At 40.4% G+C, this 72089-nt stretch overlaps 1 long non-coding RNA gene across 1 annotated transcript; it reads left to right on the top strand.

The window, feature by feature from the left end:
• The first annotated feature begins 18528 nt into the window (after positions 1-18528).
• On the top strand, positions 18529-30046 carry LOC134472303 (uncharacterized). Its single transcript, XR_010042144.1, has 2 exons — positions 18529-18687; positions 29339-30046. It is a non-coding gene; the product is annotated as an uncharacterized LOC134472303 (long non-coding RNA).
• Positions 30047-72089: the final 42043 nt, after the last annotated feature.

Below are 72089 nucleotides of genomic sequence, written 5' to 3' on the forward strand. Positions count from 1 at the left end.
TATAAACAGCAATTTCATAAAAATGAATTGTGGCTTAATCCTTACAGAAAAGTGCCCTGTGTTCGCTGAGCTGCTATTTTCTCCTGCAGTTCCATTTCCCGGTCTCTACTTTAGAAATTAGCTTTGGAATGACCAGCCTGCCTTTGCTCTCTATTTCTTCTTGTCAGTTCTCTGTCTATGAAACCAGTCTCTCCCCAGAGAATGAAATGCTGCACAAGAGTACAATGAAAAATAAAGCCAATTAACATCGTTACACTCAGTTGTGTTTCTGTCCTTGATAGTATGAATATCCCTGTGCCTTTCTGGGTGTCCGGGAAGTAGTCCTTCATTAAAGGAAGGTCTGGAATGGGTAAATTCACGTTTTCACAGTTGATAAATTAAAAGCAATTTCCCCGAAGCATCTTAAGATATTTTTTGATGTCTAATTAATCTCTTTATGTGATCACTTTATATGTTCTTCTGCACATTCCCGTTGATGGTGTAGCTCACTCTCACTGTTATGCTGAGCCATTATCCCTGGCCTAGGCCTTGGTCTTCATTTCCATCAGCACGTATGTAGTGACCACACAACTAAACTGTCCCTTCCACCATCTGCCATCTTTTATTCAGCACACACACATGCACACGCACACAAACACACACGTGTGCACATGCATACACACGTGCACACACACCCTCCACTCCTATGCCTCCTACTCAGAGTGTGTCACCATAATCCATGAAGCTGTAAAGACTAAAAATTGGAAAACCTTCCTCTTCTCTTCAAATCCAGTGAAGCTCTTTTTCTCAATGGCTGCAGTCTCATCAAATTCCTCTAAAACGGACTTTTAAATCCTACATTTCACATCCCCCTAAGCTGAAAGCTTCCCTTTGACAGAAGGACTATAGAAAGCCCTTTGGGGTCCAGAAAGATTCACATTTTAAATCCCATGGCACAGTGATTGGAACTCTAATGAGCTAGTTCCAATCTACGGCTTCCAGAGAAACCCCTGGTGAGAATAAAGACATTAAGGTATATTTGTAGATGTCGAGAGCCAACTCCAAGGGCACCCTAACTCCAGTTAGTACACATTAAGGTATATTTGTAGTTGTGGGGAGCCAAGGGCATCCTAACTCCCGTTAGTACAGGGTTAAGTGGAACAAAGGCCTGGACCCAGGGCAAAGCCCAGGTTTTATTCATTCACCAAGAAGGGTGTGGCTCCAGAGGAGTCATGGTGAGAGTGGTGGGAAGTAAGTGAGTGTCCTGAGCCGGGCCAGGTGGCAGGCCTGAAATACCTCGCAATACATAGAGAGGTGTGTGGAAAGAATATTCTACATCAGTAATATTATTTGAGACAGGATCTAATGTTTTGGCGTTGGTGCTTTACTTCTGATGTCGTGAAATGTCACAGCCTTGTAGCCGCATCTCAGTGGACAACATGGCCACACACAGCCTAGCTCCAACGTGGTATTTGGGAGCTGCGGGTGGGGCTTCACTGACCTGCTGCATTGCTTTAACGACTACCATCTGTAGTCTTTAAGCAGGGAAATAGGCCAGGTTTAGCCAAATGGAGACAACGTTTTCTTAGTTCTAGGGAGAGTCATCCAGGTAGTCCTCCTGTGCACCACAAACGGGTTCCGTTTCTCTAACACGTGCCTTCTTTTCCATCAGCGTTTGCTTCCCACCTCCTCAGTGCTCCTTCGTGAACTTAGTCTGCAAAAGGATTACTCCAATGTCATTTTCTCTACAGGACTTTCCTCCTCCAGTTTTCCCATTCTTGCATGTTTCTTGTAGCGTTGCCTCTACTAAATGATACTACATATGCTACGTTCACTGTACTGTGACCTCGCCTGCATTGTAAAGGTGGAGTCAGTTATTTTCTTACTTTTTCATGTAGTTGGCATTCAGTAAATACGTATTGATGAGCAAGTGAATAGATGACGGAAAGGGACACTAAAGTCCTTGGAAGAGAAAGTCCAGTGGGTGTCACTAGGGCAGAGAACAGGACACTGTCTTCCTGAGGTGATGGCTGTGCAGGCTGAAGAGTGGACCCAGAAGGTCACTTGGTCCTGCAGTCATCAAATAAACAGTGCATCAGCCCTACCCGAACGAAAAGTGGTTCCGTGAATCCCATAAAATGGGGAAAAAGTAGTTTACACAAAGATGTGGACAAAAGTACCGTGCAGTGTCAGGTAACAAACACACGCATTGCACCCAGTAAGCGTTGGGTCTAGGTGACGAGTGGGTGCTCGGAGAGAAGCCTGCCTTCAGTACAGGGATCCGGACAGAAAGTCAGGAGACCGCTCACCAGTGTCAGGGTTCCCCTAACACACCGTCATGCCAGTATCCACGAGTTCAAATGAGCTGCTTAAATTGTGTGACTTACTATTCTAAACTCTGCTTGTTTTATTTAAACATAACATGCAATCCTTTCAACACCGTGACTTGGGAACTCTGCCCCTCTGGGTGACTCCAGGACTGCGTGAACTCTCGCGATTCACCTCGTCTGTGTAATTTTGCTTTATGACCTGTATTGTGTGATTCTTCCAGCTGAATGCTAGGCGTCCTACTTTCTCAGTCTACCCTTGAATCCCTTCCTAGTTCTCCAATGGTGATGGCTCCCTTTCCATAGTAATTGTTTTAAGGTTTTTTTATTAGTTAGACCCAGAATATAAACATGGGATCAAATAGCATTATTTTAAAAATGAGATTGAAAACCTTAGGTAAAATAGAAAGCTGGTACCCAGTTGGTGTTTGTTTTTTCTTTTATTGCCCTTGTACAATTTTGTGTGTCGTTGTTTCTGTTTAAGCCACAGATGCACGTGTTCTTAAAATATTTTTTAGACCAAGAAATAGCTGGTTTAAAGGCCTTACCATTTTGAGGGGAAGAATTGAAGGGAAAAATACCAATGTTTAATAATGATTAAAAGTTAACTTTTGTTTTTGAATTCACTGGTTCTCTTTACAAAGAAAGGTGCAAAACTGTAGGAATCTAGTGGTAGACAGGGACTCTTACCTCGTAAGAAAAACACCACAGAGACATTCACTCCCGGAGTAAACACCCACTTTATTAAGCATAAGAAAAGAGGACTGCACTGAGCCAAAGAGCCAAGTGGTTTCAGTCCTACTTAAAACTAGTTCTGGAAAGCTTTGCTACAGAAATGACGGAAATTCAGAGACATGTAATATTGCAAAGACAGAGGGAAGAACAGGAGGAAAAGCATTCTCATTAAAGAGCCCCTAGGAAAAGACACGGGGGGAAAATTCTAGATTCATCCAAGTAACAGGAGAGAGTTTGCATGTGGTTGACAGATGTTGACCCAAGAAGGAAGAGGCATAAAATTACCAGGTGTGCTGTGGCCAGAAATGTCTCTAGTCATGGAGAGGAGTTTAACTAAACGCAATGGGAACTTCATGAAGGACTTGAATTTGAGAAGAGCACATTCAAATTTATGTTTTCAAAGATCTGCCTAGATGCTTCTTAGACTGGTACTTTGTAAGAGCAGAAAAAGAGAAACTAATCAAAGTCTGTTACGGTACCTGGGAAGCACGTGCTGGTTGCCTGCACAGGAAGGCTGCAGAAGAAGACGTGAAGTAAACTGCTCAGCTGTATAACATGCATGTACCCATCAGGTGCAAAGACATACAGAACACTTTATGCTTCTACAGCACTAAGGAGAGTTCCAACATATAGAAAGCATATAAATATTTATTGTCACATTACGACTACTGTGGTGTGGAATTATTTGGCTTGATTTTTCAGGATGTTTGGATGGTAGGCACAGAGATTGGACTTGTCTGATATTATAATGTCTTGGTATTGAATGATGTTTCATGGAGATACACAAATTACATAGTGCACTGCTTTAATTGCTGCTGGAAGGAGGCAATGACAGCAGGTGATTTCCTGAATCTAGTGGTTCACTGCCCCAGGGACCCATACTGCCTTAGTTAGTTCCTCAAAGAGGCTTCCTCGGTGTTTCTCTGCAATGAAGCCTAGAACAATACAACGATTGCAAATTTGGTATTTCTCTGCTGGTGTCAGCAGCATCCCTTTCCTTAAAACGGTCCTCCAACCTCCTGGAAGGCCAAGGCTGAAAGCAAACCAAGGACGCAGAGCTGATCTAGGTTGGCCGAATTCTCTTCAGTACCAAGGCAGAGGCTGAGCCTGAGGAAGAGAGGCTGTGACTCCTCCGAAAAGCCAGGCTCTCGGTGGAAGGCGCCCTGCAGTGGGTGTCAGTGAACTCGCTCTGTAGCTCTCATTGACTCCTGATGCCGAGCAAACCCAGCCTTTGGAGGCTCAGTTTCCTCAGAGCAAAAGGAGAATCCAGTAGCTGTCCTGCCTAGCTAGAAAGCTGGATCGTGAATAAAGCGATGTACTCTGAAGCATGCCAGGAGCTGTGCAATGTGCTTGCTGTCTTCCTTGGGCCGTGTTTACAAATCATTAACAAACATCCGATGGGGCCCTAGACTCCTCTGTTCGCTTTGTGGCAGTGACTGACTGCAGAGGTTATGGTGCTCAGAAATCCCCGAGGTAAATCTACTGGGAGTCCTCTCTGGCCAGGCTGAAAGTCATAGGCACACAGTGCACAACTACAAGGCTCTTTAACTCTCAACACAGCCTAGGGATACGGCATTGTCATTTGTATTTTATGCTAAGGAAATAGGACCAGTTTTAAAAAACACAGTAATTTTAAAAACCAGGAAACAGCAGAGCCCGATCTAAAACATTAACCTGCCTTTTTCAAAAATCCATAAAGTATTAACTGATAACACGGAATCTATAAAGTCACAGATACAAATTGACATGGTTGCAGGGGCTTGGGGTGGGCAGAAATCCTTAAACTGATCAAACTTGATTAGGAAGCAAAGGCTCTTTTGTGTTCTCCAGGGTATGTCAAAGTGCAGCGGATGCATATTGCAATTTTGAACAATTGGGTGTAAAATTTGCCAGTAAAAAACCACACTGCAGATGGCAATTAATTACCTCATGGGCCCTGCTGCTCCAGTACGCACCGGCAGATTGAGAGGCTGCAGAGCTGGGCGGGAAGGCGACCTCTGCAGGAATCCGCCCTCTGCCGGTCACCGGGCTCCCTGGCATGCTAACCAGGGCCTTCATTCCAAGATGCAAATGAGGTATTTTGAGGACTTCTTTATTTATGACCTTATTACTCTGAAACGGTTGGGAGTTTTAATTTTGTGGCTAGCCCACCTGCTGTTTCTTTATTAAAATCTTAGTTCTGGTTAATCAAAAACATTCTTTGCAGTCAGGTCACATAGATTCTATAAAACAGGATGCCCCGATTTGCTCTGGGTTTGGCGTGAGATTTATCTTTGGAAGATGCACACTGATTTATATGTGTGCTCACAAGGGTGGCAGTGAATTAAAATATGATCACAAGGGGAAGAGGTTCATGGCTTTCTGAGCGTGGTCATAAATAAGGGATTTCATAACCAAGTCTCTCTGTTTAGTATCCATGTTTCCCCTCACCTGTGGGCCCCTGGGGTCACTCTGTGGGTAGCACTCCTGGAGACCAGTGTTGCGTTAGCACAGGCTCATAACACTGGCAGCACAGGTCCACGGCTTTATAAACGCACAGCACTGAGGCGTGGACTCCGCGGAAGCCACAGAAATGATGATTGCATTCCATCATCACCCAGATTCGGTCTACAAGCACTGCCTGGAATCTGCCTCTCGGTTCTCTAGCAGGTATTTGAGAGGCGGTAAGGCCAGACCCTCGGTCTACTGTTGGAAAGAGGGCACTAGTACATTGTGAAGGCAGGTGAGAAAGAGAAACCGAACATGGAAAGCAGCTGTTAATGGTGTCCTGACAGTTACAGAGGTGTGCGTGAGCACGCAGGTAGATTCTATTTTACTCTCAGATATTACGCATTAAATGTCATCTGGAAAAAGATACACTCTTACACATTTGACACAGTGACAATGGACACATTTCCTTGGTGGCAACTTCTAGTAGTTGTCTCCTAATCTAATATTATCTCACACATACAGATAATGGAATATAATTTAATCTCTGGATCTGAAATTGGATGAGACAGCCACGGTCATCAGAGGGACACTATTTACATGGCTGGCAGGGATTCCCCCCCCCAAGCTGAGGGGCCAGGGGACTGTCTTCCCAGAGAAGAGGCTTCGGCAGTGACCACAGCAGCAATGCAGAGCCCAGCACCGTTCCGGAACCAGGTTTCTGTCTTCCGTGCATCTCTGGGACCGTTTCTGGCCTTTCTGATCATGTGATCATATGGCAATCATGTGAAGTTCCAGAAAAGGCAAAGTTGCAGAGATGAGAAAAAGGTCGTTGAACACTAGAAGTTTGTTTGGGACGGGCACTCGGCACTTCCCGCTCAATTCTCTATCAATCTGAAACTCCTGTAAAATAAAGAATTATTTAAAAATGTGTTACATTGCAAACGAGGCTCTCAAAAATGAAGTTGGTTCCATATTACTACAGATCACAGCAGGGAACGGAAACTTTGTGTTCATAATAGGAGAGAAAGCCTGTCTGCTCACACGCTGAAGCACTCATCTGAGCCATTCTATCTCAGGGAGGGTCACCCAGGGCAGCACGAAAGCCAGGGGGCAAATGCACAAGCCTGTCCCTGATGCTAGAGTGGCTCTGCTCCCTGCAGCAGCCATTGGCCACACCGTTCACACCTGTCCATCGGAATGCACAGTGACAGAGAAGTCTTCTGGACATGCATGGGAGAAAGAACTTCAAAAAGACATGAGAACGTAAGTAAAAGACACTGTCTACAAATTTCAAAGGTGAGGGACATTTTTATTTTTCCCATATGTTGTTTTTATTTTGCTTCTAAGTGTGGTGTTTCTCAGACCTGAAAACACTTGAATCCGATGTTTTTCTGGTAGTTGTTAAAGATGCATTTTCCTGGGCAGCACAGGAAGCTTACCATAGCCTCATTCTCTGAGACAGATTATAAGATGTGTAGTTTTAACAAGCTGTTCATTCCAATTTTTATTTTTCTTTAGTCCATCTTTGCAGTGCACAATGACAACATTCCTCAGAATTGTTCCACGTGCATAACACACCTTCATTCTTTTTCTTTTAAAGAGGGTAAGATTAAACAACAAAACAGGACATAAGAAAGCAAAATAAAAGGCAAATTTCAAAGCACGACAATCAGAGTTCTTCACTATCTATCGTATTGTCTCTTGTTTTCTTCCAAATAGTTGTCTATATCTTCACATACAGAGAATTCACACGAAACAACATAGTATAGAACTGATCTGAACAAGACGAGGAATGCATTTTAGGTCTTAAGGATCAGACAATAGGGAAGTCAACAATGGCTGTCATAGTGTCTCTCATTCTCCTCAAAATAGCTTTCCATATCTTCATGTATGTTGAAATTAAAGAAAACAAAAGGGCTAAAATCACTCTGAACAAAGAATAACAGTATTGCTGGATTTCACATCATGACACTACAGGATCAGCACTGGATATTTTAGTGTCTCTTTTTCTTCAAAGTATCTGTTCATTTTACCATGTGTCATAAGATCAGTTCTCATAAACTGTTTATAGATTCTATACATGCACGAGTCTCAACATGTATTGCTATCTTTTTTGTATGAGGGAAAAACAAAAAAAAGCAAGACAAAACAAAACAAATTCCTATAAAAACATGAAATGAAAAAGTCATATAAAACCACAGTACAAGGTGATCTACAATGGTTACTGTGTTGTCTCTTGTTATCTTCAATAGAATTGTCTATATCATCAGGCACAGTATAATTGAGTATAGCAATATATAACAACATTAATAAAAGTAAAACATTGTATATAGTATAAAACTTCAAAAGCAGGTGATAATCAAACCAGAGAGGGTATCCTAGTGAATCTTGTCATCTTCAGTGTAGTTGCCTACACTCTCAGACTTATACTATCAATCATAACAGTTTTAAATAAAATCTGTAAATGCAAAACAGCAGTCTAACTAGGTTCAACTAGGATCAACCAGATTCAACTAGGATCAGTCATGATAAAACAGTGTAAGTTACACAGGGTTTCAGATTAACAGGAAATTAAGGATGATTACCGTACTATTTCCTGTTATTTTAGGGACAGCTGTCTGTGCCCTCAGATTTAGCACAAGGAGACAAACTGGAAAAGACATAATCCATCTAAACAGAGCAGTGTGAGTAATGTGGGTTTTAAGCCCTCTGCCTTCTTTTTTTAGATTATTCTTCCCTTTGATTCCCCCAGGGTGCACTGCACAGTTTGGGTCCCACCAACTCCCTCAGTTTTTAGATTGGGGGGCAACCTGCTATTTACCTAAGTGGTTCCAAACCTTCTCACTCCTGGACTTGATCTCAAGTTGTATTCCTTTACCTACAAAAGCCTCAAGGTTTTCCTTTGTGATAGCTAAGCAGTTCTCTTGCACATAAGCATCCTGTCTTTTGAATCTATCTGCAGGTGCTGGTCGAGTTCCCCCTATTTCTTTCTGGGTTCCTGTCACATAGAGCATTGTTTTTCTCATATTTGATTTTTGGTCCATAAACTCTTTTACAGATTAATTACATTTCCTATACAGAGCATCTGGGTGGACCCTACCTTCTGATCTACTCTGCTTGTGTATCTTTTCTCTTTTCCTTTTTTTTTTTTTTTTTGTTTTAGTGTATCAAAGCCATGTAGTTAGAGACTACAGCCAACCTTCTCTGCCTCATTTCTACTATGCTATTTTTCTGCCATTGGTTGTTTACTTTTTTCCTTCATTCCACTGTCTGCTTCATTCATTGAGGCCTCTCTGCCCCTGGTCCTGATGTCCTGATATTTTTTTTTCTCTTTCTCTAGAATGTCCTTCAGTATTCTCTGTAGGGTTGGATTGGTGGCTATGAATTCCCCCAGTTCCTCTTTGTCATGGAAGCATCTTGTTTCTCCATTAATTTCTAGAGACAGTTTAGCAGGGCATATCAATCTGGGCTGGAGCTTATTTTCTTTCAGGGCTTGGAATACTTGGCTCCAAGCTCTTCTTGATTTGATGATCTATGTTGAGAAGTCTGCTGTGATTTTGATGGGTTTTCCTTTACAGGTGATCTGTTTCTTTTCTCTGATGGCTTTTAGCATTCTGTTCTTATATTGAATTTCTGGGATCTTGATTATTATATGTCTGGATATCTCTGTTTTGGTTGAAGGTGGCTGGAGTTCTGTATGCCTCATACATCTGAATATCTTTTCCTATGCTTGGGAAGTTTTCCTTAATTATTTCTGTGAATAGCCTTTGTATTTCCTTTGTTTTTACCCCTGCTTCTTCATTCAGATTTTTTATTCTTAAGTTATAAATCCTCTTGTCATCTTCTAGCTTTTGTATTGTTACTGCCTGTCTCCTTGTTATTTTGAAAAGATCTTTCCTTTCATGATCACACATTGCAAACATGTCTTCAAGTTTTGGTAATCTATGCTTAATTTCTTCCAAGCAGTTTTGCCAGCTTTCAATGGAGTTTTTAATTTCCTGGTAATCTCTTTGAATCTGCTTCATGTATTCTGGGTTTTCTTTATATTCTTCATCAAAAGTTTCTCTCATTTTTTGTGTGTTCTTCCATTTTTCCATCTGTGTCTTCTTGAGTGGTACATAGCATTTCTTTTATTAATCTACTTATATCTTGCTTTACTTGATTAAATATTTCAGTTTTGAGCTCATCTTATGAAGTCCCAAAGATCTTTATGTCTACTGATGCCATGTCTGATATTGCATGTTTGCTGCTCTCAGTCTCTTTTGTATTTACCTTTCCTGTATCAATGTTCTCAGAGCTAGGGGCAGGGGATTTTTTTCTTATTTCTTTCTCTTGTCATGTTTTTGGTTTCTTTCATACAGGTGTATAGTGGATGTCCTAGTCCCTTTCTCCAAGCACACTGGCTACGGATCTCTGCCCTCTCCACTTTGCTTTTGGTCATTGAGGTGCAAGCAGGGGCAGCGTATACTGTTCCCTCCCCTCCAGGTCAGTCAACCGACAGGGACCTTCGATGCTTTAGTCTATGCCACACCTACAGACTTGGTTTGGGATGTTTAATTGGGTCTCAGCCAGGGGTGTGACCCAGGCCAAGCAGATCCCACCAATCTGCTCTGGGAAGCCAGCAACCAACTGAAGTCACTGCTATTCCTTGTTCCTGCCCATCCTGCCCAACTCCAACGTGTTGTCTAGTCCATCTCCCCTTTGCCGTGGGAGGGTCTTATTCTGAGCACTCACCGCAGGTTAATGCAGGTCTCCACATTGACTATTTTCCACTGGGCTTGACAACCTCCTACTTCAGCACAACTGCAGATCCAGTGGGTCACAGTGGCACAAGTTTAAGTGGCTCCTGCAAGTCACGTTGGTGTGAGTTTGGGCGGCTCCCACAAGAGCACAGTGAGTACTAATCTTAGCTGCTGCAATGGTAGCCCCAGGACTGCATTTTTGACCAGCCCTTTTCCCTTAATTTCTTCCTGGGTTGAGAGGATCCATCTCCCTCTGTCTGGACCTCTCCAAAATGTTTTATTCCAGCATCTGAGTTGTCTGTCTCAGGGAGCCTCTGTATGCTGCTGCTTACTGATACACTTTGTGCCTCTGCCTTCATTCTTTTTCCCTCTTCCTCTTGGTCCCCCTCCATTTAAAAGTATCTATCTCACTATTTCTTATTATCTGTCTTTTGTTTTGCCTTTCATTTATATTTGAGGTTTCTCATAAAATGTCATACCATATCTAAGCTCATATGTCTGATTTATTTCACTTAGCTTTATGGTATTAAGGTGCATCTGTTTTCCTACAAATGACTCAAGTTTATCTCTTTTTAGCAGAGTAGGGCTCCATTGTATACAAACACCACATTTTTTATCCATTTATTTGTAGATGGGTATACAAGTGACATAAAGACTTAACTATTATAAGTTGTGCTGCTGTAAATATGGGATGCATTTTTCTGTGTATATGATATCTGTAACTCTTTCAGGAAGATATCTAGAATACCTTGGTCGAGTGGAATTTCTAGTTTTAGTCTTTTGAGGAGTCTCCGTGCTGGTTTCCATTGTGGTTGTACCAGTTTACATTTCCAACAACAATGTAGAAAGTTCCTTTTTCTCCACAGCCTCACTGATAATTGTTAGTATTTGATTTCTTGATGATAGCCATTCTTTCTGGAGTGAGATGGAGTCCCAGTGTTGTTTAACTTATGTTTCTCCAATGACCAGAGATGTGGAGCCTTTTTTCAGATATTTTTTGACCAACTGTATGCCTCTTCAGAAAGTTCCATGTGGTGCTGTGTATTATTTTATTATTGGGTGGGACATTCTGTCACATGGTCTTAGGGGATTGTTACACACAGGGTTATACTTTTCTCCTTTAGCTGGAGAAAAAAAATCCTTAAAATTCTGCACATTTACCTACTCTCAAAAGTGGTTCTGGTAATGGGGAGGGTGATCAAGCCACTATTCCTGTGCATAATGAGAGAACTAAGAGAAAGTCCTTGGTCCCTAGGACCTGATATAATTTCACAATGCACAGTGCACCTAATATAATGTGAAATTTCCTAATGCAGGGAATGTTAGCACAGCAACACATGGAATGATAGGTTCCACTAAGCCATCCAATTGCATTTCTTTTTTAAAATTCTTAAATTTTATTTTAGAGAGAAAAACCAAGCCTCTCCCCCCCCCCAAAAAACAGAATAAAATCAATCAAAACAAGACAGTGTACAGGATTTCAAAACAAGATAATAGGAAATTAGCAATGGCCACCATAATGCCTCTTGTCTTCAAAATACCTGCAGATACCGTTAGACATAGTAAACTCAAACTAAACAGAAACACAATAGAGCCAATAGACATGAAACAATGAATGCAGTACAACACTTCAAAACAAGATAAGAGTAAATCCAAAATGGGTACCATAATATGTCTTGTTACCTTTGAAATAGCTGCCCATGCCATCAGGTACAACAAAATTGAATAAGATAAAACAGAATAAAGCCCAATCAAAGAAAATAATGAGAATGATATAGGATTTCAAAACAAGATAACAGAGAATTAACAATGGCCACCACCTTCAGAAGGAGATCAGCCATAGAAGCTATAATGTGTATCATTATCTTCTTAATTGATGATTAGACTACCAGCTGAAGGACTGCAAAGCCAGTGAAACACTGAACACCATAAGCATTAAGTTGTATTTTACCTCATTAGCTATCATCACAGCCTGTGTTTCTCCAGATCAGCTGATTGCTTAAAGGGCAAGGGCAGGGAAACATTGGCTCTTCTTCTCTCTCTGCCCATGTGCTGCAAGGGGCTGGAATCTGCTCTCCCCCACTCAGCCTGCAAATGGCACCAACTCACAGGAGGTTGTAGCTTCTTGTTGACTTCTTGTTCTCCTCCCCGACAGCATTTCTTTATGTATTTTTCACACTGACAACTAGGATCATCAGAATAAAAAGAAAAAAAAGAAACAGGAATCAGGTTTTGAAGTGACAGCTCTACTTTCCCAAATCAAGTGACAGTGGTCCAACCATTTGATGTTGCTAAGTGTCAGCTTCTCCAAATGAAAAGTGAGTGCAGGATCTGTTTCCCTGGGTACTACTGTTTCAGAGTTCAGCTTAGGTAACGGGTGAAATGCATGACAGAGAAGTGTAAGGTGACGCCCGAACACGCACTCCCAGGATGCATCTCTGTGAAAAAGCAGCTGAAGTCTAGGAAATAGCAGACAGTAGCAGAATTTGAAACGGGACAGAGACTGAATTTTCAGCATTTTTTCTAGACTTCCATCAAAGCATTGTAAGCTCTGTTGATGACTTCTTACTTAATTGCCATATTAGGGAGAATCAAATTATATTTCTAATTACATCAGACTTAATAACAAAATCAAATCATGTGCCTCCATTCCTAATTACCATTTGTTCGCAGTGTCACGATGCCTTTAGAACAGTGGAGTAAACAGAGCCTGGAGAAGTAAGCCCAGAGAGTTGCTTTTGCTTCTGCTTTTCATGGGTCTGGAGCTTTCGAAGAAGCATTAAATAGAAAGCATCCATTCAGCACTTCTCAGTGATAAAAATGTGGATTTCATCTAAATGGCCCACAAAGCTGTTTCACATTAAACGCTCTCTGGAGTAGAGTCTTTGTTAGAGGGAGCATTATGGAACCATTTACATGGTAATTATTTCCAGTCAGCTATAGATGATAACCTCTTGTCTAGTTTAGGGAACTGGTGTAAACACCCCCTGGTGCCAGCCCACTTCTTCAATATGCACGTTAAGGCTGGAAGGCTTAACGTGTTTACATTAAAACTTTGAGGATCACACACAGGTATTTCTGGGGATGAAACGTAAGTGGAATTTTCCAGAGTAAAGGAAGCTAGAATTTGTTTGTAGGGCTTTGATGATTGTGACTAAGACACCACACACATGCTGGTGCTCCTGATCTCAGACAATGAGTATTTCCCACAGTTCGGTTACTAATTGGGCTGGAGAAAATTCTCAGAATCCTTTTCTAGCCTGTACGTTACTCAGCTGCTAACAGTACATCAGAGTCAGCACCCAGGAGGAAACTTTTTTGTTTTGTTTTTTATCATTTTGTGTTGTGGGAATCTTATAAGCTATCCACTAAGGGAAACCTCTTCCAAATAATAGCTTTGAATATCTCTGTAACCCTTATTTCTAACCTGGAATAATTATACTTACAATACTGGATAAGATCTGAAAACCGAGGAGCCAAGGAGCACCTGTAGTGCAAGCTGTGTGCCCACACAATCGGATTCGCAGACCTTGAGCCAAGTGCAGCTCTGGGAGCTCAGGCGTCTCTTGATTTTAGCTCTCCTGGCAGAATTGTCTGCTGCCAGCGTGGGCACTGGTGGATGGCCTGATTTGTCCTTTAAAAGTTCTCAATGTACTCAATAAAATCAGTCCCTGTTGTCAGTAACCATGACAATTGCCCAAAGCAATCTTGGATTTTAAGATACTATCCATTGTAGTTAAGGATAGAAAGACAACATCATTTTTTAAAATGAATGTTTCCTTGGCAAAAGACTCAGTTCCTAGAGCCTAAAGAAAAGAAAAATGACATAATAGATAAAACTCAAGGTTTATAGAAGAACCATTTACACAACACAGGGAGAAAATGAGACAAATCTAGAATGTGGGGAATTCACAAGAGAACTGGCACAAAAGCTTCAAAATGTCAATATTGCAAGATAACTGAAAAGGTGTGGAAATTGTCTATTTCAAAAGAGATTAAGGAGACACAGCTCTAATGTAATGTATGACCCTTGATTGAATCTTTATTCCACAGCAGACCTATAAAAGATACTTTTGAGGGTAACTGGGAAGATTTGGATGTGGACTGGGTGTAGCTGAGTCATAACTTTTTAAGAAAAGAGCCAGCAGCATTATTTGTAGCTGAGCATCCTAGCATTTAGAGGTGAAATGTCACCATGCCTGCAAGGTACCCTCAAATTATCCAGCAGGAGTACAGAGAGCTCACTGAAAACAAAGCAGTGGAATACACAGATGCACCGCATTTGTGTTGATAGGGCTGTACATGGGGTACACATGGGCGCTCATCGAACCACTGTTGCATTACTGGTTTGGAACTTCCCATGATGACTAGCCGTGGACACTGAAGCTGCACTGCTCCAGGTGGATGCTGGTTTCTTGTCTGTGTGGCCCAGGGCTACCAATGCCACCCTCTCATACCTCTGATTTATCACATGCATGTATAAATGATGCTACTGCCTGCTTCAGAGCGCCACTACAAACACCAAAGAGCTAATAAATGGGAGCTTCTTAGAGCAGTGCTTGACACACAGCGAATGCCAAGGAAATGTTGGCTTTCACTACAGTACTGAGGAAGCTGCAGGAGGCAATGGGCCACGGGGCAAAAGTAGGCATGAGCCCTGGGCGTGCCTCGGTTTCCCTTTCCTCTCCATCCCCATATCCACATGTGTACTCCCCCAGAGGTTCCTCCCGAAGCCTCGGCTAAACACAGATCCTACTCTATCCACGCAGCCCCCCTGGTGGGGAGCTGGCCACCTCTCCAAGCCCCAGCCTACAAGCTGCATCATATCTTTCTGTTCTGATGTGATTCCCTGTATCTGCTTTGATTTTGATCAATGGATTTTGCCATTTTATTGAAAATCAAAATATGTCTGTGAAACACAGTTACAGTTTATAAGTGTTTTCACATGTTTGTAAAGGGCGTATTTTCAAGGTATCTTTTTCATGTCCTAGTGCCTGAAATGGAATCTAGTAGGAAGGAAATAGCATTAAACTTTTCTAGTATTTCACTACTTGGGCCAGAAAGATCAAAATAGGGATTCAAATTGTGTATGGAACCAAATTCATATCAGGTCCCCCATGGAATCAGCCAAGGAGATTTTGCTCTCAATCGAATATGAGCATTTAAGGAAAATGTCACAGGCCCTGGGGAAATATCCAGTAACTTAGAAGAAGCCTTGCAATAAAGCCTGGAGGATTACCTGATTATTAAACATAGGTAAAACCATGGGAATGAATCAAATTATCATGGAAGAATCATTCAGAGCAGCGGGACAGGAAAATACAGGGAGGAGATCAGAATATTTTAACTTAAGTGGAAAAATAGTGGCTGCAGAGGGTGAGGAATTGTGACAGACCGTCAGCCCTTGGTACTGACGGGAATTGTTTCCAGGACCCCCTGCAGATGCCAAATTGAGGAACTCAAGCTCCTAAGGTAAAATTGCATAGCATTTACATATAAGCTCTGTGCATCTATCTTCCTGTGTATTTCAAATCATTTCCAGATCACTAACATTACATAATACGATGTGAGTGCTTTGCAAATCCTTGTTATACTTTAGGGAATAATAAGAAAAAAGAGCAGGCACATGTTCAGCACAGATGTGTTTCTTCAAAGATTCTCAATGCACAGTTGGTTTAGTCCTTGGCTGTGGAGGTATTGTGGTTTAAATCTAAAATGTCCTCCAGCATTCTGAGGCACGTGGAGAATGACTGGATTCTGGGGGAGTTGTACCCAGCAGTGAGTGTATCCACTCATGAATGTGCTGCTGCCTGGTGGGGTTTGGGCAGGAGGAGCGGCTCACTGGGAACAGGACCGGGAAGAGTTATCTCCTTCCTGATCTCCTCTCTCTCTGCTTCCCAATCTCTCTGTCATGAGTGTGTTTCCTCCACCAGAACTTTTAGGTGCCCTATCTCCTTGGAGCCTCCTGGCCATGCACTGAGTTCTCTGAAGCCATGAGCCAAAATAAACTCTTTCTCCTTTAAACTGTGGGTGTTGGGCATTGTGTCTCAGTTAAGAGAACGTGATTAAGACAAAAGCCCACAAACACAGAGGCCCCCTGTACGAGTGTGCACAAACCCCCTCCATATGGATGTCTATACACAGAGTCACTATATAAAAACAGGGACCTATATAAAGTAGAAAAACCGATTTTCTTAAAGTTAAAGGAATGACATGTTTTGTGAAGAATGAAGACCTTAAAGTTTGCAGCAAAAGAGCAGAATTAAGATAAAATTTGAAAAGCAGACATTGGATTGAATTAACAAGAAATGATTGATGACCTTGATAGAGGAATTTCAGGGCACTGATGGACCCCATGGAGGATGGAGTGAATTGGTAAATAGGAGTACATTACAGAAATTGGGAAGTTTGTTTCTTCACACTGAAATGGGCGATGGGAGGGCAGTGGATGTGGTGTAACTCTGACTGCTCTGGCTGCTTTTCCTCTGGAGGAGACAGGCCGCTCCACTTCCTAGGTGTTGCATGTGCTCGGGTTCTGGGGACAAAACAGCTCGGGGAGGCAGAGAGCAGGATGCAAACTGTGACGTCATATCTGTCAAGATGACGCTTTTGCCACATAGGGTCATGGAAGGCACTGATTGCACTCTGGGGTTCATAGCTTTCAGAACCAAAATTCCTCTCAGATGGAGGCAAGTGTGTGGTACCTGCTTTTGCAGGTTTTTATTTTTATCTTTCTCTGGTGCTTTATGAATATTGCAGGAGAATGAACACCTCTTGTCAGCTAGTTAAATGTCATTTCATACTAGAAGTCATCTCTCTGGGTTTTTTTTTTTTTTTCTTTTTTCCAATAGAATGGAATATATATTCCATATATTATATGTACTGCTAAGTAAACAGATTCGAGTATTGATGCAGATTGAGCTTTGTAATTTAATATTGGAATATGTGGTTATCAAAGTGGACTGATTAATTAAATTCAGTATCTGTCTTCTAGATATGATGTGGCTTTTAAAAATGGTACTAGGGTAAGGAAAGGTATGGAGCCAGTTTCGTAATGGGGAAGAAAGAACCGTGCAGTCTGGAAGAAAAGACACCACTCAGCCATGGGCTCACAGCAGGGCCGTTCACCGCTCCAGGTCCCAGGGAGACAGGCGAGCCAAGGCCGATTTTCAGGGGAGCTCAGGCAGCCCAGGCTCAAGTCCTTAAGAAATCCATTCCTGGAGAACAATGCCTTGTTTAAAATGTTTAGTTTCCTACTTCTGAACACATCTCTGCATTTTCCATATCTTCTTTTAATTCTCTCTTAGAGTGGCTTGCATCTGCCTCTTTGTAGGTCTTGATAATTCTTACTGTAACTACAAGCAGGAAATTTCAATTTTGAGACAAATTCTAAGGAGATCTTTTCCACGCTCTTCCTCTCTGTCTCTGTATTGCTGTGTCTCTGTCTCTGTCTGTCTCTCACTTATTCTGTGTATAATCTCTCCATAGATAGACATAGATATATGTTTTTAATAGATGCTTATCAAATGTGAATATGTCCTTTCTTAAATTTATTTAATAGCTCACTGTTCCCCGGAGACAAAAGCTTTCACTGTGGTAGCTTTTACTCTCTCTCCTATCAACATTAGAATCTAAGACACAAAATAGACTAAGTAATAAAAATGAGATATATCTTTATTTGAAAGGAGACTCATATGGCTTAAATAATTGGATGGCAACGGTGGTGACGTATTTAAAAAGAAAATACAAAAAGACAAAGCTGAGTGCTGCTAGACAATTTTAAAGTCATAGCTTTCCCTCATAAGCCAAATTTGCTTTTTCTCTCTTTTTCTGCCTCCCTCGCTCCATCCCTCTTTCCCTCTCCTGCGATATTAGAAATTGAACCCAGGTCTTCCCAATGAGCTACATCTGCACCCCACTCCCCTGTATTAGCTATTAGACAGGGTCTTGCTAAGCCACCAAGTGGCCCAGGCTGGCTTTAAACTTGGCGTCTTTGAGCCTCAGCCCCCACCATGCTGGGCCTGTAGGTACCCGTCACCATGCCCAGCTTCCTCTAGTGTCTTTGTAAAGTCGAGACACGCTGATTTTTATAATGAGCATCAAATATTTTGAGGAAAATTTAATGTGATGGCCCCTTACATAAACTGTACCATTCCAACTCTACAAACTAATTTGATTCTAGAAATTCGGTGGAAATATTTTTAAACTCAAACTAAGAACGCTTGTTTTAAAATTTGAGCTTCTCATCACTATGGCAACCACACCTAGCACCCAACCTGCTCGCCTGTCCCCTGTTAAGCTACTTGGAAGCAATTTCCTGCTAGCACATAGATATGTAGAGACGGTCCTCACAGCTTCTGAAGCTCACATCCCTGGGCCACTTTGTGGAAGCCCCTGGAAACGGCCCACAGAGTCCTGTGCCGTGAGCTCCTGCCTGCAATGCCCATGGATGAAAGGCGATCCGATCCTAGGAGGTGAGTTAAGCAGTCTGATTTTGGTGATTGGAAACATCTGTGATGCATTGAAAACTAATGATATTTAATGATAAACATATTTTTAAGAAAAGAGATAAAACAGTGTTGAGGTAGAATTACTTAGCATACCTGATACAAAGTAAATGATGTGTTGTTATACGGGGTGCTCAGGAAACAATCACAAAGAAATCTGTGAATAGTATGCATAGAACCATCACAGGCCAACACATACAGATCACGTCAGCACCTATGTAGCTTCTGGTGAAATCTACAGATGTGGAGCCCAAGAATGCAGAGTGCCAGCCGAATACATCTTGTATAACTCAAATGGAATTCTTAACGCCAAGCCAAACCTTAGCATCTGCTAAGTGACGTAGAAGACAGGGACTTCAGGGTCCAGCCAAACTTGCTGGCTTTTCAAGGACGGCTCTGTCACTTGGTAAACTTCGCTTAGGCATTCTCAGTCTCGGTTCCCACGCCTGCGATGACGGTAAGTGTTCGGTTTTCATCATTAGGTGAAATTACATGAAGTCGTGCATGGAAAGAGCTAAACACAGTCCTGGGTGTGGAGAAGGAGGTGCACCAAGTGGTGGCGTCCTCAGAAGGAGCCGCTTTGCACAGTAGCTGCTAGAAGCTCTGCAGAAGAACAGTTAAAAGTGCAAACTTTAAAGCCAGTTTTCCTTGGCACAAATACCACCTTAAATGGGAAAATTACTTAATCTCACTAATCCTTTATATATGTATTTGTAAAGTAGGGAAGATAATAATAATTTTTGTCTCATAAGACTGAGAGCTATTTAACTGGTGCTTGAGAAGGTACCCTTCATAGAAGACAGTAAATTTGGAATACACGTTAGCTGCTATCGTGCCAATGGTATGCACGAAGGCATTGCCATGTTCTCTCACAGATCTTTCTATCCACAGACCCTAGAAAGCACGGTGCTCTGTACAGACCAAATAAACATGCACACGAGAAATAGTTTACAATCTTGCATCTGCTGTTTAAAAACTGCAATATGCTTCTGTGGCTTCTCAGTGTGGGCCTCTTTTCTTAGATGAAAAATAAAAAGTTTGGACCCAGGAGGTCTCTAACAGCTCTAATTATCAATGACTTAGAACAGCTCTAATTATCAATAGAGAGTCATCACTAAATTACTATAAAGCACTAAATGAAGAACAAGCAAAACAATGTTACATGTTTTTCATTTTGTTGCAGGCAGTATTGAAGGTGTTTTCACAAACTGTCTAAATGTCACCCACACATTTAAAGCAGTATTGGAGAGTATCAGTCTTGATTTTCAGAATTAAAGTGACATTAATATTTCCTGCCAAACAAATATAGAATACATATATGTACGTATTTGAGTACGTATTTGTACTCTATATTTGTAATATTTCCCACCAAACCAATATATTTGTCCCTTTGGAATGCAGAGAGCCTGTCACGGTATCTTCTAGGCTGGACACACATTGTCCTGCTCTGAGAAACACTGTCATGATGGAGCGTGTGCATCCTCTCTTGCTGCTGCCATGCATGACCGCAGAATTCACGGTCTGCCCAGCACAGCTTGATCATCTTGCTGCTGTGAATCTCGGGAGTCCTGAGGTTTGCAGTGGTCCAGCACGGGCGTCCCCGAGCTGCGGTGAGCTGGCAGGCCTGCATTTCTTTCTGGAGAGGGGATCTGTGGCCTTGACTCTCACAGCATCTAGACTACAGGCTTCCTGCGTATCTTGTTCTTTTTTTTTATTTACAAGAAAAAAGACGAGAAAAGTGATGATGCAAAATGTCAAAACAAGATAATAGGAGAGTAACAGTAGCTGATACATTGCATATTGTTATTGTCAAAGTAGTTGCTTATATTAAAAGCTGTATGCATGAAATATACAAAAAATATAAGCACAACATTTTCTTTGCAATGAAATAATAGTATAACTATTTTATTCAGTATATATGTGTATATATAAATATACATATTTTTCCCTTCCGCTTCCTTTTTTCTCCTTTTACCCATCCCAGTTTCTCTTTCCTTTTGAGCACATTCTTCCTATTTCATACATTTTATACATTTTGGATCTTATTTACTCTTTCGATTTCTTACACTAGGGAGACAATATGATGCTTACACAAATGAATCCAGTTTATTTCACTTACGATTATGGTCTCAAGTTGCATCCATGTATCTATAAGTCTCAAGTTTATCCTTCTTTATGCTTGAATAGTACTCTATTTTATAAAAATAATACGTCTTTCTTCATCCATCCCACAGTTGATGGGCATTCGGGCTGTTTGCAAGATTTAGCTGTTACAAATCGTGCTGCTATAAACATAGATGCACATATATTGCTGTGGTATGACAATATTAATTCTTCTGGGAAAATACTTGGAAGAGAATAGCTAAGTCAAATGGAACCCTTAATGCTAGTTTTCTGAGGAATCTCCACACTGATTTCCACAGTGTATACTCACACCAACAGTGAGAAGGGTCCTTTTTCTCTACAGCTCCTCCACCATTTGTTATTGGTTGATTGCTTGATGATAGCCATTCTTTCCGGGGTGACACGGGATCTCAGCATTGAACTTTTTTTTCATACAGTTATTTTCTTCGTCTGAGTATTGTGTATTCATCTCAGATGCCCACTTTTGGATTGTGTCGTTGAATTTGGTGGCGGAGTCTGAGTTTTTTGATAATTTATATGTTCTAAATATAAATCCTTTGAAGGACAAATGGCTGAAGTTTTTTGACACTCTGTGAGTTGTCTTTTTGCTATGTTGGTGATTTCTTTGATGTACAAAAGCTTTTTAATAAGATAAGATCCCAGTTGTTTATTCTTGAAGTGCTTCCCATGTGGTTTGGGTTTTGTTCATGAACTCTCTGCCTACACCTATGTCTTCAAGATTTCTACCTACTTTCTTTTCCAGTAAATTTAGTGTTTCTGTTTTAATATTGAGATCTTTGATCCTTCTTGACTTTGGTTTAGTGCACGGTGATAGACATGGGTCTAGTGTTAGACTTCACCCTGTAAAGAGCCAGTTTTTCCAGCACCATTTTAAAGAGACAATCCTTCTTTGAGTGAACATATTTGGCCCTTTTGTCAAAGACAAGGTGGCTGAGTGTGTCTGCAGGTGGTTCTTCAACTTCTAATCAGTTACACAAAAACTCAGGTGTGTTTGTGTGTGTGTGTGTTTTTTTACCAACACCATCCTAATTTTATCACAGCATCTGTGTAATATAATTTCAAGTCACAGATTGTGATGCCTCCTGCCTTGCCTCTGTTGACCAGGATTTGTTTTGCTACTCTAGGTCTCTTCTGGTTCCAAATGAATTTTAGGAATGTTCTGTCTAGTTCTATGAGGCATGCTAGTGCTATTTTGATCAGGATTGCATTAAGTCAGTACAATAAATATGAGTATGTCCATTTTCACTGTTAGTTTCTCCTATCCATGAGTAAGAAGTATCTTTCCATTTTCTGATAACATGTTTGATCTCCTTTTTCATAGTACTGTAATTTTCATTTTGCAGATCTTTTACTTCCTTTGTTAGATAGATTCCTAAGTATTTTATTTTGTTGAATTCCAAGGATATGGTTTCTCTAATTTCTTTCTCAGTGTGTTTGTTGTTCGTGTACAGGCATGCTATTAATTTTCAACATTGGTTTTATATCCAGCTATAATATTGAATTTGGTTATTAAACTTAGAATTCTTTTCGTGGAGTTTTTGAATCTTATATGTAGAATATCATGTTGCATGTGAATAATGATAATTTAACTTTTTCTTTTCATATACTTATTACTTTTATTTCTCTCTCTTGTCTAATTTCTCTGGTTAATGTTTCCTGAATTATACTGAGTAGCAGTGGTGATAGTGGACATCCTTGTTATGTTCCTGATTTTCAAGTGAAAGTTTTCAGTCTTTGTCCATTTAGTATGATGTTGGCTGTTGGTTTGTCATACATGTGTTCTATCAGATTGGCAAAGGTCACCTATCCCCATTATTTGTAGCATTTTTCATGAATGAGTGTTGGACATGTCAAAAGCTTTCTCTACATCTATTGAGATGATCATGTGATTTTCTCTTTGTTTATGTTAACATAGTGTATTACATTTACTGATTTGAGTATATTGCATCATCCTGCATTCCTGGGGTGAATCCCACTTGGTCATGGTATAAAATCTTCTGGATTATTTGCTGTATTCCAGTTGCTTTTGTCTTATTGAGGATTTTTGCATCTCTGCTCATTAAGGAGATTGGCTTTTAGTTCTCTTTATTTGGTTGGGTTTTTATGTGGTTTTGCAATCAGAGTAATACCTGCCTCCAGGGATAAGTTAGAGAGTATTGCTTCCCTTTCTATTTATTAAAGAATTTGAAGAGTATTAGCATGAAATCTTCTCTAAATTTCTTGAAAAATTTAGTAATGAATCCATCAGGGCCTGGGCTTTTGTTTGTTGGCAGGTTTTTAATTTCAGTTTCATTAACTAGTATTGGGTTATTCAGAATTTTTATATCATTTTGATTAACCTTGGGTAATTCATACATATCTAGCAATCTGTCCATTTCTTCTGTGTTTTCCATTTTATGAGAATAAAGGTTTTTGAAGTAGGCATTGATGATCTTTTCAATTTCCATAGGATCTTGAGTGATTTCACCCTTTATATCTCTCGGTGCACGAATCTGAGTCCTTTAATTGTTTGGTAAGACTGGCTAAGGATTTATCAATTTTATTTATTCTTTCAAACAGCCAGATGTTTGACTCATTAATTCTTTGTGATGTTTTCTTAGTCCGAACTGCATTAATTTCTGCTCTGATCTTTATAATTTCTTCCCTTGTATAGGCTTTGGTTTTGTCTTGTTCTTTTTCTAGAAGGTTGAGTTCTAACATTAGGTTGTTTATTTGTGCTCAGTTTGTTTTCCTTAAGTGAGAATTCTCTGCTATGAATTTCTCTCCTAGGACTGCTTTCATTGCACCCCATAAGTTTTGGTATGTTTTATATGCATTTCCACTTAACTGTAGACATTCTTTAATCTCATCATTAATTTCATGTGTAACCCACTGGTTGTTCAGGAGAGTGTTATTTAATAGTCATGTCTTTGTGGTATTTTTATGGATTCTTTCGCCATTAATTTCCAATTTCATTGAACTATGGTCAGATAAAATTTGGGGGATTCTTTCAATTCCTTTACATTTAATTAAGCATGTTCTGTGTACTAGTATATGGTCTATTTTAGAGAATATCCCATGTGCCACTGAGAAGAACGTGTATTATGATGATGCTGGGCAAACAGTCTGGAAATGTCTATGAAGTCCATTTGTTCATTTAGTTCTGATATTTCTTTATTGATTTATTGTCTAGGTGATCTATTGCTTTGTGACAATGGGGTATTAATATGTTCTCTTACAATCATATTATTGCTTATTTGATTTTCTTATCTACTAATAATTATCTTACACAGTTGGGTGCTTTTTATTTAGTGCATATATATTTTTGATTGTTATTTCTTCCTCTTGAAATTTTTTCTTAAATCAGTATGTAGTAACCTTCTTTGTCTCTTTGGATCATTCTTGGTTAACTTCACATTGTCTGCAAACAGAATCGCTACCCCTGCTTTTTTCTGGGTTCCTGTTGCTTGGAAGATGGTATTCCATTCTTCTGTTGTTAGTCTAATAATTCCTTTTTGAGTTAAATGTGTTTCTCATATACAGAATATTCTTGGATCTTGTTTCTTGATCCATTTTGCCAGTCTGTTTCTTTTGATTGATGCACTGATGCCGTTTATGTTGATGGTAATAACCGATGTGTATTGGCTCATCTTTGTCCTGTTACAGTCCTGCTGTCGGCTCCTTGCTTTTCCCTTCTGTTTAATTGCATAATGAGGCTGGTGGGTTCTTTCTGTTGTTGTTCTCAGAATTCTGTTCGTTTTTATCTCTATCTAGAACATCTCCCAGTGCTCTTTGTAGAGTTGGTTTAGAAGTCATAAACTTCTTCATTTGTTTTTTATCATGGAAGTATCTTATTTCTCCATTAATTTTGAAAGACAGATTTGCAGCATACATCAGTCCTAGGTTGGAAGTTGTTTTCTTTCAAGATTCTTGAAATACTTCACTCTAAGCTCTTCTTGACTTGAGGGTTTCTGTTAAGAAATCTGCCATGGTTCTGATGGGTTTTCTTATATACTATCTGTTTCTTTTCTCTTACAGCTCTTAATATTCTGCTTTTGTACTGAATTTCTGAAATCTTGATTATTATATGTCTTGATGCTGTTTTATTTTGGTCATGGCTGTTTGGGATTTTATAAGCATCATTTATTCATATATAAAATTCTTCATCCATGTTTCAGAAGTTTTCTGCCATTATTTCAGTGAAGGTTTTTATAGTTTTTATGCTATCTCCAATTATTTTATTCACCCCAATCAAATTCATCTTATTCTTCTTTGCTTCACCTTGTAGCTGTCAGCTTGGGTTTTCATGGCCTCTTGCTATTTTTAAGATATGTTTTTATCTCAAGCTGCAGCTGTGTCTTCGCCATCTGATATTTTATCCTCTTCATTCAGCCTGTGGTGTACACTTTCCATGAATGTTTACTCTCTTAGGTTTCTGTTTGCTTCTGTTTCATGGACTTTTTTCTTTCCTATCTTGGGCATTTTTTGTTTTGTTTTCATCATTTCTCCAGGCTCATCTATTTTAATACATATGCTAATATCTTAGGCACCATTTCTCTTTGTACCTGAGAGATAATTTTCTCTGTAGTCATTTCCACATATTCTATCATTTCTCTGTATTACTTCAGAAAGTTCCAGTGTTTGAATTCTAGTTGCATCTATCTCCTTTTTGTTGTTGTTGGTGGTGGTAACAGGGATCAAACTTATGACTTGGTGCTTGCCAGTCAGGCGTTTTTGCCACAGAGCTAAATCCTCAGTCCCTGCAATTTCCTTTATCTCCTTGTCCTCCAGGCTTTTCCTGGGTGGGCGCAGGGTCTGGGGTTGCATTTTGCTTCTGTGTCTTGTCATTTTCTTTTCTCTCTTTTATTTTATTTTGTTTTCTACATTGATTCTCGCCAATTTCTTATGGTACATGGCTTTATCACTAGTATTGAGGCTTCCGTAGGAGATGTCTGTTCTTAAGTTATATCCTCTAGACATAAGTAGTTCTTTATAGCTATCACAAGAACCACCTTCTGAGTTTGTAAAAAATGTGAAGTTACTATTTGGCTCAGTATGCAATTCTTTGTTAGTGGGCTGGGGTGATGATTATGACCCCATATAATGACAGTGTTATCATACAAGGGAGAAAAGCTGATTATAACATGTATGATGTTCTGGGCTAAAGTCCTATGATTAGTAATAACAATAGTGTCAAGTACAGCTTAACTACTGACCAATAATGGTACCTGTTAACCTGCTACCTCTAACCCTAAAATTATATAACAAACCCTAAAGTTATATAACCAAATTAAACATGTACCACGTACTTGTATAGAGTGCTTTTTTTCCACAGCAGGATGATTTACCCAGCTGCAGGGGCAGGGTGGGGTTCTATGGATACGTGATTAGGATAACCATGATGGGTGAGGTGACATACTGCAGAAGTAAGGCTGGAGGTCAAAGGTGATCCCCAAGTTTTGGGAAACTGGAAGCCACAGGAGGGATCGAATGAAATGGAAGGGGAAGGAAGAGCAGGGCAGGGAAGAGACAGTGTTTTCTCACTTGAAAGTTTAAATTCAAGAGAAAAGAGGGAAAGAAAATCATCAGAAGGAAACAAAAAAGAAAGCTAAGAAACCTGAACCATGAAAAAGAAGAAGAAAGAGAATACTGAAAAAGAAAAGAAGAAAATAAAGGAGACCAGAAAGAGAAAAAAGCCTCACAAAAACCAAAACAACCACAAAATACTGAACAAAATAACATGAGACCCAGCCAGATAGGAAAAGGTGGTCATTTTGACAGACGAGGGAGATAAACACAGCGAAGCCCCTCCAGTGTTTACAGGGCCGAGACAGCGTCCAGGTCAGTCCCAGAAACATGCTCAGCTCTCCTGCCCTGTCTGCCGTGGGATTGTGCTGGGTACGGAGCTGGTCTCGGCCTCTGATCTTCCGGTGCTGGGGTTCCCCAAAGCCCACTGCTGGCTCCTCAGTGCTGCTTCAGACCCTTCCATGTTGCTGGTCTCCCTGACCATTCTGCCCACCAAAGGTGCATGTGTGCCCCTGTGCCCAGGCTGTGCCCAGCCTGGGTGTCTCCCATCTGGTCCTTCTTTCCATCTCCAAAACCAGCCACTTGACTGGCAGGAGGACCCTTCCATCGTCACATTTGCTTCTGAGCATCATAAACGTGAGAGGTATTTGATATTTAGGGATCTGTAAAGTTAGATTGGACCCACTTAGGTACTCCAGGGTAATCGCCCTTCCCAGGCTTTGCCTTAATCACACCCACAAAGCCACTTTCACTAACATGTTCTGGGGGTTGGCATGGAACTCTTTGATCATTGTTTTAGAAGAAGTAAAATTGACTCCTAAAGCACAATACACAACAGGAAATCATGGACGCAATGTGAAATAGCTTGCTCTTTGAAAGACATCGAAGAAACGATAGGCAAGTTATATTCTGGGAGAAAATATGAGCAAATGACATATTTAAAGTGACACACAGGGCATAAAGAATTTTCAAAGATTAAACATAAGAAAGAAAATATGCAAATCAATATATGAGCAAAACATTTGAATAAGTACTTTATGAAGAAATATAGATAGCACATGGCTTCTATAAAAATGCTAAATGTAACTATTATGGAAATGCAAATTTTATTGTTAACAATATGTCATCTTACACATAGGATGCCTGTGTAAACAAAAACAGCAGCGATGATAATCATAATATGAAAGTTAACGTGGAAGTAGGCAATGCCAACTATTAGGGACAGTGCAAAGGATCTAGATCTTTTGTTCGTTGTTAGTGGGAATGGAAAATGGTACCATCAATGTAGAAGACAATTTCTGACAAAGTTAAGCATGTACTTACCGTATGATCCACAACTCCTGATACTAGATATTAATTTATTTAGAAAAATATGTTTCTTCAAACATAAACTACTAGAAAAAAATCTAAAAACTTATAGCAACATTTTTCATAATCACCCAAAAGTGAAGAAGCTCTAACATTCCTTAGTGAGAATTGGATAAACCGTGATACATTCACATGATGAAACACTATTCGCAACAATCTACTGAAGAATTAAAAATCATACATGAGTTTCAAGTGAAAGGCTAGTGAACATATAACTCGAATGTGACACAGATGTGACACTGTATAAAGAAATTCCAGAAAAGGTGCACTTCCTGGGGAGAGAGGAATTTGTAGTTGCCAGGAGTTGGGGAAAGGGAAGACATAAGGAGGATCTGGGGTGTGTGTTCTACTCCACATTCTGATTGGAGTGGTATCCACATGCATTGGCCAGAATACACCGAACTGTATGCCAAAAACGATGCAACTATTATCATGCAAAGTTTAAACACACTTTTTAAAACTAAAAAGAATAGATTAAATGTTGGAATCCGCAAACCCATTGACAATAACTCATCACATAATAGAAAAACGTTAACAAGAAAATGAATTACTCCTGTGCATTACTGGAGTACAAATTGATTCACCATGAGAAAAAGTTCTTTAATGTTATCTACTCAAGATAAATTTATACACCCCAAACAAACTTGCGTGTGTATCTGTGGGAAAGGCATCTATGGTGCTCGGAAAGAGACTGTAGAATCTTTACAGCAAGATTATTACTAACAGCTCCAAAGTGGGGTCAGGCTAAATGTGCATCAAACTGTACTGCCTAAAATAATTGTGAAATTCTATGGGATACAAAGGTAACAATGATAAAAATAAAGTAACTGCTTGATATTTGCAGCAACAAGCAAGTTTTCTCAATATTTAGTAAGCAAAATACATGTCTTCCACTGGCTCCCAATCTCCATTCAGGTAACTCTTCAATGAGGAGTGGGCATTTTACAAGTGTATTTTAGTAAGTGTTATTAGCTTAACTTTTGTCCCTTTAAGATATTATTTCATTGCTTCTTTATATCATAGCACTTGTTTATTTCATTGTACAAGAACAATACAATTCAAGTTTGATATTTTTATATACATCTGTATATACAAAATACCCACTAATGGGCTTAGTTATATGTTAGTTAAGTAATCACTTTAAATATTTTAAATTATTCATATATGTTTCACAAAAATTCAGTGGACATGTAAATCTCTTTAGCAGTATTTGGACAATTTTTCTGAAGAAAAAAAGTGCAATATTATGTTTTTTCTTAAAAACAGTGAAATCTAGCGCTCGGTCTTCAAATAAGTTATCAATTGATACATTTTAGTAGTGACTTAAATTTGCGTAGTGATGAGGGCTCATGCGTGAAAAGTCTCTATATCAGCAAGGCTATCAAAGCCACAGGGAAGTTGGAGATTACACACTGTTGGCCGTGCAGTACACAGGAGACGCCCTGGCAGTTGGTACTATAAACAGAAAAATGGGCCCCTCAAAATACTTGACCTAAATCTTAAGGAACTGAATTTGTCATTTCGCATTGTGAGAGATTTTGCAGACATGATTAAACTGTTTGATTATTATTTTTTTTTTATCTTTTTCTTTTGGATGCAGGAGGGTCGGAGTCTAAGATGTTAGGAGAAGAAGGCAGAGGGGTCAGTGTGGGTACTCTGCCCATTACTGCTGGCCTGGAAGATGAGAAGGAGAAGTGTCACTCAGGAAATGCAAGCGGACTCTGCAGCCTGAGAGAGACCTGGTCAGAAGAAATACAGCTCTCCCAGCCCCTTGGTTTCTATGGAATGTAACTCACTCAGAGTTGTGAACTCCACACTGTACGAGGGCAGATTCCCATTGTTTTAACCACTAGGTTTGTAGTGATGGGAAATTAATGAGTGGTAAATGTAAGCAGAGGGCTGGGGAGCAGCCCAGTGGTAGAGCGCCTGCCTTACATGCCTAAGGCAGGCTGCGGATCCCCAGTACTGCTTTAAGAATAAGGTGCAATGGCTGATAAACCGTGTCAGCTTGAGAACTGAGAAATTTAGAAGCTTAAGTAGGTGGTTCAGCAGGGGGCCAGTGCACTGCCTTTGTAAACATCCTGAGCCCATGCAAGAGGAGGGCAGGGGATGAGGTGGGTCGTAGTCTGCACACGATGTAGGGGAAGAGGACAGGCGTGCTTCCCCATCCCTTTTGCTCTGGCTGCTTTTGATGTCCTCTGCTGCCTTGAAGCATTGCCCCTGTGCCACACCACCCTGCCTTGGAGTCAGCTGACTATGAACTGAAACCTCCACAAACTGTGAGCTAAATAAACCTTTCCTTCCTTAATTTTTGGTGTCAAGGGTTTTGTCTCAGCAACAACAGAAGAGTAATGAACACAAAAAGTAAAGATGATTACTCTTACTAATAATTATAGAGATGTAGTACAGAAACTAAACTACTGTTGATTAGCACAGTGCCAAATGATTTTTAAAAATTAACTTTTAGCATTGTTCATGAGCATATAATCTTGACCCGTTCAAATGCTTTTGTTGCATATATAAATTGTTTGCATAATTTTAGAAGGCAATTTAGTAGAATGCATCAAACTCTAAAATTCAGATACTGAGCCGCCAGACTTTCACCAAGTAATTGTATTTTTAGAGAGCTATTTTGAGATTGCCACATAATGACCTTGTTGCACGAGATGGTCAACATTACATTTTCATAAGGGAGAATAAACTGGAACACGGGAAGTAAACTTTTCTAAGTAAAAATAATTATATTAAATGAAAGTTTTGCAGCCACTCACTGGAATAAGATATTAGTATATTCTTTTATCAAAATCACCCAGAAGCATATTTACCAAAAAGAAAAATTATTCTCATAATACATACACAGCCTAATAAATTTAAATATGTAATTATGTAAATGCATGCATACAAACACATAGTAAAAGACTTTAAAGCATGGCAGCTTACCTTCATATTAGTTTTCTCTAGGGATAAATTGAACTGAAATAGATAACTGTGTTTTTATTCAAATACATACTGATTTAACTATTCTAATGCAAATTTATAGACATATATGTTTTTTAATAAAAAGTCCTTTGAAAGAAAATTAAATATTAATTTATGGCAAACTTAGAAATTTTAAAGACTAAATTTTAAAAATTAGGTTGTGTGACAAGAATACCAAAGGAAAAAAAAAAAAAGAAAAGACTACCAAGTGACATCAAACTAACTAGACTGTAACTCTAAATTGAGCGGGTAACATCCAGGTGACGCATTCCGCCTAACTTCACAGAGGAAGGTTGCTACATAAAGTGTAGCCATATCTCACGTACATCACACTTCCCTTGGCATTTGTGATAACAGTATAAAAACACAGCCATACGAAACCTAATGATATTCTTCATGGTGCCAAAAAAGGTACCATGGCACTTGGCTCCGCCGAGTATGCCATGTAACATGTTTATTACCCAAAGCATGCTGATACACACTTAAAAACATTTTATAAGGTAGAGATAAAGGCCCAGTGCGTCAAGGACTGTCAGGAGTTTATGAAAGTGCCCCCGCCCAAGAGAGACAGGAAAGCCATCTCCAGTGACATACGTGGAAAGTTCAGTATGCAGGTGAAGAGTTTTACAGGAATTTCAACCATAATTCTTTGTTTCAATGAAATACGATATTGAACTAGAAATCAGAGTGCTGATATTATTATAAACTGCTAAGTTTGTTAGAACTATTCTACACAGAGAGGGCCAGGCTGTCAAGAGAGCCAGTGCAGAACACAAGAGCACATTGCATGGTGAGAGGAGCTGCATTCTTTGAGGGCCAGACCTCAAAAGTTGGAAAGACCTCACCTGTCTCCTTCCTCTAGAGATAAACCATGATTAATATCCCCAGTAGGCACTGGCCACCTGAGTGGGGGCCAGGAAGAGGCCCTGACCTGTTCCCCAGGGTCAGGCCTTATGCAGTCCATGTACACTTACTACGTAATTTGCTTCTCTGTTGGGTCAATGTTACCCAAGCACCTACCCTTGTTATCTCATTAGTTGACCATGAGTTTGCCCCACCCCATACCTGCCTCATGATTTTGCCGTATAAAACTTCTATGAGAAGTGGGGTCCCTAGCAACCCACTTTCTGGGACCCCTCCTGTCTTAGACAGAAGCTATCTTTCCCTCAATAAATATTTTTTCTCCTAATTTCTGTTGTTCCTTAGAATTCATTCTTCTGTTTGGGGGAACACAAACTCAGCATATCCGCTGAGAATTGTGGTGTTTCCCTTGTACTATCTGGATTATGTGGAGGCCGTATAGCATCCCTGTGCTGCTAGCACAGAGCCCAGTGATGTTAGCACTAGAAGTGACCTTAGAAACATCTGACTGAGCGGCAGTGTTAATCAGGGGACTCTGGAACCAGCTTGGGGAGTGAGGTTAGTGTGGAGGCCGGCTCGTACAGAAGGAAGCCCTCCCAAGGACATCGGGAGAGAGGGGGTGGGCTAAATCACTTTATTAAAGCCACCGTCAATACAGTTCATTTCCGTACAGGGCGGAAATGTCCCTGCCTGGTCAACGGACTTACACCTTGGTCCTAGGAAACAAATCTACAACTGCTGTGGAAAAGCAATAATTATCACTTCATCTCAAAATGCAGTGGCACACGAGGCTACATGGCTGAGATGTCTAACAAGCCCAGAGCGGCAGTGGCTGCGGAGAGGACTCTGTCATGTCCAGCAGCGGCAGGAGAGCATGACCTCCTGGAGGGTGGAGGACGCCCAGGCTGCACAGTGAGTAGAGGGCAGCTGTGTGTCTCAGTGCCACACGGCACCTTCTGGGCATCACAGGAGGCAAGTGCTACCTGCGCAGCTCAGCCAGGAGAGCTGCATCCACAGATAGCTTTGGCTGCCCAGAGTCCAGCTAGAAAGAAATAAAGGGTAATTTTATTCTGAGTGATGAAGTGGCCAGTAGAATAAGAGGGAAGAGGTGACGTAGCAACACAGCCTAAGAATAAGGTTATCAACAACTCAAGTTTAACTTTAATTTCAGTAATGTATAAGTCTTTCTGGCCCCTACACATTCACCAAATGTCTTAAAAGCATAATAGAGTGCTTCACACTGTGTGATGTAAGTTATAGCGTGTTGTGCCAAAAGCTGTGAACTCAGGACCTTGAACTTGCCAGGCAGGTGCTTGCGTCACTGAGCTGTATCTCTGGCCCTTGAAAGCTGTGATGTGGTGAAAGCTGTAATGTCCTTCCCTGCTTTCTTTCTAGGAATGGAAGATTTCCTGCATCAGCTACGCGAGTGCAGTACCCGCACCTCTCAGTCGCTTCGGGGCTTTGCTCCTGCTGATAAAGCCTCCTTGCCCACACCACGGGCAGCTTGTGCTCAGCACTGCTGGTGGCAGGGCTGTGCGGTTTCAGACCTTGGTCCTTAACTCAGGGATCCGAGCTCTGCACCAGCCATGCTGAAGGCTTTTCACGAATACCCCGACCTCTACCTCTGTGGAGGTCTCCATCTCCTCCCTCGCCTCCACAGCTACTGAACTTGGGCAAATCCCCAACCCTGCGTGCATTCTGCTAATGGTATCTCAGGATCTGCTTGCTGGGAAGCCACGACTGCACAGCTGCAGTGAGTGCTGTGCACAAGTGTGTGTGCGGGAAAGCAGCTGCGTGAACATCACGTCTGTGTCCATGCGGTGAGCTGGAGGGGAGCGAGCACGGAGAGCAGAGCAGCAACGGCAAACCTGAGGTGAACCTGAGAACCTAAGGAGTGACATTGGTGACAAGGGTGCCCACGACACTCCAAGAATTAGACAAATGTTCCAACAAAACGACCTCAAACGTTTTCCAGACCTTTAGGAGCTGACCAAGGCCTTGCAGCGTTCCAAAGAACAATTACTCCAGAGACGCAGGTGAGTCTCAGTGAGAACTGTGAGCACTCTGTCTTGGCCTTGTTACAACCTCCACTCGTCAGCTCTGCAGTGATCTTGAGAGCTGAGAAGGCTTTAGCTCTCATTCTTGTTAAATCTGAGGCTCTGCACAGGCAGAAAGCGAAGGTCCAGTGGAATCTCAGACAGACAGGCTGAACAGTAAGGGCACACCCCAGTCTGCTTGTGGGACACCCCCTAAACAAAGACAACATTCAGCAGCTCCAGAGGAGCAAGGGACTCTCCCCCTGGTCACTAGCTGGCCACCAAAGAAACTAAATGCAGACTTCCGTGCTCATATGTGATACACTTTGGACTATACAGAATTAGTAAAAAGTGTTTAGTTAAAACAGCCCAAATAAGCTGTAAAATCAACAAACTTTGGGGAAAGGGAATATCTATTGCTAGAGCTAAAATTACATTGTTAAAACTTTGCAATTTTTTTTTGTGTGTTTTTGAGATAGAGTCCTCCCTATGCAGTTCAAGTTAGCCTGGAGCTCACAACAATCCTCCTGCCTCAGCCTCCCAAGTGCTGGGATTACAGGTATGTACCACCACAGCCTGCTGTTTGCATTGCGAGTGGGACACACAGAGAATTAATAAAACTGTGGTCCACAAAGGTCACAAAAAGCAATCAATAAAACTGACACTTAAGAAAGCCCGTACATTGCACTCGGCACACAAAGATTTAATCAGCTATTGTAGTATGTTTAACAAGCTAATGAAAGAATACATAAAGAATTAAAGGGCAGATGAGGACTATATTTCCCCAAAGAGAATAGCAATAAAGTAATAGAATATAAATTAAATTGCAGTCCTGATATCTGGCTCCTCAGAGTGTGACATTACTGGGAAACAGGATCGATGCAGATGCAATAATTAGTTGACGTGATATTCCAACAATGTGGGCCTCTAACTCAGTATAAATAGTGACATTATAAACAGAGGGGAGTGTGATGACCAGAGCAGGGATTAGAGACATGTGGCTGAAGGACGGTGTGTTAGCTGGCCCTCTCACTATTGGAGGTAACACACCACCCACAACTGACAGGAGGAAACGATCATTGGCTCACAGTTCAGAGAGGGCCACCCACGGCCCGGAACAGGGATGTCCTGGCCGACAGTGTGCTGGAGCAAAGCTGCTAAGTGCATGGTGGCCAAGAAGCAAGCAGTGCTGAGGAGGAACAGGCTGGGGACCCTGTAAGGTACCCACAGCGCCTCCTCCACGACCCACCCAATCAGGGACTGTGCTTTGCTACTCGGCTAGCCAGGAGACAAACAACTCGGGGTTAGCAGAGGCGGACCAGGAGTGCCGGGTCACTGTCAAATCACCAGCAGCCAGGCAAAGTCAAAGATGTGCACCCCTGAAGTCTCTGGAATGAGCATGACTCTGCTGGAAGCTGATTCCATACTTCTACGATTAAAACTGCTATTTCTGCTATTTTAATCAACCAGCCCATAGCACTTGGTTAAAGAAACCCTAGGAAAGAACAAACCCAGTGGAGTGTTGGAAACCTTAGAGGAGGGGAGTTGCCAGAGAGCAGTTCACCTGAGAACATCCTTTGTGAGGGAAAGAATGAATGGGAAAAAAGAAAAGTGAATCCAGGCTCGGACGCTGGCGGGATCCGTGGACAAACCCCACATGACCATGACGGGGACCTCAGAAACTGAATCCATGGAGGACAGAGGCAGGGAAGCGTATTTAAGGGAAGGCACTGTGAGGGCACACCCCAGCCTGCTTGTGGGGACCCCTCCCCAAACGAAGACAACACTCAGAAGCTCAGAGACTCAGCAAGTCTGGAAGAAATGTGAAAATCATGTAAATTCATGTAAATAAAGAAATTTTAAAAAAATACTCCTATGATAAAGAGTCCAAACTGGCCTCCGGTGGTGAATTCTACCTGACATTTCATACTTGCAAAAGCAGAAGGGGAGAGAGTACTTCCAAGCTTGGAATTTGAAGCCAGGAGTCAACTCCTCATCTACAGTTTTACTTTCTGTGATTCCAGTTACCCACAGTCAACTACAGTCCAAAAATATCAAATAACAATTTTCAAAAGCAAGTAGCTCATGTCTTTTCAATACTGCATTCCACTGATGTAAGCATTCTGTTGGCCTTAGTTAATGTTCATCTCTGACTACACCTGTGAGTGTAGATGTGTCATGGCAGCACAGTATGCAGCAGGTTTGGCATCCCCTGTGGTTTCTGGCATCCACTGGGGGTTCTGAAACACGTCCTTTGCAGGTAGGTGACCTCTATACTCTGGTATCAAAAATGGATAGTTATACAATATGAAAAACCTAGTTCTCCTTACAGATCCAAAATTCATCAGTGCAGAACTAATACAAACCTATGACCATAAAAAAGATGTATACACGCCACGCAAGGATGATGGTCTCAATAAAGTGAGAACAGCTCAATCTACTAACGTCATCAAGAGAATCCGAGTCACTGCCACACCAGCATAATCCCACCTAATTTAGGGGGTTGGTGTTATTTGGATTCAGAAGTCCAAGATCAGCCTAGACAACATAGCAAGACTTCATCTCAAAACTAAATCAATAAAAATAAAGTCAATTGAGAGTACATTAGAATAGAATAAAAGAGAAAAATATAATTATTTCATTACAATTAAATAAGCATCATGAAAAAAAAATCTATATAAATTCAGGAATTTAAACAAAAAAATTACCAAAAGTAAACCAGACTAACAAGGCATATGCTCAGCTTTAAAAGGGCATCTGTAAACTCACAGCATAGTACTCAGTAGTGAAAGTTTCAATATTACCCAAGGCAGAAAGAGCACAGGGTACCCTCTCTCACCAAAGAAATTCATGTAGTCCTAGATACTCTAGCCAAGGAAATTAAGAAAGAAAATAATCATATAAATTTGAAGAAAGTTATCTATGTTTACAAATGACATCTCACACAAAGAAACCGTAAATAATCTGCAAATAACAAAATACTGTTTGGTTTAACACATGACTTCAACTAACCTTCAGAATATAAAATCAGTGTACAAAAATCGTATCTATGCTCCAGGCACTCAGAGAGACAGAGGTAGGAGGATCACAAGCCTGAGTCCTGAGTAATTCAACAAGATCCTGTCTAAAAATAAAAAAATAGAAAGGATGGGGGATACAGCTCAGTGCAAACACCCTTGGTTCAATTCCAGTACTGCAAAAAACAAAAACAAAAAGACAGTTATATTTATACAATCAATAAACCTTTTGAAAACGACATTTTCAAATTATATTTACAATAGCACTGAAAACCAATAAATTGCTTAAGACTGCAGCAATCAAGTGAAGTCAAAGACACACACTGAAAATGCAGAATACTGCTTAGCAAGAGAACTACAAAAATGGAAAGCTATCCCTTGTTTATACACTAGAAGACTTACGGTGACAATAGTGTCAAAATTTATCTACAGTTCTACGTGATACCTGCCAAAATTTCACCTGAGTCATTTTAAACAAATTAAAAGTCTAGCCCTAAAATCCATACGGAGGGTCAGAGATATAGAGCAGTCAAAAAAACAGTCTTGAAATAGGAAAAGGAAGTTAAAGAACTGAAATTTCCCAGGCTCAAAGTTGGAGTTTTAGGACATCTGGCAGTGAAAAAGGGTTAGGAGACAGGTCAGTGGACTTTACTGAGAGTCCACAAATAACCCAGAGAATCCCACTCACCAGCTTTTAACAAGGAGGCCGAGTCCCTGCAACGTGACAGAAGACAGTGTTTTCATCAAATAGTACTGAGAGGCCTGCGTACTCACACGCCACAGAAGGCAGACAGTTACATGCTTCGTGTCAAACTCCCTCAGAGTAGGTCGAAATCCCACGTATAAGAGCTCAACTATAAAACTCACAGGATACCATGTGGTAAATATTCCTTTAACTTGGACTAGGCGGTGAATTCTTATACTACAAGTTAAAAAGGGGGGAAAAATTGGAATTCATGAAACTTAGAAGCTTTTGTGGCTCGAAGTCCACTGTAAAGGCATTGAAAAAAAATACTCTGCAGGGTGAGGGAAAATATTTGGAAAAGCTCTACCTACTATATAGAGTTTAATAAAAATGCTATCAAAAGAAAAATGGGCAAATAATTTGAGTAGACATTTCTACAGAGAAGATACATAAAGAGCACAGAGTCCTAAAAAGACTCTCAACATTGTTAGTCATTAGGGAAATGCATGTCAAAATCACAGTGAATCACTGTGTGTGAAGACACGGAAAACTATTTAGAAGAAAACAAGAGACATTGTAGAGTAGCCAGTGATGAGACCTCCTGTTGTCTTGCTTTGAGGTCTGTGCCACTTACACTGTTTACTTCTGATCTGCTTTGTTCTGTTTTGTTTAGTTTTAACCTTTTAAAAATAAAATCTAAAAAAATAAAATTTCTTCCTGATAAAAGCTGAAAAACAAACAAACAAAAAGCCAAAATCACAATGAAAGAGAATTTCACATCCCTTAGAGTGGTTATGTTTTTTATTTTTTAATTTTGTGAAAAAAAGGAAAGCAACATCTCATAACAAAATAGGAGAACAGCAATGATTAATGCCTTGTGCATTGTGTAGTGTTATCTTCAAAGTAGCAACTCGGAGTACAAGGTATGCACATAAAAAATTCTTCAAACAATTGCATTTTTAAAGTAAAAGTAAATTTGGGGATGAAATGGGGAAATTGAGTCCCTATGATTGATAGTGAAATCTAAAACGGGGTGATGGGCAAACGCATTGCTGGATTCTCAAAACTTTTCAGATACTTCTCAGATGGATCCAGCTTCAAAAGATCACGTCCAACCCCCGATTATGTGGCATGTGCACAGCTGGCAAATTAACTGAGACAAGAAACAGACCAGCTGTGGTGGTTAACGGGTACGGGCCAGCTTTGAGGTGGGGAAATACTCTGGGCTCTGACAGCTGTGGCCTTTGGGTGACTTTGTGCATGTACTAAAAACACTGAATTATGTTATTTTAAATGGTGAATTAAATTGTCTTACACTATATTTCTATTGAGAAAAGAGTAAGAAATAATCTTTATAAGACAGCAATCCCAACGGGATGTGGACCTCAGTGATGCCCATTTTCTTTGCATGATGGTGGTAAATTTATCAGAGTCTTAAGACTTCCCAATTCTATTTTTGTAGAATAATGGACTGATAATTCTAGGTTTACCCCAAACTGAGCAAAAACAAATAATTATGGAAATGCAACTCAACATCACAATGAATCATTGTGTGTGAAGATATGGACAGTTATTTAGAAGAAAACAAGAGACATTATGGTAGCCAGCGATGATAGCCAGTCCTATTTACTGGAACTAAGATCCCATAAATTTAATCGCTTTTTTTTTGTTGTTGTTCTGTGTAACTTAGAATATTCTCAGGAAGCCAAAATAGTATTCATTAGCAACTATCTCTTGAAATCTAAGGAAAATAAATATTGTTTTGATAAATGTAGTCTATGGGGGGAAATGATAGTACATCAACATTAAAAATAAGGGCATTTGGTCTGCATAGACTTGGTGCATCCACAATGAAAAATCTGGCAGGAGCCAAGGCAAGGATTTGAAGCAGACACGTTTGGAATCTAAGCGTATCTTCCTCTCACTTCCAAATACTTTCCTGCAGCATTTAATCTGACCCCTATCAATACTAAATACATAACATGAGTATCCAAATCAAGGCCTTGTTAGGGCCGCAGTACAGGCTCAGTGTCAACACCACGGGCTGCCTACTTTGACATCTGTTAAATGTACAGACAGGTGAGTGGACCGCGGCCAACATCTCCTACCCTGATAATGAGGACAGTACCACATCTGAGCCTGAGCGGGTCATAGAGACATCCTCACGAGGCTGCCCATCAGTGGAGCGGGTGCCCTTCCACCAGCCCACACGTCAGTGTGGAGTTTCCTGTCTGGGCAGCTTCAGCTAGCAGACTGGATATCCATTGTTCTGCGATCTGTGACCCTTTCCTCAAAGAAATATGCGAGCATGTTAATAAAAGTTAAATCTAGACAGATTGGATGATTGAATGGTCAGGGCTTTGTTGAATAATTCTATAATTATAAGCCAGAAGGTCTTATCTTTGGTTAATTACCACTTACTGTGTAACATCAAAGCCCACAGACTGAGTGGGAAAGGCTCATGAAACCTTGTCTTTGCTCTTCACTATGTTAATTCCAGAACTGGCAGAGGCACGGGATTATTATCCACCAGAACACTTTTTCTGCCAGACGTTTAAAATGGTATTTTGATGGGAATTAGGAAGAGGGTTTTCCAGACATCTTCCTACAGAGTCTTAGCAGCATCTACAGAGGAGATGCAGACAATTGCTTCCTGCCCAATACGCAATCTGCAGGCACATACAATGCCTTGCTAGCCCAGGTCTTTTAAAGAAGGTGTTCCACCTTCTTTATGTGTTTTTGTGTGTTCTGTGTGTTTTGTAAAAGAAAGCTGTCTCTCTACCTGGTAGAAGGTGATTGGGGAGTCAACAAAAAAACGGAAAAATGTGGCTTCGTGAACTGCTGGACTTGGATTCTTAACAGCTTTCCATGTAAGTTTCACACAGGGATGCTGACGGAAAGCCTCAGTGGGACTGAGGAAGAGCTGGAGAGACAATAGGCTGAGCACAGAGCTTCTCCGAGGCGCAGAGAGAGTTCAGTGTTCCAGAAAGTTAATATCTGAAGTGTCGGTAACTCATTTCAAAACAGAAAGAGGAAAGGAGAGACCCCAAACCCTTCACATGATTAGCCTAAGTCAGATGTCACTGTTCAAAGCATAAAAGGCCTCAGACATTAGTGATGAGGATTTGAAGTGACGTAATTCGTTTTTAATTGCTACATGAAAGATAGCTCTCATCAAATAGGGTGATGTCGTTCAGGTATTTGGCAAAGTTGGCATTAAGCTGTTTAATGTTATGTGATGGATGGCAGGCATGGCAGAATTGGTTTAAACGTAGGTTCTAAATGCAAGATGAACACACTGAAATACCAGCTGTTTCCAAAGGCTAAAAGGCTAAACAAAACTAAAAAATGACAGGCCTTGAGGACTCTGAGGTCTATAAATCTATTGGATTCAGAAGTATAGATGTAGCCCCTGACAACTAAAATTGAGAGATTGTAATATAAAAACCCCAAGATGAATGGGCAGACTGCCTGCATAGCATCGTGGTTGGAAGTCAGGATCAACACCAACGAGGTCCTACAATCAGCTACACACTCATTGCCCTATCCACGAACAGAGGTTTCGAGATGCTTGCCTGGGGATTCGTACATGCAGCAGGTTATCTGTTTAATCATTGATAGCTTAGCACTACGCAAGATTAATTAGTAAATTAACACAGGCATGAGTTTCATCGTTTGCCTGTTAAAGTTCTCTCCCATTTGTGAGACAAACATTTGGGTAATAGATGCGTTATTAAGGAAACCTGGGGAAGCACATCAAATGGACTTCAGATTAAAATTGTTTCTGGCTAAAACAACAGCAGTTACGTTACTGACCTTTAAAACATCTACTAGATGAAAGAAGATGATAAAAGATCAGAGCAGAATCAGGAACACTAAGTCTTCCAATGTGCTCTTGGGGAGGAATTTCTCCTAACTACAGAAAAATGGATATTACGAAAAAAAAAAGAACTACTGTCTTTGCTCCTGGGATATTTCAGATTTGCTTTAGAAGAAATGAATTTACAGTTACAAAGTAAATATTTTAAATTATCTTTTACTGTATTGAATGTTAGTGTCTTTATTTCAGAATTACTTTAAAATTATTCAGTGGTTTGAATTCTCAAAGCCATAGGTGTAGGCATGGACTCTCTGGACAGACCCCACTCTACAAGATATAACATCAAGCATCAATGAACAGTATTATATCAAAACAAAAAGATTCTAGACAGCAAAAGAAACAGCCTACAGAGCAAAGAGATGGCCTCCAGAATGAGAAAAGACATTTGCCAGCTGTTCCTCAGAGAACTAACATCTAGACTACACAAAGGATTAAAAAATTGAGGTTCCCCAAAATAAAACATCCAATCAAAATGGACAAGCGAAATGAACAGATGCTTCTCAGAAGAAGTCAAAGTTGCCAAACAATACATGAAAAAATAGTTCGACATCTCTGGCCACTACAGAAGTGTGAATTAACACAACACTAAGATTCTACTTTACACCAGAAAGAGTGACTCTCATCAATACATCAAATAAAAACAAATGCTGGTGATGCTGGAGAGCGTGGGTGGAGACTTATTCTGCATGCTTGGTGGAATTCCATCCAACCCAGTTGGTCCCTGAGTTATATTCCTGGGAGGGTTAAGGCCGTCACAGCACTGTAATTACTGTTCACTCATGACTTTTTTTTAGCAGCACTGCAGCCTATGTGTCCGTCGGCACACGAATGGATAAAGACATGTGATTCTGCAGGTGAGGGGTACTCCTCTGTCATAAAGAAGGTAAACGTGAGCAAATCTGCAGAAAAATGGTTGCAACCTGAGACGACAGTATTCAGTGAAATAAACTAGACCCACAAGCTTAAATAGCACATGATTTCTCTTTTATGAGAAACCCCATGTATAAATAAACTAAACAGCAAAATAAAGGATAGATAATAGAAAACAGAGGACCGAGAGATGGAGGAAGGGGTAGAGGAGAAAGGGATGGGAGTAAAAATGAATTATGCACATGTGCCATCTCCCCATGATGAAACTAGTTGTTATATACTGCAAGCGTGTGATGACAAAACTAAAATTTAAAAAAATTAGAGGGCACGCAATGAAGGAGGTTTCACCTGTTTCTTCCATATCCTGTTTCCAGGGAATGTCTACCAACTTTTCTGTGCATGAATATATAAATGTACGTGTGTGTATGTGACAGAGAGAGAGAGAGAAAGATTTGAGTATTTTCTATTATTTCATTTTCACAAAAATAACATTTCCAGACCCTATAACATTTTTAAACTTGTGAAAATACATTAATATCATCCAGGTTGGAATTGAATGTCCACTCCTTGTAATAATTGTATTATTCGTCACATGTACACACTTCCTTCAACTGACCATTGCATTCATTTATTCTGATATTGACACAGTGCCTGTCCATGTAACTGAAGGCTGAAAAAATGCTTTAACATTTTTTGGGGCTGGAGATTCAGCTTAGCGGTATAAGCACCTGCCTTGCAAGCAGGCGGTCGTGAGTTCGATCCCCGGTACCGATTAAAAAAAATGCTTTAACAGTTTGGGATGCACCTCAAAATTCTTCCTGTTTCTGAGCTGATATGATTCAGTTTATACTCCCATGGGTATCTGTCTGTGTCCTGTGGCTCTGTCAGACCCATGTGCTTACCAATGGTAAATATCACAGCTTTTAAAGTTTTTCAAACATTGGCATCATTAGAACCATTCCTTAGAAAAGCCGGGCGTGGTGGCTCATGCCTGTAATCCCAGCACTCGGGAGGCTGAGGCAGGAGGATCGTTGCGAGTTCAAGACCAGCCTGGGCTACAAAGTGATCTCAAGGCCAGCCTGAACTGCATAGAGACCCTGTCTCAAAAAGACAAAAAGAAGAAGAAGAAGAAGAAGAAGAAGAAGAAGAAGCAGAAGAAGAAGAAGCAGAAGAAGAAGAAGCAGAAGAAGAAGAAGCAGAAGAAGAAGAAGAAGCAGAAGAAGAAGCAGAAGAAGAAGAAGAAGCAGAAGAAGAAGCAGAAGAAGAAGAAGAAGCAGAAGAAGAAGCAGAAGAAGAAGAAGAAGAAGAAGAAGAAGAAGAAGAAGAAGAGGAAGAAGAAGAAGAAGAAGAAGAAGAGGAAGCATTCCTTGGTATCAAGAATTAGAATACTCATAAGTGAAATAAATCAAACTCATATATGTAAATCTCTCCGTATTATAAAAAAAAACTGGAAAAGTTGATATAATGCAAAATCTACAGAACGTACTGCATAAGGGTAAGAAACTGCTAAAAGAGGAAAAGCATTTGGGTAGGGGAAAGGAAGAAAGAGAAAAGGAAAAAGCACATAAAATAGCTAAAATGACTGTGCTACTAATTGTATTAGTTATTGGAAAAGAACAGTTAATATTCATACTATTTGATCAATTTTACACACCTATATCTGTTCATCTAAGCCATCTTCTTGAGGGCAACAATATGCAATATTACAGCCATTGTCAAATTCCTATCATCTTGTTTTGAAAACCTGTACTGTTATTGTACTGGGTTTGCTGTTGTTTGTCTGTCTGTTTTGCTTTTTTTTTTTTCCTTTCTGTGTATTTCTTTCTCTTAAATAAAAAAAATTAGAACTGCATGTTTATTTAAACTATATGTTTTTAACATCATATTGAAGATCTTGACTGAGGCTCACATAATAAATTAGAAGCAATTTTTTTGGACCAGAAAAGGAAGAAATATTATAATACTGATTCCACTATAATAAATCTACAAATATCTACAGAAAAGCTAGTAGAATTAACATATGAAGGTAGCAAAATCACTTAGTACTGTGTCAATACACAAAAATAAAATGTAATTTATATATCAGAAATAAATAATTTTATACAGAAGATTCATTGTTAAAAAGCATTTTAGAAAAAAACAATTGCTAGCATTAAATCTAACAAAATTATACCAAATATCAACATTTTAGAAAATGTAGTCTCACTGGAAAAGTTGTAAAGCTTAAAGTGGAGAAATGCACCATTTAAAATATTTTAAATGACAATAATTACATATATATATATATATATATACTACATACATATGAGGTACTATGTGATGCTTTAATCTAACATTGTAAAACGTTTAAATCTGTAAATGAACATCTCCAATTTATTATTTTCTTATATCGTGAGGACATAAAAACATCTTTCAGCAGTTTGGAAGTACGCAACACATTATTAGCTATAGCGGCCACACGGTGCGGTAGCTGGGTAGCTCACCAAAACCCTCTCCGGGGTCTCCTGAAAGCTGCACCCCTCATCACCAGTTCTGGGTACCCAGCTGCTGGTCACATCTTTACTGCTCCCCTCTGTGAGAGAGGCATCACTTCCACATCTAAGGGAGATGACACAGTGTTTGTCTTCCTGTGCCTGGCTTATTTCACTTAGCACAATTCTTCCAGGTCCTCTGGGTGGTCACACATGATCAAGCAATTTCTCCTTTTTAAGAAAGAGGATAATGTTCACGTGTATTCTGAGCCTTGGCAGCAGACAGTCATGCTGCTTCCACATCACGCTGTGGTACATGGCGCTCAGGGGACCGTGTAGCAGCCGCGTCTCTTCGACATACGCGTTTCTCTTGCTGCCCTCAGAAATGCCATTGCTGAAACACACGGCAGCTATGTTTTCAGTTATTTTTTTAATTTTATTTAAGGAGAAAAAAGAAAAAAAAACAGAAAAAGGGTAAAAGTTATACAGAATTTCAGAAAAAATAAACAGTAGGAAATCACTAGTTAATTACATATTGTCATCTTAGAAATAGTTGTTGAACTTACAAAATTAAAGCATAAAGAGGGGACTTTCAAACAGTGAGACTGCAAACAGTTTTGTTCAATGATCCAACAAAACTCAGTAATATGGTTATCTGTCTTATACACTTAAATATATATGCAGTTATATCTTTTAGAGCACTTTCTTTTCCTTTCTTTTGTACAATGACAATTACACATTTTGGGTTTTATTACTCCCAAAGTGCTTATTACTTTTTTTTTTTTGTAGAAAGTAAAACCAAATGTGACATACCAGGACAGAGTCAGTCAAATCAAAAGGATGGACATAATACATAATGTAAAAACAAAATACAAGATGATCAACAATGGTTATCATAGTGCCTCTTATTATCTTAAAAAGAATTGCCTATATCATCAGTTATAATAAAATTGAACAAAACAGTAAAGAATAAGACCAATAAAACCAAAATATTGGAGACATTAAAAGACTTCAAAAGAAGATAATAGTCAACCAGAATGGGCGTCATAATGAATCTTATTGTCTTCACAGTTGTTGCCTATACTTTCGAACTTGGTATTTTCAAGCATAACAGAATAGAGGAAAATCAGTCAAAACAAGATGTTGAGAGCAATACAGGGTTTCAAATCAAGTTAATAGTAAATCAAAGTGGGTTACTATAATATATCCTGCTATTTTTTATTTATTTTTCCCTTAATTAAAACGATAAAAAGTAAATAATAAAAAAAGATTGAGATAAAAGAGGGCATAACAACAAAACAGCACAGGTCAAAACATAACCATTTAAGCAAAATAATGTTTCACCACAAGATAATCTCAACATAATAGTAGTTACCATAGTGTCTCTTCCCTTAAAATCTTTGGGTATAACTTCTTATACTGTACATCAAACATATCAAGACAATGTAAAACCATTCAAGAGAATGACAGTATTACAGGGTATTTAGAATCAACTAACAGAAAATGAACAATGGTTTCCATATAATCTCCTTGTCTATAAAAGTTTTTGTTTATATTATCACATATAATAAAATCCAATAAGATGCAACATGTTAAAACCGATGGAGACAGAAGAACAAAAGCTTGATGGGACTTCAAAACAAGAGGATATTAAATCAGCACTAGCTATTATGATGTCTTGTTTTCTCCAAAATGGCTGTTCATACCAACAGAAATGAGGCAGAGAAGGTTGGATGGATGTTTCCAGTTATTTGAGGACATGTCACACGCATTCCAAAATGGAGCAGCAGTTTGCACCTGAGCAATGTCACGTCGGGATTCCCTCTTCTCCAGATCTTCAGCCACGCTTACCTTTCATCTTCTGGGCTGAGGGCATTCCAAGAGGTACAAAGTTGTATATTAATATCAGATGTTTGGTTTCAAATATTTTCTCCCAACGAGTGGATTGTCATTTCTCTCTCTCTAAATTATTCGCTTATATTCAGATGCATTTTAGTTTGATATAAACTCATTTGTCTGTTTTTACTCATTGTGATCCTGTCTGTGCTTTTGAGATCCTATCCAAGAAATCATTGGCCAGACCAATTAATTGATTACCAAGGACTTTCCAACTTGAGAAACAAAACTGAGAAGTTGGGAAGATAAAGACTAATAAACTTTCTGAGCTAACATTTTCAAATTTTCCAGCATGACAGGAAGATAGCCTAACAAAATTAATAAAATCAAGCAAATTGCTGGAAACAAAAAAATTTGTAATATATTAAAGGCACTGCAAAGTTTGTATATCATAAAGAAAAGAACAGAACTAATTTTTAAAAGTGAGGAAATTATATAGGTGTCAATTCAGAAAGTAAAGCACGCAGGTAATAAATGTAATGAAGGATAATTGACCTATAGCCAATAAACAAATGAAAATTACGACACAACATCATCCTGGCAAAAATTTAAAAATTATAATATATTGGGGAGAGCAATCAATTGTTATATATATATATATATATATATATATATATATATATATATTTGATTCTCAGGAACAAGTACTTATTAAACTTTAACAAAAACCACCGAGATTTCTTGTTAAACTACAAAGTTTCAAATAGTAAATTGGAAATAAAGCATAGATATTTTATATCCCAAAACTTTCTAGGTAGTATTGATCCACAAACTGTAGTGGGATCAAAATCTAATGCACACTTCTAAAAATGGGTATTGAGGTACATATTAATTGTGACCTGTATACAGAGATTATTTGCTAAGTTATTTCCTATGGCATTCTTGCTAACTCTGAAATATCGGAAATCACTCCTGTGTTTACTGTGAGGGCTGTCCCTTCAAGGTAAAACATAACCGTCCCACTGGGATATTCAGCCAGGAAAGGGATGAGAAGGACCTGCCCATGCTGATCCCTTTAGCAGTGGAGGCCACCCTGAGATGCAGGCATGCAGTATAACTTGGTGTTTTCCTAGGGGTGAGCAGAAAATGAGGCGTGAGCCAGTTGGGAGCCTACCCGGTGGGGAGTGCTGGGCAGGAAGGTGGTAATGTTTCAGAAGCTCAGGGTCAAGTTTTAAGTAGGAGAAAGGACTGTTCACACAGCAGTGATCCCTCCACACTTGGGGAAATGCAGTTACAGAAGTGTGGTGTTCACTCTTTGTGATTCCCAATGCTGAGTGAGTTTACACTCTCCGCCTCCTCCCCCACCACTCCCTCACGGCATTCAGACATTTCTGCTCTTACTCTCCCACTCATAAACAATAAGGAGATATATAGTTTGAATTGGTTTTGGGATTTAAAAATTTCCCTACAGTGTAGCAATGACACTAATGTAAAATGTTCACCGTGCTGAGATCTCCTTAAAACTTACCTGGAACTGACAGCTGACATAAGTATCTGTGGAACCCAATTTCTGGTTGGAGAACATGAGAAATTATGGAGAGTAGAGAAATGCACAAAACACTATCTTTGTTATTGTAGAAGACAATCGCTTTGAAAACCTCCACAATGAGCCTCTCAGACTCTGGAGAAGCGTGAAGGCTGCCTACACTTTCCTGCATAAATGTCAGGAAGAAAACTCAAGAGCAGAAGCGTTAGTGCAAAGCCCTGGGGATGGAGTGGTTTATCATCTGAAGCAGGGTTTAAGCACATCCATGGTGCAGCGCTGGCCTGACCCTCTGCACGGGACTGCCCTGGTGAACGCTGACCCCGTGAACTTATGGGAACTGTGAGTCAGGTGAAGGTCACTGCTTTTGCAACAGACTGTGAAAAGCTCTGTCCCCGTTTCCTAAGCCCCTGTCCAGTCCCCTTCGTACAAAACAGTTCAATCTTGGTTGTGCTCATCACAATGCTTGACATAGAAGAGACATAATTAACAACCATGTTTTGCAGTGTAGACTATTTATAAAAAGCAGCCATCTTATACAACTTCAGAGCACATTTTCAAGGTTATTTTAAATTTGCTGTCTCCTAGATTGCAATCTTAATAAGGCTCAAATAAGTATAATTTTTTTGTTCTCCAGCAGGTTGATTTTACCTCAATGGACATGAAGTTTAGTTTCTTTCTAGCATACTCTTAACAAGCATTAAAAACACATTATCTCTCCATTTCTAAGTGATACATGAGAATTTTTACATCAGCAAGGTAATTGAATGCCCGACGTTTAATAATCGTGCTGAGCACTCATCAGAGTGTACATATTTGAAGTGTTTACAGGGAAGAGATTCTACATACAGAAACATGTATTAGAGATATATATGGTGAAGCTAGATTAGATTGCCTGAAAACAACAAGACTGAAGAGTCTTTGTAGAGGTCATATGGACCCAAACTAATGTCTTACATTCTCCCTGTTAAAGAAGGGAGTGTGGTGTTCTGTTTAGGATACAATGGAATCCATAATAATGTGGACACTTACATTAAGGCTCTCTGATGTTTTTCAATGACGTGTTTACTAGATTCTAATAAGAAAAACAGCAAGTGAATGAGACATGGGGGAGACCTTAACGTTGGCACATATCGCTAAGTACTAAGCTATACAAAGTACTTAAAAGTCCTGTAAGGAATGGTAATCTAGTTTGTATTCAATTTCATTTTCCTACAAAACCCTAAGGAGCATACTTCATTTGCTGCACAAAAGGCAGTTATGGTAACAGCTGCTCATAAGAGCCCCAGCCCTTAGAATTCATTCTTACTGTTCAACAGCTCCGTTGTCAGACGGCTGTGTGTCTAATCATTTCTAATTCGTTAATAATTATATCTGGAGAAGCAGCCTAAAAACTACACCATTCTCTTAAAATTCAGTGGAAACAAACATGAACAAACACAATGAGAAATGGAGAACACAAAGACCTTGGTTTACCATGAAACAGAATCATCGCATGGTAACAAGACCCCCACGTGGGAATGCAGATTGTCCAAACGCTTTGATCACATTCCCTTTGCAAGAACAACGTTACTCCCACAGCTGAGAGACCGTGGACACGTAGATTCTGAGCTCTGGGGTCCTGTTTTATTTCTGGGAAAGAGCATCCTTCAAAGCGTAGTTTACGTGGGGGTGCTCTGCTGCAGGAGAAAAGGATGGGGTGTCCTAGGTCTATCCCCTCTCTTACCCTGGTACCCTCTTGGGATATTTTAGTTATTAGATCTATGCTCCTGGGAGAGTTACTTCCTTACCTAGTTTGAGTTTCCTTGTCTGTAAAGTGGGGTGATTTTCCTTTTCTGAGAAAATTGTGGAAGAGAAGAAGCCATGTGATGTGGAGAAGACACTCAATGCATGCCCAATGGATCTTCATTAGATTTATCATTGTCACTATGGTGGTTCATTTCCTCAAGCCTGGATCCCTAAAGTATTAGATAAAGAAGCTATTTTAATTTCCAAACACAGCAATTTCCTGTCATGGTCTTAGGGCCATATTCTTCTATGGTGTTTTGATAAAAAAGGAAGATTCCAAACACACCTTCTGAAATCTCCTAGACTACTCGGCAGGCCCACTATTGGCAGAGAGGCAGGAAAATTAGCTGCGTGGAGCTTTTACAGAGGACTAGATGCTTCCTCTCTAACCACTGCCCACTCAGCGCCAATAACAGGTGGTCCTAAAAGCAGCCCAACAATCAGGAAACTGCTCCCTACATTCCAAGTCACACAGTTCCCCAGAAGGAGCCAGGACGAACTTCAAAATCCTGCAGGAGCCGTTTTCACTTTGTGATCAAACAGTCTGTATAGGCTAGATTACACTCACCGTTATCAAAGATAACTTTTCTTGACCAATTATGGTAAATAAGATTTAATCCAGGTCAACTGAAGAGGCATAAACCTGTAAAAACCAGCAATCCTCATACAGCTATGGATATTTAAATAATTTTGAGAATAAAATTTAGAAGACACAAATTACAAGTCATTCCACCTGCGTTAAGGGGACTGTCACCCCCCACTGTCACTTATAAGATGCAATTCACCTGTGCTAGAAGCTATACGAGAACAGAAACTGAATTTCGACTATCCACAAGCATCTTTGGATGAATTACCAGAAATTACCCAATAAGCCTTACTGGTGAGATACAGCTAGAATTATTTTTTAATTAGGTTGGCTCTATTTCTCTGTCTCCCAAACCCAAACAATTCCCATTTTGTTTTGCTCCAGAGTAAATGCAATCTTTGCACTGTGTTTTCTATGGCAGGAGTTGGGATAAATTCAGGGTAAATTTAGATTTTCTTTAACAACCTCCTCCTCTACCCTAAAGCGACTCCTGTGTCTGTCTGCTTCCGTCCATGGGTTCTGTTTTACGACTAGTTTTCCATTATTTCTGTCTCGGCTACTTTTATTTCTTAGTGATTCTTCGGATCTAATGACTGACAAGTTTCTCTGCAAACAGTAAATAATCACAACTATGTGACTCAGTTTATCACCTCTGTCTCTCAACTTGGAGGTTAAGGAGGAAGCCAGGCCCAGCTGGGTGGCTGGTCTCAAAGGGCTGGCACCGAGCACAACAGCTGTTTGAGGCCCTGCTCTGTACCACGAGCAGCAGAGATCAGAAGCCTGAGTGTTTTCATCCACCCACATGAGCAAGCAGACACCTCAAGTGGGTCCTACCCAGCTGGAGTGATGGACACAGGACCGGGAACAGGAGCTCTGCAAACGCTCGCCGGCCTCAGGGCTGAGTGAAGAAAACTGTCACCTGCTGGCTTCCAGCACTGCAGATCCTAAAGAAACTTCTCATTGAAAAACGGAAAGTTTTTCTCTTTGCAGAGGGCCTACATTTTTTTCTTTCTCTCTCTCTCTTTTTTTTCTTTCCTTTTCTGTTTTTCTTTGAAGGGGGTTTTTGAAAGCATTTTGTTGCTTTGTCTTCTGATGTTTCCGTGGTGTTTTTTGCTTTCCTTATTTACTGGCAAGGTTTGCACGGCTAATAGTGGAAAGACTTTGCTGTTAACACGGAGATCTTTTTAGTGATTGTCTGCTTTTCAGGGATGCACACTCGGGGCTAATTGTAGACCTTTGCTTTTGTCCCAAGATCCAACCACTTACACTAATTTGAGGGGAGAGGATACAGAGGAAAATGCAGTGTGCTTGGCCCAGCATCCTGTTCCCACCAACAGATGACCATATTGTTAAAGACACACAGGCAATCCACATGGTGCCATACAGAGAAAATCTATCAATAACAATAACTGTGTTGCCCTGGCAACAATAATATGGACAAGAACCAGCTGCGCATTGACACAGTGTAAGAGCCAATGAGGCACCATCCGCAGATGGAGAAAAGAGATATAAAGTGACAGTATAAACACCAGGCCAAACCGAATATTGACCTGTGATAATACTAACTAAATACAACAATTACACCTCCACTAACAGTAGAAAAGAATTGAACAATAACAACATAGAATTAATCATCTAAAGATGTATCAATTTTAACTTACATTAGTACATCTATTAATCTTAAGATTTATTTACATTAGTAAAGACAGAGACTATGGGTAATGGGAGAAGAAAGAAGAAAAATTTTAAAAACTAAGCAGGGAAGGAGTAGGAAACCAAAAGCCACACAACCAAAATAATTGAAAGGATAACAGAGGAGATAAACAAATCAATAAGGTACATGATGAGCTCAAGAAAGACTAGCTAAACAGATAGTAAATACGATAGACAAAACAATCAGCAACATTGCAGTAGACATTAACTGCTTAGCTAAACAAAATGACACAAAATGTGAATAAAAATTTATCAAACAGGGTCCATAAAAAGGCTCCAAATTTAAATCCAGTAGATTAAAAATTCTAACAAATGTGTGGGCAACAGAAGCAACCAATATGAGCCTAGTATCAGTGCTGAGAGACAGAACAGTGATCAGAGAGAAATCATTCAGAGGTACCTTCAAAACAAAATGAAACAAAGAAAGATGAGAAATGAATCCAGCAACTGCTAGATGATGCTAAGAAGACTAATCTAAGGTTAATTGGAGTTAGGGAATAATCAATCAGAGGACAGTACAAATGACATAAAAAATCTGATTACAGAAAATAGAGGCAAATCTCCTTGTCATTTCTGTTAGTTGATTCTAAATACCCTGTAATACTGTCATTCTCTTGAATGGTTTTACATTGTCTTGATATGTTTGATGCTACAGTATACCAAGTTATACTCAAAGATTTCAAGGAAAGAGACACTATGGTAATTACTTTTATGTCAGGATATCTTGTGATGAAACACTATTTTGCTTAAATGGCTATGTTTTGACCTGAGCTGTTTTGTTGTTATGCCCTCTTTTTTATCTCAATCTCCTTTTTATTATTTACTTTTTATCTTTTTAATTAAGGGAAAAATAAATAAAAAATAGCAGGATATATTATAGTAACCCACTTTGATTTACTATTAATTTGTTTGAAACTCTGTATTGCTCTCACCATCTTGTTTTGACTGATTTTCCTCTATTTTGTTATGCTTGATAGTACCAAGTTCGAAAGTATAGGCAACAACTGTGAAGACAATAAGATTCATTATGACGCCCATTCTGGTTGACTATTATCTTCTTATGAAGTCCTGTAATGTCTCCAATGTTTTGGTTTTATTGGTTTTGTTCTTTACTGTTTTGTTCAATTTTATTATAACTGATGATATAGGCAATTCTTTTTAAGATAGCAAGAGGCAGTATGGTAACCATTGTTGATCACCTTGTATTTTGTTTTTACATTATGTATTATGTCCGTCCTTTTGATTTGACTGACTTTGTTCTGCTATGTCACATTTGGTTTTACTCTCTTCCAAAAAATGTAATAAGAACTGTGGTAGTAATAAAACCCAAGATGTGTAATTGTCATTGTACAAAAGAGAGGAAAAGAAAGTGCTCTAAAGGACATAACTGCATGTATATTTAAGTGTATAAGATAGATAACCATATTACTGAGTTTTGTTCAATCATTGAACAAAACTGTTTGCAGTCTCACTGTTTGAAAGTCCACTTTATATGTTTTAATTTTGTAAGTTGAACAATTTCTAATATGACAATATGTAAACTATTAACTAGTGATTTCCTATTGTTTATTTTTTCTGAAATTCTGTATAACTTGTACCCTTTTTCTGTTTTTTTTTTCTTTTTCTCCTTAAATAAAATTAAAAAAAAGAAAATAGGGGAAAAATTCCAAATATAAATAATTAAATAAATATATATGACATATAGAAAAGCCAAATAACAATGATCAAAAGAATTTCTCCATAGTACATCATAGTCAAAATTTCTGTAGTCCAACACAGGGACAGAAACTTAAAAGCTGTTTGAGAAAAGCAAAAAATCACTTGTAAAGTCAAACCCTGTAGAGTTAGAGCAGACTTCTCAGCACAAACCTTACTGATTAAGAAAATTCAGATACTTCAAACCCTAAAAGAAAACAACCTCCAACCTAGACTAATATATCCTGAAAAACTATCAAAATTGGTGGAGGAATAAGATATTTTCATGACAAAGAGCACACTGTAAGAAATTTAATATCACCAAACCAACACAACACAGCAAAAAATTTTCAAGGTTGTCTTAGGAGGCAATTAACCCAATAATGCCAAAAAAAAAAAAACCTAATAGACTATATACATCAGGCAAGGTGAGTAGTTGAGCAAAAGAAAGAAAGAAAGAAAGAAAATCGGTCAAAAGATAATAATGCGATAACAGGAATAAATCAATACCTATCAGTAATAGCTCTCAAAGCAAACTGTATCAATTTTCCAATCAAAACACACATATTGGCAGATTGGCTCAAGGAACAAAACCCAGTCATAATGCAGAATATAAGAAACACATAATTCAAAAAGAAATTAAAAAATTAAAAATCAAAAGATAGAAAACACTGTTCCATGCAACAGAAACCAGAAAAACAGAGCAGGTATAGCTATTCTATTTTGAAGCCAAAACTGATCCAAAGAGTCAAAGTGGGTCACTACATATTGACTAGAGAACGCTACAAACATACATGCAGCTGACACTGGCACACTCAACTTCATAAAACAAACACTACTAGACAGCAGAGATGAGATAAACATCAAAAAATTATAGCAGAGGCCCTCAGTACCCTACTGTTATCAAAGAAGACAGAACATCAACAAAGAAATGTCAGAACTGAATCAAACCTTAAACAAAGAGACTTCATAGAATACATGGAACCTGCAGTGCTTCCAACAGAATACATGTTCTTTGCAGCATCACGTGGGACTTTCTCCAAAATAGACAGCACACTAGTCCAGAAGTCATCTTAAGTAAATGCAAAATAATTAAATTATCTCATGTGCACTGTTGGATTGTAGTGCAATAAAAACTAGAAATCAATGGCTAAATAAATAATGCAAGTGCGTGAAAATTAAACACTACTTCCTGAGTAATTAATAGGTCAGAGAAAAATATCAGTGATGAAATCAGATAGTTCCTAGAATCAAGCAATTATGCCAGAAGAACATACCGGCACTTACAGGACACAATGCCGGCATTCCTGAAGGAAGCTCATGACTGTGAATCCACACAGCAGAAAAAAACAAAACAGAAGCTCAAGTAAACTAATGATGCCCTTCAAGGTTCTAGAAAAACGAGAAAAATCCAAACCCAAAGATAGTACAAGGAAGGAAATTATGGTGATCAGAGCAGAAACTGATGAAATTGAAACTTAAAAATAACAACATCAAAAATCAGTGGCTCAAAAAGCTGGTTCTTTTAAAGAACAAACAACAGAAACACACCTAGAGCCAATTTTATGCAAAAAAAAAAAAGAAGGAAGGAAAGAAAGAAAGAAGAAAACAATGACGGAAAGGAGGAAGGAAGAAAGAAAGAAATGCAATTATAAATTAAAAAGTTGAAATCCCAGTGGACACCAGTAGAAGATTATTAGTAAGAACTTTGACAAACTGTTCTCTGATTAACTGGAGAATTCAGAAGAAAGAGACAGATTCTTACATACATATGAATTATCAAAACCCTGTATGATGAGAAAAAAAGGAAAAATAGAAACAAAGCTTTTGTTAAAATGAGGAGAAGAGGAGTTAAAGGGAAGGCAGAGAAATAGGGGAAACAAGCATCAAGTCGTGTCAGGGTAGATTCCCTGTGATGAATGTGATCACTGTGCATTCCTAAAATATACCCGTAAAAATAATTTTGAAAAACCCCTGGATAATCCAATAGTAGGTAATGAAATTGCAGCAGTAATAATAATTGGAAAAAAATCGCTACCAACTAAGGAAATTCCAAATCTTAATTCTATAAGAAATTTAGGGAATGTCTAAGGCTAACGTCCTCAAATATTTTAATGAAATAGAAAGGAAAGGGGTACTTTAAATGCAATTCAAGCCAGCTAGTACATTATGAGTCTTCCTGAAGACAGGATATTAAAGTGTCACCTGCATACCTGTATTTATGGCAGTAAAATTCATAATAGCTATTATTGAAGCAACTTAGGTGCCCATCAACAGATTATTGGATAAAGAAAATGTGGTATTTACACATGATGAAGTACTACTCTGCTATAAAAAGGATACACTTGGGTCATTCATAAGAAAATAGATGTATTTTGAGACCATAATTTTGAGTGAAATAAATCAGACACACAAACCTAAATATGGCACAGAGCATCTAAGCTGTTTCTATATAGGATTCCTTAGAAAGAACCACAGTGATAGATAGGAAATGCTTAAAAGTGTGATGGATCATAAGTCATGTTAAAATAAAGAAAACAATTAGCAAATGTAATGATTGATACATTGTGTCAACTTGAGAAATTTAAAAGCACAAGGAAGGAACTCAGCAGGGGCCCAGGGTCCTCACTCTGTAAATATCCTCATCCTGCCCCCAAACCAGCTCAGAGGCACAGCACTTGTTTGGTAAATGCAAGATCTTGAGTTCGATTCCCAGTACACAAAAATCCTCATTCTGTGCAAGAGAAGGGCACAGAGATGATGTACGTGCTATACTCACGGAAGGATGGGGAGCCTGCTTACACTATGAGGGAGAGAAAAGGACTTGCTCTTTCCCCACTTTGGCTCCTGGTGCTTTTGCTGTCTTCTGCTGCCTTGAACTGTCGCCCCTGGGCCACACTGCCCTTCCCAGTAGCAGTGAGCTAAATAGACATTTCCTTCCTCAATTTTGGGCATTGGGTATGTTATCTTAGCAATGAGAGAAAAACACCAAGACTTAATTTGGTACCAGACAAGCGGGGTCATTGCTGTGACTATGTCTGATCATGTGGTCAAGCCCATTGGGAATGGCTTGTGGAGGAGAGTTTGGAAGAGTTTAGGGATGTCACCCGAAACAGTAGAACTGGGCTGTCTAAGGCTGTTCTGTATGGGAGAGTCTGGTCAGAGCTCAGAACACCAGAAGGCTGACAGAAATCCTGCTGGTAAAGACCAGGCTCAGGAGTTTTCCACTGGAAAGAGGGACAGCATTGGCTGCTGGACTCCAGACTGTGTGTGTTATGGGTTGGCAGAATGTTTGTCTGCATTGGGCTCAGGTCCAGAGACTTTGCCTAAGACTGGGATTTATGGTGGTGGACTCATTAATCTGGCAGAAAAAAATTTCTGTCTGTCTAATCTCAAGACTGTGTCCTGGCTACTGTTGAGGGCTTTCAGCCAGGTCTATGCTGAGACTCAAAAACAAAGAATGCAGAATGATTTAAAATATTGTGAGTTTGGACAGGAAGGAAGCTCCAGTAAACCTGGGGGCCTCAAAGCTGGAGTCAGGAGACCTCCGTTCCTGAGAATGAACAAGAGAACAGAAAGGATGGCCAGAAAGCAGCAATTCTCCATCCTTTACAGTCTCAAAACTGCAAAAGCGAAAAACTCTCTCTGAGGAGAAAGCTGCGGAGCACAGTGTTCCAGAATAGAAGCAGCCACACCAGCTTCCAGAATGGCGGCTTTGTAGAGAATCTGTTCCTCAGAATTGGATTCAGAGTGCCCAGTGATTCCAAGCACGCAATCTTCACACTGCGAGAGAAGAAAGCCTGGCTACTGCTCCACCTGACAGCAGACCTTGGCATCATCCACATGGTGCTGGGGTTAGTTGTATGTAGAACATAAGAAGTATGGGTTCAAAAATCTACCTCAATTCCAGACAGCTCAATTCCGGAAAGCTAGGTGGTGTGCCCTTCAGAGGACAATACGTAAAACGGTGAGTGTGAAGCCAAAGGTGCATGGAGACCCCAAAAGTCTGGAAAAGCCAGGAGCATGGATCACCTAAGAAAGACCACAAGGAGAGAGCAAAGCAGACCGAGAGAATCCACGGAAGCTACAGCCCTTGGAAGTGCCACAGCGGTAGAGCCACTCGAGTCCTTTGGAGCTAACAACTTGCCACAGATTGCCCCAAATGGTGCACACGGAGCTACAGGACTTAATGTTTGCCCTGTTGGACTTTGAACTTGCTTTGGTCCCAACCCCTTGTATTCCCGTTGGTAACTTTTGGAATGAGAATGTTTCCTTGTGCCATTGAATACTGGAAGTGTTTAACTTTTCATTTGTACAGAGGCTTACAGCTCAGTTTGCCTTACATCTGTGAGGAGACTTGGGACTTGAACTTTTCAACAATGCAGCATCCCTGAGACATTTGGCAACGTTTTTTTGGCAACTCTTAGAGATGAACTAAATGCCTTTTGGCATAAAGGGATGTGCATGTCTCTTTTGCAGGCAAAATGTTACGATTCTAATGTAATATAATGTTGATAGACTTACTACTGGTTCTTAAGCACTGTTAAAGTTGTGATATAATGTTCAAACTGTGACATAAGGATAAGCAGGTCTTCCTATCTGGAAACTGATTTAAAGAAAAGTGTCTGGTTGCCAACTGACAGGACTGGATTGTAATGGTTGCTACATTGTGTCAAATTGAGACATTCAGAAGCTTAACTAAGCAACTCAGCAAGGGGGCGGACTTTCTAAATATCTTCATCCTGTGCAAGAGGAGGGCTGGGGGATGGTGTGAATGCTACATCATCCGGAGGGTGGGGAGCTTGGTTACAATTGTAAGGGAGGAAAAGAGGCTTGCGCTCCTGCCTTCTTGCTAGTTTATTTTCGCTGTCCTCTGCTGCCCTGAAGTGCTGCCCCCGTGCCCTGCTGCCTGCCTTGCAGCCAGCTGATTATGGGCTGAAACCTCTGCCAACTGTGCGCTTCCTTCCTTCATTCTGGGTGTTGAGTATTTTGCCTCAGCAACAAGAGAAAAGTAATCAAGACTGCAGGCTATGGCAAAATAAATTGACAATACACAAAACTTCAATCCTTCTATCATTAATATTAGATTTAATGGGTATAGAGTTGGATATGTCTGTGTCTTCTGATGATGCTGTGATCAGATCTGGTAAAGGAACAAAATCCAAACTCAATAAGGACTTTGTGGTTGTAGCACACGAGGCCTACTATTGGAGAAACAACTTTTTGAAATGGAAGTATTAATATTGTTTCTTTGATGTTTCTCATTCACATAGAATATCATTATAAACTCTGAACATAAATGCAAACTAGAAAAATCTGAATGCACTGAACAGTGACAAGCAACACAAGTCCCACTGGAAAGACCACTGTCTTTTGGGCCTAATTACCTGTAAGTTGAGTGACCCTAGAAGAGCTGTAGGAGGGAAAGACTATAACCCGCAGTCTTTAAATCTGGGCAGTCAGATCAAGTCAACGTTTTTGCACTCCTCTAATTTTAGGACCTTAGAAGGCTAGGACAGGAGGCCCTCGGGTTGCTGTCCTGCAAGGGGAGCTACTCGAGACTCTGTCTCAAACTAGTGACTAAAAGAGAATGGGATGTAAGTCATTGCAAAGGCTCTGGGTTCAATCTCTAGAACCACAACAAAGCACACAGCAAAAGTTTTATATAATACACACATACTACATATTTTAAGCAATGAAACACTGGTGCAAAATATAAAATTGCAAAAATAAGCAAGAGAAAGACTACTTTCCCATAGTGTACTCCATTTATGTAACACAATAATTAAAATTAATGATTCAAGGTTAACGGGAGCCATGCTATGTGGTCGCTTTCTCTGCCCATCCCAGACAGGTATGAAATGGAGTTGGAGGGTGGTCTCTTCTTTCAACCAAATATTTTTGCCTACTCAGCCCCAGGATACCGAAAATAATACACTCTGACTCTCGCTTCAGCATTGGTTTTTGTTTCTGCAATTTTTAACATTTTTACTAGTACATGTTTGTATAATGATCACATTCCTTATGGGGAACTGGCACGTGGACCTAACACATTTTAACTTTTTTTTTTTTTTAGGGTAGGCTCAATTATGTGACTTTCCTTCTTTCTTTCTTTCTTTTTTATTTTGAAGGTAGTAGAAATACAACAGAACAACACAGGACAAAGCCAATCGAGACAATGCAGTGAAATTGATTGAGAACTTCACAGCAGGATACTGGGATAAGAGTAATAGGTGTTATACTAAGATGCTGAAAAATTAAAATAGTTGATTAAAAGATAATTAGCAGAAATAGTTAATTAAAAGGATAGTTATTAGCAGTATTGTCATTCTGCACTGAGCTCGCTACCCTAGTAACCAAGCACCAACCACATAGTTATAGATTAACTGACCATGTCGTTATGTTGTTCTGTATGCGTCGCCCCCCAAGTAACCGTGTGCTATGTCAACCTTTGTTCCCCTTGTAAGAAACAAATGATGCTGTGTCAACCATTGTTCCCTTTATGAGAGATAAATGCTCCTGGAGTTGGCGGACCAAGGGCTATGAGTTGGCTAACCACCCACTGTGAAATGCCTCTGACCTCAAGCAAAGGGGAACAAAGGCCCACCTCGTTTCTGTTTCTCATCTATGTACTTAGTGATCAATGAGCTAATCATAAATGAACTATAAAAATCAGTCAAAATTCTAACTCAGTTGCACAGCTTTGCAAATTCCACCTGCACTGTGTCGCTGGGCCAGCTAAAATAAAAGCACTTCTTCTTAAAATGACATTGTCATCTTGCCCCGTTTATCATCATGGGGCCTTGTTTTTTGGGAGGGGGTTACAACAATAGGTACCATAGCATATCTCATTACCTTCACAATAGTTGTCCGGTCAATAGGTTAGCAAAATGAAACCAAATACAGAGCACTATAAAACCAATTGAAAGAGAATATTGAATAAAGTAAAACAATTAATCATAGTGAAAAAAACATTTGCTTTCAACAGAAGATGGAGAGAAATCCTCCATATTTGCTATATTGCACACAGTCATCCTCCCAAGAGATGCTCAGACCTCTGTCCCCAGCTGCTAATGGGAGGGGAGGAGTGGGGTGGTTGGGATGTTTGATTTCCAGCCCGCGCACCGGTAGGCTCCCAGAAGACACTGACCTGGTCTCCACCAGGCTTGCACCAGAGAGAGGCGCTTACCAAGAGGGCGGGCGAATTGCTTCTTTGTACAGCCGCCTGGGTGCCAGCATGGTGGTAGCTGGATCTCGGGGGCCACTGATTTTAATTCTTTTTTTCATCCCCTTGTGCTCCATATTTGGATACCCTTCCTTTCTGAAAAAGATTTATCTCCTTGTTTCCTATTATTCATCTTCTGTATTGCTCTTTATATTTTGGGTTTCTCATGTAAGAGAAAACGTGGTATTTAAATCCATGTGTCTGATTTATTTCACTTAACATTATGCACCCGAGGTACAGCGTTTTCCTGCAAATGACACTTTTATCCTTCTGTACGGCAGAGTGGTCCATTCATCTGTTGGTGGACACCTAGGGAGGCTTCCAAGGTTTAGCTGTTACGAGTTGTGCTGTTACAAGCATGGGTGTGCAAGAAGCATAAGCTAACAAAAAATTAAACTTCCTGTGCACTCAGTAGGTTTCTCCTGTTGAACTACTATTGCTAAAGAACTGTTTTCACGAACAGGAGAAACTGCACAGCAATATAATGGACACTGTTGTTGACAAGGAATTTGAGAAATAATTTTCAAATCTTTGAGTTAAATGACCTAAAACAATGTATAATGGTAAATTTTATTTTTCCATATATATTAAGAACCTATCATCTGGCAAAGTTTAACTACAATTGTAATAAGACAAAATGTCTATCTCGAATATTGTGTAAATTTAACCAGAATTATTGGATGGCAAATAGCCAATGAATTTTTAAGCATACGGATCACATACTAATGTGACAGGGAGTGTGAGTTGGCTCTGTCAAATACTGGGATGCAGATTTTATTGGACAGGAGGATTATGAATGATTCTTAATGCTTGGAAAACTCTTTAACATTTCTTTTCTTTAGTTTTGTTTCTGAGTGCTGCTGTGATAGGTCAGGTAAGCCTGTCACAAACTGAAACCCATTTTTCTCCCGTCACTGAAATTGTCCACATCAATAAGGCTGCCTGCCCTGGTAAGGGAGAAAGCACTGTGTGAAGTGGCTGTGGGTTGGCCGTGTGACAGATACACCCCTCCACCCACGGCACTGGGCTGCAGAATGTCTGCCTGTTCATTCACCCCTCGAAAGTCTCACAGACAGACAGCGCCAAGCCTGCATCAGAGGCCAAACAGGAGTAGACGTGGCTGTAATAAGCCCGGGGAGAATGCCGGGATTCTAGGCAGAGCCCTTCTGCAGCTGCCTGCCTCTCTAAGGAGGCTCAGGCCTGGAGCTGTTCCTCCAGAATAGCAAACGTACAGCAGGGAGCTGGGCCTCTCTGAGCGCTCAGATTCAGACTGCTCTCTGCTGTGCCCATGAATCCACACAGCATGGCCTTTACCTTTCCTATCAAGGAAAGTAAAATTCGCCCTGGTGTGGATCATGCAAGAAAACACAAATCCTCCTAGAGGTACTGTTTGCATAAACACCTTTCTGGAGCCTAAGTGACAGATTAGCCAAAGTACAAGCTACCTCAGGTCACAGCGTGGGACCTGGGAGTACAAAACTCTGATGCTTGGTTAGGAATTTACTTTGAGGATGGAGCTTCCCATTGGTTGGAGATTCTCAGCTGCAAGGTGTTAGATTAGTCCCTCACTGCGTGGTAACTCCATAAGATTTAGGGGTCGAAAAAGGAAAGTGGGGGTGAAGCTAAAAGTTTGGTTTTACAACTCTTCAGTTTACGGAGATTCAGGTTTTCTCCATGTTCAAAGCTGCAGCATTCATGTTCCATTCCGTAAGGATCTTGGGCAGTTATTGCCGGAATTGAAAGAAATGTTTTGTGCAACATCCATACCACAGGGAGGAGCCCCACATGGTGCCTGCTTTCTCCCCTTCTCCTCCTCCTCTCAAGACAAGAGGGAAGGCCCCAGGAAGTGGCCCTGGATTCACCTTCTGTGGTTTGCTCTTGTTCCATCTACCTGGTCAATTTAATCCCTTACATTTGTTCCCAACCCCCACGCACCCCAGCATGTACCAGTACACAACTCGGAAGAGATACTTGACTTTAGCAGGTTTCTCTGATTTCCTAGACTGGAGCCTGCCTTACTCAGAAAGGATCTGAAGACTCCAACCCGGACTTGTTCCCACATTCTGCTACTGAGAACACAGGGAAGTGAGGAAAGTTGGAGCAGACTCTGTAAGCTTTCACATTTTTCTGCTTCTGCTTCCTAGATGCTAATTAAGCTTCTTTCACCCTGTTACACTTGAGCTTCACATGGGATATGCTTTGATTCAGGAACTTTAAAAAAAAATGTTATATTCCACTTCTGAGCGTGAGTTTTAAGGATGAATCCCTCTGGGGCCATTTTTTTTTTTTTTCCTTTCTCTTTGCCAATAAAAATTTTGCATAAAATGGCTCTGTGGGTAGCCTGAATCCCCAAAGAGGATTAAAATGACATCGCAGATTGAACTTCCCAATCAATTTTAGCAGATACACAGCACAGAAAGGAAGTGTTTCTCAGTCACTGAGATACAGGAGAGTCCTTAACCCAATCCCTTATGACTAGGTCATTCAGAGTCAGTGATGAGGTCAGTTTGTTTCCTGTTCTTGAATATACTTCTGATGAGTCTCTCACCTATCACGGGCTTTCATTTAACGGGGTCGGTTTTGTACACTCAGACTACATATGAGACGGTGAGTGTTCACTTGGGCTGATGATAGCGCCCCTTGGATTTCAATGCACCCTTTCCCTTTGGCTGCCCATCAGGAGAGCTCTCCTCTGTGCGCAGAACCTTCCCACCAATCTCTGGTAAACTTTGTGACCTCTGCCAAGGGCAACTCTCCTGTTACACCTGGCTTTAGATCCCCAGACTTAGTGTTCCGCAGCATCGGCATCTGGGTTTAATTCCTTTGCTAATGAACCTGGTTCTGCGGCAAAATCTGGTTTCTGTATCAGTCTTCATCTATCAAATAAATAATTTTGGTCAAAATTACCTTTTAGTGAGTGATAGAATCTTACCTTGTGTCATTTTGGATTGTAACATTATTTGAGCTTTGATCATGACTTATGGTTTTTCTAAAAATTTAATGTAAATGTAACCAATGAGAGTTTGGCTAGTTGTATGTGACAAAACCACTTACTTAAGAAAGTTGGGGAAATGGTTCAGAAAAACAATTTACATTTTCTACCATTCCTATGCTCACTCGTTCTCTCTGTCTCTCTCTGTCTCTGTCTCTGTCTCTCTCTCTCTCTCTCTCTCTCTCTCTCTCTTTCTCCTTACAACTAAGTAACATTTTTTTTCCTAGGTGCTACATTTGATAAGAAGTAAATGGTGACATTTCTTGGGGAAAGATTACTGCACTTTAGTTAATTTTCAACACTTACATAATCCAACATACTGTGCACATAACCCACCCCATACCCCAGCCACCTCCAGTAGTGCATTCTCTGCTGACCTGAAGAATGTTTTTTAAAACCAAGGTTACAAGATGCTAATATTCGGAGGCAGTGGGCATATGTCCCTCACTTTGATTTAAACCACCAGAGGCAGCGTGAGCCTTGTGGGTGGCCTGGGGAAGTGCTGCTGATGTACCACCACAATGCCCCGAGGTTGCACTGGGCTCCTGACCTCTCTCTGCCCTCCATCCGTCGGGCTCATCTGCTGACTACCCTTGGTGCTGCTGAACCGTGGTGTGACCCACAGCTCTGAGTCCAGGGCCCTGGGCAGTGAAAACGGCCCCACGTCAGTTTCTCTCTAGAGGGAAATCAGCCTTCCAGCCTCACAGCCAGCATCACCAACCCCGGAGGAAGGCTGCTCTTCAGAGTTCAGCAAGTTCAGGTCCCAGGTCCCAGTGCTTTCTAACACTTCCCCCTGGTGTGGAATGAGGGAAATGCCTTCGTGAGCAAACAACCCTGAGCTTATAAACATGTAGTAACCTTCATATGCACATAATCGTTAGGCTTGGCGGTCCGGGTAGGTCTACCTTATCCTATTATAAAACAAAGAGAAAACTGGACCAGTCGTAATGCCTCCAGCACTTAGAATGGAATTACGCTTGATTATTCTAAAATAGAAAAAGGAAAAATAGGGGAAGAATACTAATGATCTCCCACTGCAAGCAATTAGCTACCTTCAAAAAATGGAAATTGGTAACTATAGAGAGCCCTCCCCAGGCCTTTTTCATGGTCCAGGAAGTTTCTAGTTGTAATCCCAGGAGAAAGGTGTTAGAATGCTAGCAAGTTAATTCCAGTCTACCACTTCTAGTGTGACCCGTGGTGAAAGACACTAAACCTTATTTACAGTTATGGGGACCCTGGGAGGTCCTAAGTGTGGCCAGGATGCAGGTTCACGAAACAAAGGCCTCAACCCAGGGCCTAACCCGGGTTGTATTAATCCGTGAAGAAGCGCGTAGCCGGAGGATGAGCCATGGCGAGACTGGTGGGACATGCACGGGTCTCGTGAGCTGGGCTGGGTATTAGCCTGAAATCCTCTCTGCAATATGCAAAGAGTGTGCAGAAAGACCAAGCTGCATAGCACAACTGAGCTAGTATCTGTTTGCGGGTCCCTGCTTCAGCTCTGATGTGCAATCTTCTGTGTCCCAGGGAGTGATAGCCTCTCATCCTGAGGCTCAATCCAGCCGACGGTGTGCAGCCTGGCTCTCTCCGTCCAGCTCACACATGTTATTTGGGAGCCAGGGGATGGGGAAACACTGCCCTGCCATCTTGCTTCAAAGACCACACATGAGCACTTCAGCCAGACAGTTTACAGTGATTAGAGCCGCGTGTCTAGCCAGCTCTCTGCATTGCAGCAGGACCAAGATGTAGGACCGAGTTTAGCCAAAACGGAGATAATCGCTCTTCTTTCAAAGAGCCATCCAGTTGATTCCCCACAGGTAACAAAGCTGAGGAAATAAATAATAACACATAAAGCGTTCAGAGCAAAGATGAGAAATTGTTGAGGACCATTCATAAGTGAACCCCAAAGGGCTACAGGTAAGCCCTGATAAGAGCAGGATAAGCCTCTGATGAAATGCCAAAGCTTTCCACCCCCTCCCCACTTACTCCTCCACCGCCCGGGTCATCATTTATTAATTGCTCTTACCCAGTTTAGAAATGGCAGAGTGGGACTGTGATGGCCAGCACACCACCAGGAAAAGGGTACAGGATCAGCGGCAAAGACACCCTGACCCAACACGGCAGCATGCCTTGCATTTCTTCAAAATGCCATGAGGATTATTATCCACACAGGACTCCCTCTAGGAATGGAGGGTTGGCTGAGCCAGAGGAGTGGCTTCTCAGAGGCTGTACCAAGTCCTCCTCTCAGCAATCACTGGAGACTTAGGCACCAATCCCAGCTCATTCCTGAGGGTTCTCTCTGAGCTACTGACCATGAAGCCAAGTCTTGTGCAGGGCCAGTGGTGAGCACCAAAGACCCTGCTGTCACTGCACAGGTGCTCGGGGGGCTCCCCAGACTGGAGCTGGGGAAGCTGGGTTCACCTCTCTCATGGCAGTTGAATACTATTTTGAACAAAACTGGTCATAGCAGACAGCTGTGACTTGTGCCTGATTTTAGAGGGAAAGCTTTCAGGTTTGTTTCCCCGTGTGTATGTTGTTAACAGTAGGTTTATCATAAATGGTTCCTATTATTTTGAGTTATGGTCCTTCAGTGCCCATTCTTTCAGTGTCACGAGTAGATGCTGGCATTGTTAAAGGCTTTCTGTTTTTATTGAGATGGTCGTGTGACCACTACGGTGATTTTGTTCACTGTTTTCTTGATGTCTTCTAGCTTTATTTTTATTTCTATTCTTTCCTTTTTTTATTCATTGAGTTTTTTAGTGACACATTTGATTCCATTATTGCTTCATTCTGTGAGTATTCATGATATACTTGTGGCTTCAATGTAGCTACATAAAGTATATTAAAACTTGTGATATTCTTTAAATCGATAGCAACATAGCTTCTATCATATAATAAAATTCCACTATTTTACAACTCCATCTCTTCAGTTTATGGGTTGTTGTCACAAACCATGTCTTTAAAATTGTACATCATCATTAGTCTAAATGTATATTGTAAAAATATTTTTGTCAGATGTTAGGCTTGATATCTGCATGCTTCCCCAAAGCATCACAAACTCACAGGTTGGGTTTTTGGAAGGCAATTTGATTATGGGGGAGTGATCCTCCTTGGTGACTCTCAGAAATGAAACCTGGTCACAGGTAATATAGCCTGGAAGACTCTAAGCCCCTTCCTCCTCTCTTGATGCTCTGTTTCCTACTCACCATGCTGCAGCAGGCCTCCCCACCAGGCCTCTCCGCCATGCTGCCCAGCCTTGGAGCCATCCAGCGATGGACTGAACCTCTGCAAAACGTGAGCCAAATAAACCTTTCCTCCTTGAAACTGCAGGTGTTATGTGCAGTGTCCTAATGAGATACTTCTAGCTTTAGGTCGTGTTTCCTCTAAGTTTGGGCTGTTACTTATTTATGTAGGCTGGCTTCTACATCCTCTGTTCTCCTACAGGCATTGGCTGCTTTCAGCCACATAAATCCCTGGTTTCACTTCCCTGCCTTGTTCGAATGCCTAACACAATTTCATGTAATGTGTCCTCAGTTTGGCTGTTGTGTCTTCAGCTTGCTCAAGCCTGCTGTTGAGCTGTTCTGGTGGGCATTTCAGTTCATTTATTAGATCTTTCAACTACAGGATTTGTTTGGCCTTTTTATATTTTCCATCTTCATGTTCACGTTCTCATTTCTCCATGCAATGTTTTCCTGACTTTCCTCTGGTTGACTGTGTTCTCCTTTAGATCACTGAATTTTTGTAAGTGCATGTTATGGATTAAGAACTGGTGGTCAACTTAATGTCAGCTGCATTACATCAGCATGGCATTGAGTGAAGATGCTCCACCTGAGGAGGGTTGCCAGGATAAATGGGTGGAGAAGAAGGACGAGTTGAGGGTTGAGGTGTTAAGGCGTTGTAGCATTGTGGGTTCTCCTACGAGTTGCTGTCTGAGCTGTTGGTTTCCTGGAGAAGCTCTGGTCCTCACATCGAGCATTCTTCCTGACTCCGGAGGAGAAGACCTGTGCCACTTGGTCTCCGAGATGAACTCATCACGCTGTTTCCTGGCACGTACCTGACTGTGCTTATCATCGGAGGAGCTTGGGGCCTCCGTGTCACTGAGGATGGCTGTGGTTCCTTTCAGGATAGCCCCGCTCTTTGTTGTGAGTGTGACTTCTGGGCTCCAGCGTAGAATCCTCATGCCACTAGCACGGCTCCTTCATCCTGCTGGCATAGACTTTCTGGCTTCCACTGCTGACGCTTGGGTCTTCCGTAAAAGAGACTGGCGTGAGTCCTTCTGTGGGCTCTGGACCTCCATTAGGACTCGTACGAGGCTTTGTCCTGAGCTCTGGGGTTTTATCTGGACTCATGTGGGACATTGCTGTGTGGTTTAGGCTCTTGACTAAATAATCTATGTCTTTGGTGTTGCGGGTAGATTTCCTGCATTTTCCTGTGTTAACTCCTGGTGACCATTACAAAAATAATATTATAAACTCCATGTGTTAATCCTAATTGTTCTCTGCGTACAACCCCTGACTACAACAGTGCACATGTATGTGCTTAGTGAAGGCCCTGAGACTGAACCCAGGACTTTGCAATGAGCTGCCTATCTGGCCTTTCACTTGCATATTTTGAGGCAGGAACTCACTAAGTCGCCCAGCTTGATCCTGGACTTGTAATCCTCATGACTCAGCTTCCAAAGTAGCTGGAATTACAGCTCTGCCCCTCATGTCTGGCACTCGCTGAATGTTTCCAAGACAGGCATTTTAACTGCTTTTCAGTCAGTTCATGAATGTTACTTAGTTTCTGTAAGTTTACTTTATTCCTTGGATTCAGTCATGTTTCTCTATTTCTTTATATGTGATAACTATGATATATGTGCCATATACTGTAATATACAAGGTATATGTGGTTGTACAAGCTATGTGCATGTATATGATATATGATTAAGTATGAAACACTTTATAATTCTTTTTCCTTCCCTTTGCCCCATCTCCTCCCCGCATCTCCTGGTCCTCTTCCCTTTTACAAAAGTTCCATCTCCCTGTTCCTATTATTTATTGTGTATTTTCCTCTTTAATGTATGTAGACTTTGGATTCTCGTATAAGCAAAACCACGCCACACTGAAGCTCGCATTTCTAATTTATTTCGCTGACCATTACGGTCTCAAGGCGCATCCATCCCTGAAACCATCCCTGGTCTCTTGCTCCCTGGCAATCGGATGTGGAGCCACAAAGCAGTGCGCGATGGTGCCTGTCTGTTTTCCTCTTCCCCCGCTCCTCAGTGCTCCACAGCAGGTGCAGAGGCAATCAGCCCCTCGGGTAGCACCAGCCCAGCCCACGCCACTGCTGCAGCTGCATCCCACTGCGGAGCTCTGAGTGGAGGGTCCCTCCCAGTCACCCCATGCTGCACCTCGTAGGGGGGTAGCACAAACAGGAGCAGAAAGCTCCACAGCCTTCTGCACCTTCTCCTCTGAATGAATTCTTGGTCTTACCGGTACTGTGCTTCTCTCCTGGTTTCTAGAGTTATCAGGGAACTATGCAGGTGCACAAAGACCCAGTGTTTTCAACTCAGTGTCTCTGTGTAAGAACTAGTGAACACCTGTGTGTTTTTCGTCCGCCCTTTTGCTGACACCACTGAGCAGCTTTTCACTTCAATGAAGTCCAGCTTAGTTTTTCTGTGTTATATCAAAAACCTCATTACTAATCCAAAGTTCATTTGACTTTTCTGCTGTGTATTATAAGAGTTTATAGTGTTGCCTTTTACACTTAGGTCGTGATTCCTTTTGAGTTACATTGTGTGCAAGATGTAAGGTCTAGGTCTAAATTCTTTTACAAAATGTAGATGCCCAGTTTTTCCCAGAACCATTTGTGGAACCATTTGTCCATTCTCCTTATTTCTTAACGAAGAAGCAAGCTGTATTTGTGTGGGTCCCCTTCGGAGCCGTCTACTATATTTCAGTGAGCTGCTTCTCTGTTAGTTCTCACACTTTTTTTATTTTTGGCCTTTTTGAGAAAGGATCTCACTATGCAGTTCAGGCCGGCTTCAGCTCACTTTGTAGCCCAGGCCGATTATAAAATATTTTTAAAACTATGAAATATTTCTACATCTAAATAAATGTATAAGCTTCAAAAGTTATGCAGTATACAATAAATACTCAGTGAACACAACTTAAGAACAGGACATTAATATATTAAATTTCTCTTATGCTGTTTATGATACCATATGTACCCCTTATTCCCACAGTAAGTTTTGTGTTTATTCTTCCCCAGATCTCCACAGTAATTTGACTGTACATGTGTGTCTGTCTTTAAACATTAGGTTGTTGTTTGCAGTAACACATTAAAGAGGGCTCTGTCTTTCTTTTTTTCTCTTAGAATCTAATGCAAAGCCTGAGAAGGTAGACCCTGTGGGAGTTTGCATTCTGAAATGTTATTATTACTTGAGCATGCACAGGAATGCGCTGCCTACCCAGAGCTGCCCTGGGACTCGCTCGTGAAACATCAGTGTGGTCCCCACTTACCACAGGACTCTGGGAAGTCTCGTGGATGTAGCGGACCCTGGCACCTCAGCCTAAGGCCCACAGATGCCTTTTCCTCACTGAGTACTACAGAGCCTGTGCTGTGATGGCCCACACAGGGCGCCTTACACAGTTACTTCTGTTTGACTATAAGAACAGTTTCTGAAATTTTGGGGCATGTTGTCTTTTGCCCCACGTGTGCTTTCTGCCCACCTCTGCACTCATTGGCACGCTACATTTATATGTTACAAGAAACAAGCTCTGCTGGCAATGAGCACCCCTCTCTCCGGTTGGCAGCGGGCACTCCTGCTGATGTAGGCTGGCACAGATGTGGGGTGGGATGAGGCAGAGGCTGGCATCGCGAGGTGCCACCAGGTGACCAGGTGACACGGTGTCGTGCACAGAACTCCACGATGTCCCCCAGCCGGCTTTGACCTCACAAAGCACTCTCTCATGTTGCCCTGTTTTGTATTTCTGTTGCCTTCCTCTTTCATGATTTTGTTGTAGTGACAGTGCTGGTCATTCTGTTTCGAACCCTGAGTTAAACTGAGTGCCCAGCTGCTTCTCCCGTGAGGGACAGGGTGGACCTGTGTTTCTCCTTACATTGGTGCTTTGTTCTCTATTTTGTGAAGAGCTAGTTTTTGTCAGTTTACCAAAGAGGTACAAAGTTAGCCAGAGTCATAGGAGTAGTCAATGAAATTAAACAAAAACAAACAAACAAAAATACATGTCAATTAAAGGATAGTCATTGTGTTTTAAAAGTACAACTTCAAAATTTCAAAAATAAATTTTAATATCTAGTTCCTATCAATTATGAAATGTGCCTATTTAGTGAGGTAACTTACTTCTTTATAAAAAAAAATTAGATAACATTTCCCTCGCATGGTCATTGTATATTTTCTTCCTTTATTTTTAAACTAATTAAATAATTAATGTTTTTGAGAAAAGGTCATTATTAGGTAGTTCAGACTGGCCTTGAATTCACTTCATAGCCCAGGTTAGTCTTTAACCTGCAGCAACCCTCCTGCTTCAGCCTCTTGAAAGCTGGGATTATAGGCATGTACCACCTCTCTCAGCTAAGTTTTTTTCCTAAGATACAATTGAATGCATTAAACTCTAAAGGCCTAAATGGTCACACGTTTTTAAACCATTTCTTAAGATATGAAAAACATTTGGAAGTGTGTGGTTGAACTGAGCTATTCTGTAGCTTTTGACACTATTACCCAAATAATCATTTCTTATAAAACGCATGCATATAGAAATGGATTATGCACATTAAATATAGATAAAGTAGATTGGAAGCAGCAGAGATGTAGTTGTTAAGAAGACAGAATAGATGCTTTCTGTTGGCTTCCTGGCATTTATTTGAAATAGCAAATATATTGGCTAGCTTTCTGATTGAACAAAATGAACCTTGCAACTGTATCTGGAAAGATCCAGTTTAGCAAAAGATATAAAAAGTTCCATTGGTGATAATGCCTCCCTGGTTAATGGCTACTTAAGCTTTATGTAAAGCTACTCAAAATTTAATAATCTCTTTATTATGCTCCATGTAACTTTCTGCACATTTTAAAAATATATAGCAATGTGTGAACATTTGAGATCATCCTTCTCACTAACATCAGTTGAAGCTTGTTGGCAAATTATAATGGAGAAAACAAGCTTCAAACGTCAGAC

The sequence above is a fragment of the Cavia porcellus genome, unplaced genomic scaffold, assembly GCF_034190915.1.
Source record: "Cavia porcellus strain 051 isolate PalLab524CR breed Dunkin Hartley unplaced genomic scaffold, mCavPor4.1 scaffold_23, whole genome shotgun sequence".
NCBI lineage: Eukaryota > Metazoa > Chordata > Mammalia > Rodentia > Caviidae > Cavia > Cavia porcellus.